This window comes from Symphalangus syndactylus, chromosome 9, assembly GCF_028878055.3.
Source record: "Symphalangus syndactylus isolate Jambi chromosome 9, NHGRI_mSymSyn1-v2.1_pri, whole genome shotgun sequence".
In the NCBI taxonomy this organism is placed as follows: Eukaryota; Metazoa; Chordata; class Mammalia; order Primates; family Hylobatidae; genus Symphalangus; species Symphalangus syndactylus.
In genome coordinates, this window is record NC_072431.2 from 85,703,915 (window position 1) to 85,774,076 (window position 70,162).

Consider the following 70,162-nt stretch of genomic DNA (forward strand, 5'->3'; position numbering starts at 1 on the left):
CATATATAACTATATATATACATATAACTATATATATATAGTTAACTACTAAAGGGTAAAAAGAGAACTTTAAGGTGTCACGGAGGTAGCAACTAGCAGCTATCTTGCAAAAATCGAAGGGAAAATCTTAGAAACCTAGAGAAAGGGACCTCTAGAGCTGCAACTCAAACCTGTGAGGAAGGAGCCGGCTGGTGCTGGTGAGGGGGTTAAGGACAATTAGGCTGGTTTTTCAAGTGTTGGAAAAACTGAGTCAGCTGCTGCTACCTAACAAACTGCTCCTGCTAGAGTGAAGTCCTGAATAAGTGACACTCAGAGAAACAAAGCGGACTGGAGGGCACCTTCAATCTTGCCATTTCCCTCTAGTTCCCCCTATTGGCAAAGCCTAGCAGGGAAGCAAAGGCAAAGCAGAAGTGTGTTTTGCAGAGTCCCAGGCATCACAGCTGAGTATAGCAGGGTGGGTGCATCCTGATTGACCTCATTTAGAATTGGGCAGGCTTGGGCCAGGCGCACTGCCTCACGCTTGTAATCCCAGCACTTCGGTAGGCCGAGGCAGGCGGATCACAAGGTCAGGAGATCAAGACCATCCTGGCTAACACGGTGAAACCCTGTCTTTACTGAAAATACAAAAAAAAAAATTGGCCGGGTGTGGTGGCGGGCACTTGTAGTCCCAGCTACTCTGGAGGCTGAGGCAGGAGAATGGCGTGAACCTGGGAGGTGGAGCTTGCAGTGAACTGAGATCGCGCCACTGCACTCCAGTCTGGGTGACAGAATGAGACTCTGTCTCAAAAAAAAAAAAAAAAAAAGGCCGGGCGCGGTGGCTCACGCTTGTAATCCCAGCACTTTGGGAGGCCGAGGCGGGCGGATCAGAAGGTCAGGAGATCGAGACCACGGTGAAACCCCGTCTCTACTAAAAATACAAAAAATTAGCCGGGCGTGGTGGCGGGCGCCTGTAGTCCCAGCTACTCGGAGAGGCTGAGGCAGGAGAATGGCGTGAACCCGGGAGGCGGAGCTTGCAGTGAGCTGAGATTGCGCCACTGCACTCCAGCCTGGGTGACAGAGCAAGACTCCATCTCAAAAAAAAAAAAAAAAAAAAAAAAAAAAAAAAAAAAAAAGAAAAAGAAAAATTGGGCAGGTTCTGGCTCATGTGAGTAGCTGCCTTGCCACTGCAATCTGCCCTAAACCTTTCCAGGAATTTTTACAAAATAATAGTAATAATAATAATACAGTCATGTGCCACATAGGGCATTTATCTGTGGCCCCATAAGATTACAATGAAATTGAAAAATTCCTATTGCCTAGTGACATCATAACCATCTTAGCCATTGTAACTTCTTAGTGCCAGGCGTTACCCACATGTTTCTGGCAATGCTTGTGTAAACAAACCTACTGGCTGCCAATTGTATAAAAGTATAGCATTTGCAATTATGTACAATATATAATTGCTAATGATAATAAAAAACTATGTTACTGGTACTTTTTTTTTTTTTTTTTGAGACAGAGTCTTGCTCTGTGGCCCAGGATAGAGTGCAGTAGTGTGATCTCGGCTCACTGCAACCTCCACCTCCCAGGTCCAAGCGATTCTCCTGCCTCAGACTCCTGAGTAGCTGGGATTACAGACACGTGCCACCACGCCCAGCTAATTTTTGTATTTTTAGAGAGACAGGGTTTCACCATGTTGGCCAGCTGGTCTCGAACTCCTGGCCTCAGGTGATCCGCCAGCCTCAGCCTCCCAAAGTGCTGGGATTACAGGCATAAGCCACCGCGCCCGGCCATTACTGGTACTTTTTATCAATATTTTATTTATTTATTTTTATTTTTTATTTTTTGAGACAGAGTCTCACTCTGTCACCCAGGCTGGAGCGCAGTGGCTTGATCTCAGCTCACTGCAACCTCCACCCCAGGTTCAAGCGATTCTCCTTTCTCAGCCTCCGGAGTAGCTGGGACTACAGGCATCTGCCACCATGCCCGGCTAATTTTTGTATTTTTAGTAGAAACGGGGTTTCACCATGTTGGCCAGGCTGGTCTCAAGCTCCTGACCCCAAGTGATCAGCCCACCTCGGCCTCCCAAAGTGCTTGGGATTACAGGCGTGAGCCACCACGCCTGGCCCTTTATCATTATTTTAGAGTGTACTCCTTCTACTCATAAAAAAAGAACTGTAAAACAGTCTCAGGCAGGTCCTTCAGGAGGGATCCACAAGAAGGCATTGTTATTCAAACAGAACATGACAGCTCCGTATGTGTTAATGCCCTTGAAGACATTCGTGTGACAAGATGTGGAGGTGGAAGACAGTGATATTGATGATCCTCACCCTGTATAGACCAAGGCTAATATGTGTGTTTGTTTCTTCGTTTTTAACATACAAGTTTTTAAAAGTGAAAAAACAATTTTTTTTAAATTAAAAATAGACCAGGTGCCATGGCTCATGGGTCTGTAATCCCAGCACTCTGGGAGGTCAAAGAGGGAAGGATCACTTAAGTCCAGGAGCTGGTGACTAGCCTGGGCAATATGGTGAAACCCCGTCTCTACAAAAAATACAAAAATTTGCCGGGCCTGGTGATATGTGCCCATAGTCCCAGCTACTTAGGAGGCTGAGGTGACAGAATCACTTAAGCCCAGGAGGCAAAGGTTGCAGTGAGCTGAGATTGCGCCATTGCACTGCAGCCTGGGTGGCAGAGTAAAATCCCTTCTCAATAAAAAGCAAAAAGCTTACAGAATACGGATATGAAGAAATAAAACATTTTGTGCAGTCATACAAGGTATTTGTGTTTTAAGCTAAGTGTTTTATAAAAACTCAAAAAATTTTTTTAATGTAAAGGTTTATAAAGTTAAAAAGTTACAGTAAGCTGTTAACTTATTATTGAAGAAAAATATTTTTATAAATTTAGAGGAGCCTATGTACAGTGTTCATAGTCTCCAGTACTAAACAGTATAAAGTCCTAGGCCTTCACGTTCATTCACCACCCACTCACTGAATCATTCAAAGCAACTTCCAGTCCTGCAAGCTCCATTTATGGTAAGTGCCCTATACAGGTGTACTATTTTGTATCTTTTTTGGGGCTTTTGTTTTTTGAGACAGAGTTTCGCTCTTGTTGCCCAGGCTGGAGTGCAATGGCACGATCTCGGCTAACTGCAACCTTTGCCTCCCAGGTTCAAGCGATTCTCCTGCCTCAGCCTCCCCAGCAGCTGGGATTACAGGCACGTGCCACCACGCCCAGCTAATTTTTGTATTTTTAGTAAAGACGGGGTTTCACCATGTTGGCCATGTTCGCTAATCACGAACTCCTGATCTCAGGTGATCCGCCCACCTCAGCTTCCCAAAATGTTGGGATTACAGGCATGAGCCACCTCCGCCCAGCCTTATATCTTTCATACTGTATTTTTACTGTTCCTTTTCTATGTTTAGGTATACAAATACTTACCATTATATTACACTAGTATTCAGTACTAGTAACATGCTGTACAGATTTGTAGCCTAGGAGCAACAGGCTATGCCATATAGCTAGGTGTCTAGTAGGCTATATATACCATCTAGGTTTGTGTAAGTGCACTCTATAATGTGAGCATGATGATGAAATTTCCTAATGACACATTTCTCAGAATGTATCCCCATCAGTAAGCAATGCATGACTGTACTTTAAAAAGGAGAATTTGGCTATCCTTTACAAGAGTAGCCAAAAGAAAATTTCTGCCTCTTACAGTCTTTATGATATTTTGAAGAGGACTGCAGCATTAAAATGGAATTTAAAAGTGAACACAGAGATAAAAGCTCCTGCAATCTACGTATAGTAATCTTTAAGGCTGAATTCTCTAAATGCTAACACACTTCACTGTATCAGCAACACCTCTACAGAGGTGAAGCTTACGGCTAAGGGCAAAGATGGGAGGAGTTTTTGTGTGTGTGTGTATGAGTCTTACTCTCACTCAGGCTGGAATGCAGTGGCACAATCACAGCTCACTGCATCCTTAAATTCCTGGGCTCAAGTGATCCCTCTTCCTCAGCCTCTTGAGTAGCTGGGACTACATGTGCATGCCACCATGCCTGGCTTATTTTTTTATTTTTATTTTATTTATTTATTTATTTTTATTTATTTTATTTTTTATTTTTTTGAGATGGAGTCTTGCTCTGTCGCCCAGGCTGGAGTGCAGTGGCACAATCTCGGCTCACTGAAAGCTCCACCTCCCAGGTTCATGCCATTCTCCTGCCTCAGCCTCCCGAGTAGCTGGGACTACAGGCGCCCGCCACTACGCCCGGCTAATATTTTGTCTTTTTAGTAGAGACGGGGTTTCACTGCGTTAGCCAGGATGGTCTCGATCTCCTGACCTCGTGATCTGCCCACCTCAGCCTCCCAAAGTGCTGGGATTACAGGCGTGAGCCACCACACCCAGCTTATTTTTTTTATTTTTCAGAGATGTGGGTCCCAGTATGTCACCCACACTGGTCTCAAACTTCTGGGCTCAAGCAATCCTCCTGCCTTAACCTCCCAAAGTGCTGAGATTACAGGCATGAGCCACTGCACCCAGGTGAGTCTTTTCACTGTATACCCTTTGTACCTTTTGAAATTTTGTGCGTGTGAATATCTTGCCCACTCAAAAATTGACATTTTTGCAGAGAAAAGTCATTGTCTTAGTTCAGGTTTCCCAGGAAATAAATGGGATTTGCTTTCAAGAGGTAATAGTATGGAATGCTCTTCGGGACATTACTATGAGAAAATGGAGGAAGCAGGATTAAGCAGAAGTTGAACTTCAATGCAGTTAGATCAAGTCAAAACTAATCACACAAGAAACTCTGGAGTTGGAATGGCCCTTCAGACTTGTCTCAAATTAAGGCAAAAGAGCTAGACACTATATCCTACATCCACCAGTCACTGGAGGTAGGCCCTCTGAAAAGGAGTGTAAACTTGGGCGATACAGGTTCCTTTGGCCAAGTCCAATTCCTGGGTATAGATCCCTGAGTAATGATCAGTCAACACTTCCAGGAGCTAAATAAGTGCTCCAGTTTTTTTGGTTTTTTTTTGGGGGGGGGGACAGAGTCTTGCTCTGTTTCCCAGGCTGGAGTGCAGTGGCGCCATCTTGGCTTACTGCAACCTCTGCCTCCCTGGTTCAAGTGATTCTCCTGCCTCAGCCTCCTGGAGTAGCTGGGACTACAAGCGCGCACCACACCCAGCTAATTTTTGTTTTAGTAGAGATGGGGTTTCACCATGTTGGCCAAGCTGGTCTGAACTCCTGACCTCAGGTGATCTGCCTGCCTCAGCCTCCCAAAGTGCTGGGATTACAGGGATGAGCTACCGCACCTGGCCAAGTGCTTGTTTTATAAGGAATACGTGGGCTCTGGACTGTGCACTGCAGCATATACTATACCAGTGGTTCTAAAATTTCAGTGTGCACCAGAATCCCCTGGAGCACTTGTAGGTCCCACCCTCAGTGTCAGATTCAGCAGGTCTGGGGTGGTGGTGAGAATGCATTTCTAACAAGTTCCAAGTGATGCTGATGCTGGTGGTCTAAGGATCACACTTTGAGAACAATTATACTATATATTACTGGGTTAAATCCAGCAACATTGAATAATTTTTTTTTTTAGAGATACAGTCTGGTTCTGTTGCCTGGCTGGTGAGCAGTGACATGATCATATATAGCTCACTGCAGCCTTGAACTCTGGGCTCAAGTTCTCTGCCCACCTCAGCCTCTCAAGTAGCTGGGATCAAAGGCATGCACTACACACTCAGCTAATTTTTTTCTTTTAATTTTTGTAGAAGTAGAGTCTTGCCATGTTGCCCAGGCTGGTCTCAAACTCCTGCCCTGGTGACTCATTCCTTGGCCTCCCAAAGCTTTAGGATTACAGGCATGAGCCACCATCCCCAGCCCAAAGTTGAATAATTTGTCAATGTTTGTAGTTTATCATTTATAGATGCTAATACATAACATTTTCTGGTTAGACTGGTGTTCTTCATGAGCTCATCTTTGCTTTTGTAACCCTAGTTCACTAGAAACTAGATTTTACTAACACACTTGGTTTATAAAACTGTTAGTAGGCAGGCTTTTTTCTGGCATCTGTGTTTACAGTGATGATACATAACTTACAGTGATGATATATAAATCAGTAAAAGGATTACTATTATCTACGATGAGAACCAGTTTTTTTCAACCTAACTCCACTTTCATCAAAATCTGAATCAATGATATGAAGGCTGAGGGGTAGAGAGTGGTGAGAAAATGATTTTCCTGTTAAGGAAGGAAGTTAACATTTATTGGATATTAGGTGCTAGGTACAGTGCTAGGTGCTTTCTCATACATTATTGGACACTTCTTTCAGTCCCTTCACAAGGGCAAGTCTTTTTTTTTTTTTTCTTGAGATGGAGTGAAGTCTTGCTCTGTCGCCTAGGCTGAAGTGCAGTGGCGCGATCTTAGCTCACTGCAGCCCCTGCAGCCCCCGCTTCCCGGGCTCTCCTGGACTCGGTGATTTTCCTGCGTCAGCCTCCTGAGTAGCTGGGAATTACAGGCATGCGCCACCACGCCTGGCTGATTTTTGCATTTTTAGTAGAGACATGGTTTTGCCATGTTGGCCAGGCTGGTCTCGAACTCCTGACCTCAGGTGATCCACCCACTTTGGCCTCCCAAATTGCTGGGATTACAGGCGTGAGCCACCGCGCCCAGCCTGCATGCTCTTTCTTTGTGGAACACCACCCACACCAACTAAACTACATTCCCTGTTTCTCTCTTAAAGCACCCTGTTCTTTTCCTTCAGCACACTTGAACTTATTATAGTTCACATATGGTATTTATTTATTTAACATCTGACTCCCGCTGCAGAGGACCATGAGGGCAAGGACCATGTCTATTTTGCTAATCACCAAATCCTCAGTACCTAGCACGGTGCCTGCAAACAGTAGGCACTCAGTGATTTGTTAAAGAATAACTCACAGGCTTATGCCTTAGTAGATTGGTAATGCCATCCACTGAGGCCAGAAACACAGAGGAGCAGGAATTAACAATGGCTATTGCTACTGAAGTAACTCCACTCTTCTACCTAGTTTTGAGGCTTCTATTAATCTGGGCACATTGCTCCATTCCTTCCTATTTCACTGGACACCCTTCCTCACACTTGTCTGTACCTTCATCCGTATTTTTCCAAATTCTTACTTAGAAGCTCACCCTTTTCCTCTTCTTGAATTTAAGTTACCTTTTTTTACAGACTCACTTCCCCAAAGTTGCTTCTCCTGATTCAAACTTTGGAAGAGCTATCATCAGCCTGGATATAAATTTCTAAAGCGTCAGCCTGAGAAAATCCTATGACAACAGAATCTCCACTAAGGCAGAAACTTGTTTTTTTTCACTATTAACTCACCAGCACCAAGAACACATTCTAGCACAGTCAATGCATCGTACTGTGAAAAGAATGAAAGAATTTAAAGCTGGAATGAGTTGGAACAAATGTGAGCTGGTATCTTGGTTATCTACAGGCTATGCGGTCTCAGGCAAATGACTAAGTTCACCTAAGCCCATTTCTTCAGTTATGAAATGAAGCTGGCTTTCCCAGAAAGCTCATGTTGTCCAGACTGTAATAGAGATCATCATGATAGGGTGATGGGCCTTTTTTATTTGTGGAAACAGGCCAGGCGCGGTGGCTCACACCTGTAATCCCAGCACTTTAGGAGGCTGAGGCAAGAGGATCACTTGAGGTCAGGGGTTCAAGACCAGCCTGGCCAACATGGTGAAACCCCATTTCCACTAAAAATACAAAAATTAGCGGGGGATGGTGGCGGGAGCCTGTAGTCCCAGCTACCCAGGAGGCTGAGGCAGGAGAATCGCTTGAACTCAGCAGGCAGAGGTTGCAGTGAGCCCAGATCACACCACTGCACTCCATCCAGCCTGGGCAACAGAGCGAGACTTCATCTCAAAAAGTAAACACATAATAAATTGTGGAAACACTGCGGAAGAAAAACGATCGTTGGAGAGCCTGTGCACTCACATACATCCTTTAATTTTTACAACAGCTTCCGGGGGAAGGCGATTCCACTTCAGAGCTTTTCTTCCTTTCTAGCTGGGAGTTACCCTCCAAATTTTAACCTAATGATGTAAGCAAAATAAACACACTTAAGAAGCTGAGAAAAGAAAAACAGCTCACAACAGTCTGAGCTCTGTGAGGTCTGCAAAATATATTAGGCCTAGAGGGACATGAGCATGGGTCTTCGGTTATGCCCACCCCCTGACCCCACATACACACATACCCAATCCCATGCATACCCAATTGTTTAAATTCATTTCATTCCTATCGGCCTCATCCATTACCTTTTTTTTTTTTTTTTTTTTTTTAGACAGGGTACAGTCTGTCTCCCAAGCTGGAGTGCAGTGGTGCGATCATGACTCACTGCAGCCTCGACCTCCTGGGCTCAAGAGATCCTCCTGTCTCAGTCTTGACAGTAGCTGAGGATACAGGTCCGCGCCACCAAGCCGGCCCCATTATCTTCGTGTTCTTAGAATTTGTAATACACGCCGGGCGCGGTGGCTCACGCCTGTAATCCCAGTACTTCGGGAAGCAGAGGCGGGCAGATCACCTGAGGTCAGGAGTTCGAGACCAGCCTGAGCAACACGGAGAAACCCCGTCTCTATTAAAAATACAAAGTTAGCTGGGCATTGGGGCGCGCGCTTGTAGTCCCAGGACTCCGTCTCTAAAAAAGGAAAAAAGAATTTGTCATACAAATAACAATATGTAGCCAATTGATAGCTTATGTTTTTGTTTGTTTGTTTTGAGACGATGTGTCGCCCAGCTGGAGTGCAGTGGCGCGATCTCGGCCCATTGCAACCTCCGCCTCCCGGGTTCAAGCGATTCTCCCGCCTCAGCCTGCCGCGGACCTTGCCAGGGTCCGCGCTGAGAGGACGTCAGGGTAGTCAGTCCGCCAGAATACGGCTGAGCATGAGGGCTGCCTAACCTTGAAACCCAGCGCCCTCCTCATCCACACGTTCTATGACGAATAAATCTTCACAGTCTGTGAAAATCCACCAGGAGAAGCACGTCCAACAGTCTTTACCTCCCCAAACAAGTCTCAGAAGCGGGAAAACCAACGCCGCGAATGGGCGGGAAAGCCACACCGCTTGCAATCGCTTCGCCTCATTAGCTAATTTTGCTGTCCTTCCCAGTGGCCCGCCTCCCGTGCTCGCGGGCGATATTTTTATTGGCTTTCGTCTGCGAGGCGTCCAATCTCATTGGTTTGCTTTTCTGTTCGTCAGGCTTGGGCGCCTGGTTAAAGGCGGAGAGCGCGTCACTATTGGGGCTGGAGGCCCCGCCTCCGCGTGCCGTGTGCAAAAACAAACAGCCGTTATGAAGGCGGTGCCGGGGGGCGGGGTCTGGCTAGAAGGAGGCGCGCGATTGAACAGCCGCTGGGGTTCGAACCAGCAAGACAAGCGGGCATTGGCCACAGCAGCGCGAGGCGGGTACGGGGTATTGTCCGGCTCCGGCGGCGGCGGTCGGTGCTGCGAGAGCGGCGGCGGCGGCGCTGGTCGGCAGCGGGAGGGCGCGCGGCCGAGCGGAGGCAGAGTCGGCGCCGAGAACATGGTAAGGGTGGCCGGGTGGGCCGGGGGCACGGGGCCTGGGGCAGGGCTGGGGGAGCACAGCGCGGAGGCCCTGGCGTCGGCGCCGCTACCTGTGGAGTCGGGAGTTTGCTGGTGTCAGGGCTTCGTCCGGCCGAGCCCCTCGCCGCCCGCCGGGGGGCGCCATGTCCCGGCTGCGTTGCCGGACACGCGTCCCCGGGTGAGAGCTGGGCCTGGCCGGGTAGAGCGCGAAGTCTGTTCCGAGCCGGACAGATCTGTCCCGACGCTGGTGACGCTGCACCGCCCGTCTTAGAAGGAGGAGGACGGCAGAATCCGGCTTGGAAATGTAGAAACAAGTGCTGGATCTTAATGTGATCGCTCTTCTGTGTGAATGAGGTCAAACAGGCTGCCGCTGTACAAGTTAGATAAGTCTTTGGCGATGTTTGGTTACGTAATCTCCCTGGCAGTCAATTTGATGGTTTCTGCGAAAGGGTGCTTGTATTTGTGGTCTTTTGAGCGACAAAGAATGGTTTTATAGACCAGAACCACACGATTTGTTCTAGGTGATTGCACAGGTTAGAAATGAACGCCCGTTATCTTCTGAGCCCCTTGCAGTTTGCGGTTTTCATTATACAACAGTACTTTCCTTTGCCCTTGCTATGGATTTTCAGTCTTAAAGCATTCATCTTTTCATTCTGAAATTCAGATCTAGGTAAGAAAAGTGTGGTTTTAAAAAAATGGAAGTGAATAGAACTTCAGCCCCATTTTAAAGTTGAGGGAAAAGAGAAAGTACTAAAGGATACGCTCTGAGTTGCATCAAAGATTGTGTAAAAATAATAAGACTGTTATGGAATCTTATTTTTGCTGGTATTCGTGCTTTAAGCATTCTGTTGAAAGGTTACTTCAACGGGAGCTACCTGCTTAAAAGTTAGCACCAGGCTGTCATTTATCATACTGCAGATAATATTAGATGATTTGTCTTGTACTTAATGTGACAGATATGGTATTTAATAGACATAACACCTAACTATAAACAGATTGGCCAGTCGAGAGGACAGAATGTTTGGTTATTGTAAAATACCCAAATCTTAGAGGTGGAATAGACTTTAGGGATAATTGCTTCCAACGTCTAACGTATAGTTTATTGTTATTGTAAAATACCCAAATCTTAGAGCTGGAATAGACTTTAGGGATAATTGCTTCCAACGTCTAACGTATGGTTTATTGTTATTGTAAAGTACTTTATAGTACTTTAACAAACTGAGGTACAGCGTACATCTAATCTGTAAAAAGATTTGCTCAAACAGATGATTTTCATGATTAGTTTTTTGTTGTTTTTTGGGTTTTTTTGGTTTTTTTTTTGGTTTTTTGTTGTTTTTTTTGAAACGGAGTCTCACTCTGTCGCCAGGCTGGAGTGCAATGGCGCGATCTCGGCTCACTGCAACCTCCGCCTCCCGGGTTCAAGCGATGCTCCTGCCTGAGCCTCCCGAGTAGTAGCTACAGGCGTGCGCCACCACGCCCAGCTAATTTTTTGTATTTTTAGTAGAGATTGGGTTTCACCATGTTGGCCAGGATGGTCTCGATCTCTTGACCTCTTGATCCGCCCGCCTCGGCCTGACAAAGTGCTGGGATTACAGGCGTGAGCCACCGCGCACGGCCAATTCTAGTTTTTTAGATATTTTTCAGTCTCTAGTAATACGCTATATATTTTATATCCACTTACCAGTAGCTAAAAATACGTATTAACATAAGCTAAAAATGCCGGAGACATTGAGTTGTCGTTCTTGATAGATTTTAAACCTGAGAGGAAAGTAAGTAGATGTCTGTTAAAACTGACATGAAAGTGTCTTAGTATCCAGTTTGCAAGTTTATCCAAGTAAAATGAACTCCCTCTTCCTTCTCTCTCTCTCTCTCTCTCTCTGTGTGTGTGTGTGTGTGTGTAATTTTTTAAAACCAACAACCTTAACTCAGGTTAATACGAAGTCAATTCTTGGAATAAAAAAATTTAGATTTGGTTTCTCAAGCACCAATTATATTAAAATGAATGTTCAAAGTAGGGATATCGGAAAGAAAGTAATTATCCGCTTACTGTATAATTTTCTATTCAGATAAGTTTGATACCATAAAAGTTTTCTTTTGTTAAGTATGAGAAATGTATCAGGAGTCTCTAGATGTTGGAAATAGTCATTTAATTGATTGAGGCTTTTAAAACCTGACTGTATGTCTACTTCCTTAAAAAGCAAATAGAACAGCAGATATGACATATCTGAAACAGTGAGGATAAAATTGCTTAAGCAGAGTAGTTATTATATGACCTGGGGAATTTTGTAGTTGTTGGCTTTTCATTAGTGACTAGTTCTTATTTTTTCCAATCCAGCCGTAGGAAGACAGTGATTATAATTTTAGATGCCAGTTGGAGAGGTTTTTAAGTGTTACATATTAGGGCAAATAGAGATAAAAAAGGGTTTTTTATTTGAGAAGTAAGACTGTCTTGTTAGTGGAGCTGACCTCAAAAATCCAAAAATTGTATTTTTCTTATATAACAACATAGTCAAAAATTATTAAAATATATGAGGCATTCTGGTAGAAATCGATAGCGTCTCAGTTCTTACTGGTAAACTTAAATCAGTCTCTTGTTGAATTGCCTAATGTAAGAGAGTGAATTTGAATTAGTTCTTAGATTTTTATTTTTCCTGTTTCTAATACCTGCCACGGTTTTACTGTTTTTCTTCCATATTTTGGGTGACACGCACTTAATCCATTTAGACGTGCAATTAGAGGAAGTATACAGGGGTAATTTTTAGCTTTAAAAAATTTTTAAGGAAAGGGTTAGCTACAAAGGGGATATGACATTTCAAAGCTTACCATCTATTCTGAAAGAATAGCCCCTCAAACAGCCTATCTTGTAAACTGATTTCTTTTTTTTTAACAGTAAAGAAATCTATTTAAATGGTAAAGGCAAAATATATGAGAAAAAATTAGTTTTCTTCTTAAGTCAGACCCTTTGTATTTCCTCCCGAGAGGCAAATAACATTTCTAATTTATTGTGTCACCTACTAGAAATATATGTGTACACACATACTCTATAATACCCCATATTTACTTAAAAGCCCATTACATTGGCACATACTTTGCCTTTTTCATGCAAAAATAGGTTTTTTTAAGCGTACAGTTCAGTGGCATTAAGTACATTTATAGTGTGCAACCATCACTGCCTTCTATCTCTAGAACTTTTTCATCTTCCCAAGTGGAAACTCTACCCGTTCAACAATAACTCGGCCAGGCGCGATGGCTCACGCCTGGAATCCCAGTACTTTGGGAGGGTAAGGCAGGCAGATCACTTGAGGTCAGGAGTTCAAGACCAGCCTGGCCAACATGCAGAAACCTTGTTGGTACTAAAAATACAAAAATTATCAGGGCGTGGTGGCGCACACCTACACTACCAGCTACTTAGGAGGCTGAGGCAGGAGAATCACTTGAACCCAGGAGGCAGCTACCCCTTGCAACCACAAATCTGCTTTCTGACCATGAACTTTAGTATTTTAGGGACCTCATAAGTAGAATCATACAGTATTTGTCTTTTTTGTAACTGGCTTATTTTCCTTAGCATAATGTCCTCAAGGCCCATTCATGTCATAGCTTGTGTCAGAATCTCCTTTTTAAAGCTGAATACTATTCCATTATATGTATCATTTTGTTCATCCATCATTGGACACTCAAGATTGTTTCTACCTTTTGGCTATTCTGAATCATGCTTCTGTGAACATGGGTGTACATGTATTTGTTTGAATCCTTGCTTTCAATTTTTAGGTGTATGCCCAGAAGTGGAATTGCTAGACTATATGACAATTCTGTGTTTAATTTTTTGAGGGTTTTTTTTTCTTGGAACATCCTTTATTTTTCTGAGAGCTAAGTTCTAAGTATTTCTGTGGAAGTAATATATGTTACATTGACATTAATAAAAATTGTGAAATAGGCCGGGCACGGTGGCTCACGCTTGTAATCCCAGCACTTTGGGAGGCCGAGGCGGGCGGATCACGAGGTCAGGAGATCGAGACCACGGTGAAACCCCATCTCTACTAAAAATACAAAAAAATTAGCCGGGCATGGTGGCGGGCGCCTGTAGTCCCAGCTACTCGGAGAGGCTGAGGCAGGAGAATGGCGTGAACCCGGGAGGCGGAGCTTGCAGTGAGCCGAGATTGCGCCACTGCACTCCGGCCTGGGCGACAGAGCGAGACTCTGTCTCAAAAAAAAAAGAAAAAAAAAAAAATTGTGAAATATTTCATGTATGCATAAAATTTATATTGACTTGCAAGATTCTTCAATCTGGAAATTGATAAATATGTTCGTTTTTAGAAATCTCATATTTTTCAGCCTGGCACTGTGGCTTATGCCTGTAATCCCAACACTTTGGGAGGCCAAGGCAGGCGGATCACTTGAGGTCAGGAGTTCAGGACCAGCTCGGCCAACATAGTGAAACCCCATCTCTACTAAAAATACAAAAATTAGCCATGTGTGGTGGTGCGTGCCTGTAATCTCAGCTACTCAGGAGGCTGAGGCAGGAGAATTGCTTGAGCCCGGGAGGCAGAGTTTGCAGTGAGCCAAGATCGCACCACTGCACTCCAGCCTGAACAACAGAGCTAGACTCCGTCTCAAAGAAAAAAGAAAAATCTCATATTTTAAATAAGTGTTTAAGGTTTGACTTCTTTGATAGAAATTATAAACGGTGATAGAATCCCATGTATTCTTAATACATGTTGTTAATTACCTAAAGTAAAACTAGAAGAAATTCTGTTTCTAGAATATTTTTGAAGTAGTATTTTCAACGTTTTTCATTAAAAAATTTTTTTTTTTTGCATTTAGGCTGGAGGCAAAGCTGGAAAGGACAGTGGGAAGGCCAAGGCTAAGGCAGTATCTCGCTCACAGAGAGCTGGGCTACAGGTAATGAATCCATGCTGTCATTACATTATTATTTTCTTTACTGTTGTAATTTATGACCTATGTTTCATCAATTACAAAAATCTACTTGTATTACTACAAACTTTTTTTTTTTTTGAGACAGAGTCTCGCTCTGTTGCCGGGCTGGGGTGCAGTGGCGCGATCTCAGTTCACTGCAACCTCTGCCTCCTGGATTCAAGCGATTCTCCTGCCTCAGCCTCCCGCGTAGCTGGGACTACAGGCGTGCGCCACCATGCCCAGCTAGTTTTTGTATTTTTAGTAGAGATGGGGTTTCACCATGTCGGCCAGGATGGTCTCAATCTCTTGACCTCGTGATCCGCCCGCCTCAGCCTCCCAGAGTGCTGGAATTACAGGCGTGAGCCACCGCACCTGGCCGAGAAACCCTTTTAATCAGGAAGGCCAAACTGTAAACTATTATCCTCTTGGCAGTGCTAAGCCATTGTTTGAGCAAGAGGACAACATGATCCAGATGATACTGAAAGAAGGGGGATGGGAACTTATACTGATGTGCACATTCTGTATTTTAGGTCTCTATGTATATTCCCAATTAGAATTTATTTTAAGGCATACTTAATTTGAAGTAGAAAATGGAAGGCCAATGGAGGTTATTGCAGTGGTTTAGGAATAAAGTAACATACTTGAATGGGAAGGAGTAGCAAGCATGTGTGTGCAGAAAATAGGTGAAGCAGTATAAGGTTGAGAGAAAATCAGAGGTTTCTCTAAGGCTTAGAACCTAACGAACAGAGGAGTTTGTAGTAGGGGCAAGTTATGAGTAAATTTAAATGGAATCATTTTGAAGTTCACTAAAACATCCATGTGAAAATGTCCAAATGTCCAGAAGTTGGAAACATGAATTCAGCTTTCTTTTTTTTTTGAGACAGAGTCTCGCTCTGTCACCCAGGCTGGAGTGCAGTGGCGCGATCTCGGCTCACTGCAGGCTCCGCCCCCTGCAGTTCACGCCATTCTCTTGCCTCAGCCTCCCGAGTAGCTGGGACTACAGGCACCCGCCACCTCGCCCTGCTAATTTTTTGTATTTTTAGTAGAGACGGGGTTTCACCATGTTAGGCAGGATGGTCTCGATCTCCTGACCTCGTGATCTGCCCGCCTCAGCCTCCCAAAGTGCTGGGATTACAGGCGTGAGCCACTGCGCCCGGCCTGAATTCAGCTTTCTAATAGAGGTGATAGAATTAGGAATTTGAGATCATTTATGTAAAATTGATAGTTTATGTTATGGATGAGTTTCCTAACCTAAGAGAATGAGAAAGGAGCACCAGGGACATTGGTGGACCCCTCAAAAACTTCAAGAAAAGGCTGAGGAGTAGTCAGACTTGGTGTGAAAACTCTGAAGTCTAAGAAGAAATGTTTTTGAGGGCCTGCTGTATGCCAGACGACATACTGGTTACTAAGGATGTAAAGGAAAAGAAGACATAAATCTTGCTCTTAAGAAGCTTTTGGTCACTTAGAGACAAAGTATAAATGCAAAAAAAAAAGATTGCTTGTTTTTATTAAACAAGTAAAATGTCACTGCTGGCCTTCAAAGGTCAAGTTAGGGTTAGGAAAAATGGGTGACAAAAAAGTAAGGGTTTCAGGATTTGTTTTTTCAATTCAGTCTTTGGAAAGAGACTTTCTAGACTGTAACTAGAAGGAGTTTTCATAGATTGTGAAGTTTTCAGTAAAGTCTGTAGAAGGAAAGGAACCAGTGGAAAGGAAGTAATTGTAGCTGTTGAAATAATGGAGCAGTGAAGGGATGAGGGAGGCCTGTAAGAAAGGGCACAGACTGGCTGGGCACAGTGGCTCCTGCCTGTAGTCCCAGCAATTTGGGAGGCCAAGGTGGGAAGATCACGCAAAACCCCGTCTCTACTAAAAATACAAAACAGCCAGGCATCCTGGCACGCCTATAATCCCACCTAGTCAGGAGGCTGAGACAGGAGAATCCCTTGAACCCGGGAGGCGGAGGTTGCAGTGAGCCAAGATGGCGCCACTGCACTGCAGCCTGGGTGACAGAGTGAGACTCTGTCTCAATAAAAAAAATAATAAAGGGCACAGACAAGTGGGATTAGGATATTTTGAAATGAGAAAAGTATCCTCTTTTTCAGAAAGTAGAAAGAATCACAATGAGATAATAGTATTGATTTTTCTTAACTATCAGATCATCTTTTGAAACTGAAGAAAGAACATCGAGGAAGGTATTGGAGGTTCGAAGTTGCATGTGGCTATTATGCAAATAAATTAACTAGATAGGAATTTGATCCATGGATCGTGTTGAACGTACAGTTGATGACAGCCCAGCATGGTTTTTCTTCATTTTAGAGTGATGTTCTCCATATTATGCAGAGGTTAAAGATTTTGGACTGATTACCAGAACGTAGACACAGGCCCTGGGAACTGTTAATTGCCTAATAGGTTTGGCTTCTGATATGTGTGATCAAGTTTTTTATTATTTCATGCTTACATTGTTCAGCCTTTGATTACAGTCAGTGCAATGTTAAGACTCTGCAGTGCTTCCCACTAAGACATCTCTCTTTTAGTTTCCTGTGGGGCGCATCCACAGACACTTGAAGACTCGCACCACAAGCCATGGAAGGGTGGGTGCCACTGCTGCCGTGTACAGTGCTGCGATTCTGGAGTACCTCACTGCAGAGGTTTGTACAGGAATGTCTTGTATATGGCAGTCCAGAAGGTACACTAGTCTCAGTGACAGAAACCCATGGAATATATTTGAAAAAAGACGTATTATGCCCATTGGGGCTTTTTTGTTCATTTGTTTGTTTGTTTGGAAGACAGTTTCACTCTTGTTTCCCAGGCTGGAGTGCAATGGCCAATCTCGGCTCACTGCAACCTCTACCTCCCGGATTCAAGCGATTCTCCCACCTCAGCCTCCCAAGTAGCTGAGACTACAGGTGTGCACCACCATCCCCAGATAATTTTTGTATTTTTAGTAGAGATAGTGTTTCACCATGTTGGCCACACTGGTCTTAAACTAGTGACCTCAGGTGATCCACCTGCCTTGGCCTCCCAAAGTGCTGGGATTACAGGCTTGAGCCACCATGTCTGGCCTCATTGGTTTCTTTAATAGCAGTTTGAGATGCATTGTGTCAGCTATTACCCAATGCCAATGGAAAAGAACCTTGGTGTACTTGTTTTTAAAGCTAAGCAGGGGGCTGGGCACGGTGATTCATGCCTGTAATGCCAACACTTTGGGAGGCTGAGGTGGGTAAATTGTACACTTAAGTCCTAGAGTTCCAGACTAGGCTGGGTGACAGCAAGACCCTATCTCAAAGTAAAAAAATTTTAAAAAGTTAAGCAAGGGCCAGCAATCTCTTTTATTTTTATTTATTTGAGACTGGGTCTCACTCTGTCACCTAGGCTGGAGTACAGTGGCATGATCATAGCTCACTCCAACCTCAAACCTCCTCAGTTTAAGGGATCCTCCTGCCTCATCCTCCCTAGTAGCTGTGACTTCAGGTGTGTGCCACCACACCTGGCTAATTTTTTATTTATTTATTTATTTATTTTGAGACAGGGTCTTGCTCTGTACCCCAGGTGGAGTGCAGTGGCGCAATCTTGGTTCACTGCAACCTCCACTTCTTTGGTTCAAGCGATTCTCCTGCCTCAGCCTCCCCAGTAACTGGGATTACAGGCACCCGCCACTACACCTAGCTAATTTTTGTATTTTTAGAGGAGACTGGGTTTCACCGTGTTGGCCAGGTCAGTCTCAAATTCCCGACCTCAGGTGATCCACCAGCCTCACCCTCCCAAAGTGCTGGGATTACAGGTGTGAGCCACTGCGCCGGGTGCTAATTTTTTATTTTTTATTTTTTATTTTTTTGTGGAGACGGGGCTCCCTATGTTGCCCAGGCTGGTTTCTAACTCTTGGCCTCAAGTGGTCCTCCCAAGGTGCTGGGATTACAGACATAAGCCACCATACCCCAGTGAACTTTGAAGTATGTATGTAATCAGTAGACAGTGTTTGTGAAGTTATAGCATGATGTTTTAGTTTATGAAGATTTGGGATGGTGTAAAGTTTGGCCAGCATGATGATATATAAAAATCACAAATATGATATTAGAAGTAAAAGACTCAGTCTGTCCTCCTGGTTCTCTGCAGGGTGATACATACAAAATTGCTGTGTATTACTCAGTTTGAAATTTCAGGAAGACAAGTTAATTGGGCAAGAGTTCTTAATTCTTGGGTCATAGACCACCACTTTCCCCATCCCTATTCCTCCTTTAAAAAAATCCGTTGGGAAGTCATGAGGAATTTAGCTTTTAATCTGTTTGTCAGTTATCATTGCTGTCATTTATTTCATCAATCTCACCAAGTCATCTGTGTCCTACTGGGGATTTAACATTGAATTATGGATATTATGGATAGTTTCAACTTCGCTGTGTCATGATCAAGGGGTGTTTCGTTTTTTGGGCTTTTCTTGTTTGTTTGTTTTGAGACAAGGTCTCTCTCTGTCTCCCAGGCTGGAAGGCAGTGGCATGATCTCTGCTTATTGCAACTTCTGCCTTCTGGGTTCCAGTAATTCTCTCACCTCAGCCTCCGGAGTAGCTGGGGCTACCGGTGTGCATCACCACACCTGGCTAATTTTTGTTATTTTTTTGTAGAGACAAGGTTTTGCCATGTTGGCCAGGCTGATCTCGAACTCCTGACCTCAAATGATCTGCCCGCCCCAGCCTCCCAAAGTGCTGGGATTGGCCGGGCGCGGTGGCTCACGCTTGTAATCCCAGCACTTTGGGAGGCCGAGGCGGGCGGATCACGAGGTCAGGAGATGGAGACCACGGTGAAACCCCATCTCTACTAAAAATACAAAAAAATTAGCCGGGCGTGGTGGTGGGCACCTGTAGTCCCAGCTACTCGGAGAGGCTGAGGCAGGAGAATGGCGTGAACCCGGGAGGTGGAGCTTGCAGTGAGCCAAGATCACGCCACTGCACTCCAGCCTGGGCGACAGAGCGAGACTCCATCTCAAAAAAAAAAAAAAAAACAAAGTGCTGGGATTACAGACATGAGCCACCTTTTATTAAAAGAGGCCACTTGGCCTCTTTTATTTTTAAAAATTTTTAAATTTTAATTAAAATACATTTTAAAACTTTTCTATAAGCATTAAGAAATAAATGTCATGGCTGGGCGCGGTGGCTCACGCCTGTAATCCCAACACTTTGGGAGGCTGAGGTGGGTGGATCACGAGGTCAAGAGATCGAGACCATTCTGGCCAACATAGTGAAACCCTGTCTCTACCAAAAATAACAAAAATTAGCTGGGCATGGTGGCGTGCGCCTGTATATAGTCCCAGCTACTCAGCAGGCTGAGGCAGAAGAACTGCTTGAACCCAGAAGGCAGAGGTTGCAGTGAGCCGAGATCGTGCCACTGCACTCCAGCCTGGTGACAGAACGAGACTCCGTCTTAAAAAAAAAAAAAAAAAAAAAAAAAGGAAAAGAAATTTCAGCTATTAAGGGTTGTGCAGAAATAGACCACATGGATATATTAAAATATATGACTTTGGCTGGGATTGGTGGCTTACATTCAACATTCTGGTTCACAAGGTTCAAGCCCCCCCTCCCCTTTTTTTTTAATCTTTGGGAACTTTGGTTAAAATTTTTAAAGTTAATGCAGTGGCTCATGTGTGTAATCTCAGCACTTTGGGAGGTCAATGTGGGCAGATCATTTGAGTCCAGGACTTCCAGACCAGCCTGGACAACATGGCAAAACCCTATCTCTACAAAAAAAAAATACAAAAAATTAATCAGATGTGATAGTGTGCACCTGTAGTCCCAGCTACTGGAGAGGCTGAGGTGGGAGGATTACCTGACCCAGGAGGTTGAGGCTGCAGTGAGCCATGATTGCACCACTGCACTCCAGCCTGCATGACAGTGAGATCGTATCTCAAAAAAAAAAACAAACAATTTAGGTTAAGATTAGACAATGAATGTGTGGGTGCAGTCAACTTTTTGTTTGTTTGTTTGTTTGTTTGAGATGGAGTCTTGCTCTGTCACCCAGGCTGGAGTTCAGTGGCTCAATCTCGGCTCACTGCAACCTCCACCTCCCAGGTTCAACCGATTCTCCTGCCTCAGCCTCCCAAGTAGCTGGGATTACAGGCGTGTGCCACCACACCCGGCTGATTTTTGTATTTTTAAAGTTCAGCAGTTGATTCTCATATATACCCAACACTGCTCTATTTAAAACAAGGAGGTGGCCTGGCACAGTGGCTCACGTCTGTAATCCCAACACTTTGGGAGGCCAAGGTGGGCAGATCACAAGGTCAGGAGTTTGATTTTTTTTATTATTATTATTATTTTTTTTTTTTTTTGAGACGGAGTCAAGGTCAGGAGTTTGAGACCAGCCTGGCCAATATGGTGAAAGCCCGTGTCTGTTTTTTTTGTTGTTGTTGTTTTTTGTTTTTTTTTTTTTTTTTGAGACAGAGTCTCGCTCTGTGGTCCAGGCTGGAGTGCAGTGGCGCCATCTCGGCTCACTGCAAGCTCTGCCTCCCGGGTTCACGCCATTCTCCTGGCTCAGCCTCCCGAGTAGCTGGGACTACAGGCGCCTGCTACCACACCCAGCTAATTTTTTGTGTTTTTAGTAGAGACGGGGTTTCACCGTGTTAGCCAGGATGGTCTCTTCACTGTGTTAGCCAGGATGGTCTCGATCTCCTGACCTTGTGATCTGCCCCTCTCGGCCTCCCAAAGTACTGGGATTACAGGCGTGAGCCACTGCGCCCAGCCGAAACCCCATCTCTGCTAAAAATACAAAACTTAACCTGGGCATGGTGGCAGGCGCCTGTAGTCCCAGCTACTCGGGAGGCTGAGGCAGGAGAATCGTTTCAACCCGGGAGGGGGTGGTTGCAGTGAGCTGAGATCACACCATTGCACTCCAGCCTGGGCAACACAGCAAGACTCCATCTCAAAAAAAAGAAATTATTTTAAATTGTATTTTAGGCTGAGTGCGATGGCCCACACCTGTAATCCCAGCACTTTGAGAGGCTGAAGTAGGAGGATCACTTGAGGCCAAGGGTTTGACACCAGCCCTGGCAACATAGTGAGTTCCCATCTCTTTTATTTTTAAAAAAATTTTTAAAAATACATTCGAAAACTTCTAAAAGCATTAAGAAATACATTTCAGCTATTAAGGGTTGTATAAAAATGGACTACAAGTATATATTAAAATATGTGACTTTGGCTGGGCGTGGCAGCTCACACTTGTAATCTCAGCACTTTGGGAGGCCCAGGTGGGCAGATCATTTCACCCCAGGAGTCTGAGACCAGCCTGGGCAATGTGGGGAAACCTCGTCTCTACAAAAAAAAAAAAAAAAAAATACAAAAAAGTAGCCGGGTTTGGTGGCACTCACCTGTGGTCACAGCAGCTCAGGAGGCTAGGGCAGGAGAATAACCCTGCGCCTGGGAGGTCAAGGCTGCAGTGAGCCAAGATCATACCACTGCACTCCAGCCTAGGCAGTGGAGTGAGACATTGTCTCAAAAACAAAAAAAAAGACTTTTCTAAATGTTCACATCTAGCATCTTGGCTAAGGGATAATATCTCTTGTCCTTACCTTTATTTCTATATAGAAGTAGGTTTTTGCTCAAGTTTCTGTCTCTGTTGCAGAGAATGAATATAAAAGAAGTTAAATGAATTACAGAGAGCTTTATAAAAGCATTATAGAAATACAAGAAAGAAAAATATATTATCAGTTTATGTATTGTGTGTACGTTTTGTATGTACAAATGCTAAGTGATCCTTCATTTGGGATCCTAGGTCCTTCATTTGATATGCTAATCATGGATGCTTTGTAGGTGCTGGAGCTGGCAGGTAATGCTTCTAAGGATCTCAAAGTAAAGCGTATCACTCCGCGTCACTTGCAGCTTGCAATCCGTGGTGATGAAGAGTTGGATTCCCTTATCAAGGCTACCATAGCTGGGGGTGGTATGTATTACTACTTAAGCCTTGATTCTTATTGGTCTTTCTAATATATCGTTCAGATCAATTATATAGTATATTTGATTGGTTAACTAGAAAGCATATAAACTTTAATTTCATAAATACTAAATCTATAACAATTCTAAGCTTCCTTTCATAGTGATCTGAATAAATATTTCACCTTACAACCATATGTAATGCTATTTTTATTTTAGCCAGTTCTTTGTCTAAATTTCATATGATACTTAAAGCCTGATGTTTAACATATTTCCCATACTTTTTTAACTGTGTTTGAAAAATGAGTTGGAGAAGTTGCATAACATACACTGGAAAGGGTTGAAATAAATACACTTGAAAAGTGGGTCAGGATCAGTGAAAGTGAGAGGTAAGTTGGTGGTTCTTAATCTTCTTTGGATAACCCTCAAAGAACCTCATGAAAGCTGTGGTTACAGCTGGGCACGGTGGCTCATCTCAGCACTTTGGGAGGCTAAGAGGCTGGCAGATCACCCGAGGTCAGGAGTTCAAGACTAGCCCGGCCAACGTGGTGAAACCCCGTCTCTACTAAAAATACAAAAATTAGCTGGGCATGGTGGTGCACGCTTGTAGTCCCAGCTACTCAGGAGGCTGAGGCACGAGAATCACTTGAACCCAGGAGACAGAGGTCACGGTGAGCCAAGATTACACCACTGCACCCCAGCGTTGGCGACAAAGCGAGACCATCTCAAAAAAAAAAAAAGCTGTGGTTACTCTTCTCAAAAAATGCACAGAAAGTCACACAATTTTACATACAGTTTTAAAGGGTTTGCAGACCCCTGGGGGGTAGCCATTGGTATAGATAGTTTAACAGTATCAGAATATGAAAAGGGACTTAAGTAAATTTCATTTTTTCTATAATTAACTTTTTACTTGAGGCAAAAATTTTAAAAGTTTTTAATAACTTTTTTTAATTTCATTCTAGGTGTGATCCCTCACATCCACAAATCTCTGATTGGAAAGAAGGGACAGCAGAAAACTGCTTAGAGGGATGCTTTAACCAACCCTCTTCCTCCCCGTCATTGTACTGTAACTGGGACAGAAGAAATAATGGGGATATGTGGAATTTTTAACAACAGTTAAATGGAAAAGCATAGACAATTACTGTAGACATGATAAACATTTGTACGTTCTTAGACTCGAAGTTTGATAAAAGTACCTTTTCATGTGGTGACAGTTGTGTGTTAATTGGCTAGGTTTCTCCCGTGTGTTTTATACAAAAATGGAATTGATAAACCATTTTTTACAAAATTAATTTGTCTCAAAACTGTTCTGTTCATGATGTATTAGAAATATTTTGCTCAGACTTTAAATATTTTAAATATCAGATTGGTTATTCAGAGTAACCTTAGAACAGAAATTGGGAATATAGCTTTACAATGATTGATACCATAGTCTATTGACTCTTAGATGCTATTGATCTGTAGCACCATTTTTTACAAACCACTAAGAAAAAAACCTGCCAATTAAATCATGATATGCTATCAATTATGAGACATCTCAATCTGAGATGTTAGATTATGGAAAAGTATGCATTTATGACTGAAATGGTAGTGGAATTATTTGAATTCTATACCGAGCACTTACCATGTGCCAGGCCCTTAGCTGAGTGCTCTACTGACCAAGAAATTTTATTCCCCCCACATTATAGATGTGGAGCCTAAGGGTCACAGAAATTGTATGCTATGCCAAAAAACATTGAACTAGTAAATAGAAAATGACAGAGCTAGGATTCAAACCTAGATCTGGCTGACTCCAGAGCCTAGTTTTACCTGGAGTTGATGTTCAGTTTATCAAAGGTTTCTCCTTTTGGTTTAAAATCCCAATTTTTGGCCGGGCATGGTGGTTTACGCCTGTAATCCCAGCACTTAGGGAGACCGAGGCTGGTGGATCACTTGAGATCAGGAGTTCAAGACCAGCCTGGCCAACATGGTAAAACGCCGTCTCGGCCAGGCACGGTGGCTCACGCCTGTAATCCCAGCACTTTGGGAGGCCAAGGCGGGCGGATCACAAGGTCAGGAGATCGAGAACATCCTGGCTAACATGGTGAAACCCCGTCTTTACTAAAAAAAATAAAAAAAATTAGTCGGGTATGGTGGCACACGCCTTTAGTCCCAGCTACTCAGGAGGCTGAGGCATGAGAATGACTTGAACCTGGGAGGCAGAGCTTGCAGTGGGCCGAGATGGTGCTACTGCACTCCAGCCTGGCGACTCAGTAAGAATGCCTCTCAAAAAAAAAAAAAAAAAACTCTACTAAAAATACAGGAATTAGCCAGGCATGGTAGTACACGCATGTTTCCCAACTACTTGGGGCACTGAGGCACAAAAAATCACTGGAACACAGGAGGCAGAGGTTGCAGTGAGCCAAGATCACTCCAGCCTGGGTGACAGAGTGTGACTCTGTCTCAAAAAAAAACAAAAATCCCAACTTTTAGTAGTCTCTTAGTCACGCAATAACAGTAATTTGTACAATCTTTTAAAAATTATTTTTATCAGTTTCTAAGAAACTTTTTTGTTTGTTTTGAGACAGGGTCTTGCTCTGTTGCCCAGGTTGAAGTGCATTGGCATGATCCTGGCTCACTGCAGCCTCCACCTCTCAGGCCCAAGCAATCCTCTTACCTCAGCCCTGCAAATAGCTGGGACCACAGGCACATGCCACCATACCTGGCTAATTTTTTTTATTTATGTAAGAGACAGAGGTCTCCCTATGTTGCCCAGGTTGGTACTGAACTGGCTCAAGCCATCCTCCCACCTTGACCTCCCTAAGTACTGGGATTACAGGCATAAGCCACCATGCCCTGCCCTAAGTAACTGTTACTTGAGTTAATGTACTAGTTAATTGACCCTTAGAAAATTATATTTTTCTGCTTGCAAGTCTTCATTAAAGAAGGAAATTTTAAAATATTTTATAGTATAACGCTATCCAAACTCATTTTTAAGAACATTTTATTATGGAAATGTTCACAAATACGCAAAAAGAATAGCAGAATGAAGCTCTGTGTACCCATCCTCCAACAGCTGTCTTGTGGTCAGTCTTGTTTACCTGCATTCCCACCTATCCCCTGCCCCAACCCACAGGGATCAGTTTGAGTCCCATTACAGGCATAGTATTTTCATGTCTGTGTGATCAGAGACATAATTCAAATATAACTCCAAAGATAGGGTACTTTTTTGAACATAACCACAATACCATTGTGTAAGACTGCTAAAACATTTTTTGATGCCAAGTACCAGTCAATATTCAAACTTCCTGATTGTCTCGTAAGTTTTTTTAACAGTTGGTTTATTTGAATCAAGATCCAGACAAGATCTAGATCTTGCATTTTGTTAATATAATCTATAGATTTAACTTTCCTGTTTTTAATTTTTGAAGAAACTAAGTTGTTTGTCCTATAGAATTGTCCCTCGGTGGATTTTACTGAATGTATCCTAATGGGATCATGTACACCTTTTCTGTCCCCTATATGTTCTATAAACTGACAGATCTAGAGGGCTTTTGTTGTTCTGTTTTGCTTTTTCACAAAAATGATTCATAGGTGATATATGCTCCATGTTGTATCACATCATGGCACATAATGGCTCTCATCTTGTAACATTAAGATTGATAGTGGGTGTGGATGCTGCCAGCCCACTCCATTCATTACAGAAATTCTCTATCAGCTTTTCCCCTGATGGATTTAGCCATCATTAATGATATTTGTCCACATCTGGGATTCTGTTAGGGGTTGCCAACTGGTGATACTTTGTCATTCCTTCTGCATCTATTAGCTGGAATCCTATAAAGAACTTTTGCTCATTAATTCACGAGGCAGGATAAAATGGAAATTTCAAATTCTGATTGAATTATCTAGGCACCCATTTTGAAGTTTCTGTATTGAGAGTCAGGCCTACAGTAAAAGTAGCAATAGAAAGCCGATTGTTTGGAAAAAAAAAAAAGGGGGAGTGGTGCAATATAATAACGGACCTTCCTTTGGCTGAATCACTTGATTCAGGGCAATTTTTACTACAGTTTTACAGATAATTGCTTCAAATGTCTAATTCATTTTGGTAGTATAGTTACTTGACTACATAATTTCTTCCCAGGGTTGTGTTTTCATTTTGTTTTCTAACAACAAACACAGAAATAGAACAACTAGGTCATGTACTCTGGGCCTAGCTCTCACAGTTATGATCAGTCTCGTTTCATTTGTACCCAAACCCTTGAGTTATTTTAAAGCACGTTCCAGCTATCATATCACTTCATGTATAATATCTTAATACGTATCTAAAAGATAGCTTTTTTTTAATGTTTTATTTTTTATTTTTATTTTCAGACAGAGTCTTGCTCTGTCGCCCAGGCTGGTGTGCAGTGGCACAATCTCAGCTCACTGCAACCTCCACCTCCCAGGTTCAAGTGATTCTTCTGCCTCAGCCTCCTGAGTAGCTGGGATTACAGGCACCTGCCACCATGCCTGGCTAATGTTTGTTTGTTCTTTTGTTTTTGTTTCTGAGATAGGATCTCACTCTGTTGCCTAGGCTGGAGTCCAATAGCCTAATCATGGCTCACTGCAACCTCTGCGTCTCCTGCCTCAGCCTCCCAGGCAACTGGGACTACAGGCATGCGCCACCATGCCCAGCTAATTTGTGTGTGTTTTTTGTTTGTTTAGTAGAGATGGGGTTTCACCGTGTTGGCCAGGCTGGTATCAAACTCCTGAACTCAAGTGATCCACCCGCCTCAGCCTCCCAAAGTGCTGGGATTACAGGTGTGAGCCACTGTGCCCGGCCTAAAAAGTATTTCTTATAATTAAAAACAACACCCAGTCTAACTAGTGTAACAACTAAAAAATTGTCACATCTGTATTTTAGATAGTACAACACAGTGAAGTGCAATGGCACTTAAACAGAGAGAAGGATTTTTCTTTTTTTAAATAGAAGGTGTTAGAACCTGAACTGGGCCTGGTTGGCATTTGGGAAGAGTCCAGTGGGGAAACAACACAAGGTCTTGAGAATGAAGAATGGCGTTTATATAGAGTTGTAACAAATGGCCTGGAGAGTGTCTGACTCTTTATGAAGCATGTAATGCGAAATGTGACTCGCTTTGGTGCCTATGGTTGAATTTATTGCGATGCTTCTGACATTATGAAAATTTTCAAACATGCAAAAAAATTCCAGTATTTATCCAGTGAATTCTTATACTCACCACCTATAATTAACATTTTACTTGTATTTTATCTAGTTATCAGCTCATCTATGAGATGGCCCTTATTTATTTGCCTGCTGTTTTTATTCTCTATTTGTCCTGTTATTTCTTGTTAGAGAAGAGAAGGTGTTCTTAGATCAGAAGATGTCATTGTATTAGGTGACTGCAAGGTTTTGCTGATCTAGTGAAACAAGACTCTACTGGGATGTGTGCTGAGCTGAACCAAGGAACCACCCGAATGTGCTGAACAAGGACATTTGCTTCTCAGATACGTGAATTCAATTTTAAGCAAGATTCTTGATCTGCTTCAGAGCAGCTTTGATTTAAAGTAATTTCAGAGCACTTTTCCTTGCATATGAGTAATTTTCTGAATGTATAAAATATTCTATTTATATTTGACCTTTTGGATAAACTGTGTTGCTGCAGTGTTGGTCCACACTATCATCCTGATTGAAGACTTAGTAAGTCTTGGGATCTCCAGGCACTGGAAAGAGTGAGAACCTGGGACCGAAAGGGTTATAGTTAGTGTCCATTTTTCGGGTTTTGTTTCATAGGGAGTCCTGAGTGGGGTAACCTGAAATGTGTACAGTTGAAGACCATCCTATTCCTATCCCCAGTAAAAATAGGCCTTTCCACAATCTTCTACCAGTTAACTTAGCTTTTTTTTTTTTCCTTTAATAGAGTCTCATTCTTGTCACCCAGACTGGAGTGCAATGGCACGATCTTGGCTCGCTGCAACCCTGCCCCCAGGTTCCAGCGATTCTCCTGCCTCAGCCTCCCAAGTATCTGGGATTACAGGCGGATGCCACCATGCCCAGCTAATTTTTGTATTTTTAGTAGAGATGGGGTTTCACCATGTTGGCCAGGCTGGTCTCAAACTCCTGACCTCAGGTGATCCGCCCATCTAAGCCTTCCTTACTGGCATGAGCCACCAGGCCCAGCCAACTAGCATTTCTTAAGGTGAAAATACATGGTGTTAATTTATATTTTGAGTGAGACCCAGTCCAGCTGCTATAACTGCTTGGACACTTGGCAGAGGACAGAGTACTGCAAAACTTTAGAAGGGAGAGGGCATTTTGCCTTGGGTGCTGTAGATGTACAAGAGAGGTTCCAGGAGGGGGTGATGGGCAGAATTTTGGTCCCCATCACCTTCCCTGCCCAGTGTTATGCCTATGAATGTGTTACATTATGTGGTAAAAGGGACTTTGCAGATGTAACTAAAATTTCTAAAATAGAGATATTATCCTCAATTACCTGGGGGAACTCAGTGTAATTACATGAACCCTTAAAAATGGAAGAGGATGCAGGAGTCAGATTCAGAAGAAGGCCCAAGGTGCTATTGCTGACTTGAAGATAGAGGGGCCATGTGGAAATCAAGAGAAGGAGGTGAATCCTGCCACTGAGGCTGGAAGAGCACCTTGAGGCACAGATGAGAAACTTGGCCTTACCTGATGCCGTGATTTTAGCCTGGTGAGACCCTGAGTGTATAAATTTGCTGCACTATGCCACACTTCTCACCTACAGAAACTTGGTTTAAAGCCACTAAGTTTGTGGCAATTTGTTATAGCAGCCACTTGGTTAAAGCCACTAAGTTTGTGGTAATTTGTTACAGTAGAAAACAAATAGAGGAATACACACAGAATTTGTGGGCTTTAGGCCCCTGAGGGTAGAGATTTATGACTTGTTAAGTAGAGAGCAGTGGAGAGTTGGGCTTTGTAATTCTTTCAGGCGTGATTATAGTTCTGGAGTCCTGTCCACCTGGGTTCAGATCTTTGTTGGCCAGTCCCTGGCTGTGCGACTTCACTGCTTTAAGCCTCTTTCTTCATCCCTAAAGTGGAGATGATAGTACCTACCTCACTCTGATCTCTGAATAAGAACACATGTAATACACTTAGCACAGTTCCTGGTGCTCAAAGAGCTCCAACACCTGAAAGCACCATGGCCCCGTTTGTTTTTCAGTCAAGATTTCTAAAAGCTGTTATTACCAGAGGTTCAGTGAGAACATGGGCAGGGTAAACTCAAAATGGAGAACATAAAAACTGGGACTCCCAGGCCAGTCGCTTAGAAGACTGCTGCAGGAAGTGCCAAGGTCGTTAAGAATCAGTAATAATAAGTAATGTGTGAATCCATTAGAATGTTGAGAAGTAGACCTTTGACATTTCAGAAAAGTGTATGTCTCAGACACAGCCATATGTATCGTTATCCCCAAGTTGGAAGAGCATCACAGGGCATAGTTTCACGAAAGCTTCAAAAAATATACTAATTGCTGGTAATATGTGAACAGAAAAAAATAGCCATGTTAAAATAGGAGTGCCTGACAATTAGCTCTGTTCATCTTGTCTCCTAGCTGTAAGCACCCTAGATTCAAATTATGCACCTAGAAAACTAAATTACTATGTATGTTATAGGCCTTTGAAATGGATACATGAAAATCAGTGAAATCAGAATGAACGTTTCGCCTGCCAAAGATATGTATTTTTATAAGTGTTACAAGGGCCCCATGAGCTCCATGGCCACATCTGTACAAAATAGGCCCTCCTTTCAGGAACTGGTCTCGAGAGAGCAAAGGGGTCAGCTCCCTAAATGGCAGCTGAGACAGTCCTCCCTGATGGCATGGCCCTGTTTCCTGTTTCCTGGCATGTGATAGTTGGAGAGTCAAATTTTTACCAGAATGTGTGAATATCATCTCTGGTTAATGATTACACAAAAGCTTAAATTTTTAAAAAATTATTTCTAATTCTATAAATAAACTGCAGTTCTACAGCCACTGTACAGCTAACATCTCAACACTGGAAATGAGGCTGGTTTCTTCCAGTTTGGCTCAGATGGGGAAGCCCAGTTAAGACAAACAGCTCTCTATACTCAATCCTTACTTCGCTGAGAAGATACAGGCCTGCCCACTGGCTCCCACCTACTCTTCATGAGGAGTCCTTTATTCCTGCATGTTTCCTGTTCTTTGGGACCTTTAGGAGCTAACCTCCACAGATGCTGATAGTCTGTAGAGTCAGGAATACTATGTAACATGTTAAAGTAGACTAAAGATTAGTTCTTTGGCAATAGCCCAGTCTGGACTTACTGTGTACTTTTGAAAATAAAACTGCTTATTTGTAAACTCTGTAATTAGTACCTTTTGCTATTTGAGTTATATTCCTTTCTAACTTCAAATGTCTGCATTCATGTATGATAGCCATTTTATGCACAGATGAGATGATTCCCACACTTTCTTTCACAGATGTTTCATTATCTGGATGAGTGTATTACATAATAAATTTGAATAATGGTAGTCTTCCAAATGACAAAAAGCAAGCTAGTTGATTTGTCAATTTTGAGTTTAAATGTTTTGACTGCTTATCAGCAAAAAAATTCAAAGAGTAGCATACTAATATTAATGGAGATGCAGAGTATATTTAATTGGCATGATTTTTTCATGGATATGTGTGCTTCATTTGATCTTCTATTGTACGTAGCTCGTGATCACATTTTCTGTTGGTTAACATTGTTCCTAGCTTATATGATGGAATTAAATATATTCTGTGTAAAAAGAGGTATGGACTAAATATTTCTGGATGATGGCTTTCAGCTTTAGAAACTCTGAGAAAGGGCTGGGTGTGGTGGTGCACACCTGTAGTCCCAGCTACTTGGAAGGCTGAGTAGGATTGCTTGAGCCTGAGAGGTGGAGGCTGCAGTGAGCTATGACCATGCAACTGCACTCCAGCTTGAGCAACAGAGTGAAATCCTGTCTTTAAAAAAAAAAAGAAGAAGAAGAAGAAGAAACTGAAAAAGTGAGTCCTCCCATCTCTGAAGGTGTTGGAGAGGGTGGACCTAACCAGCCCTGGCCACTCTGAGGCCACACTCTGCTGGAGAGCCTCAGGCTCCTCTCAGTTTTCCATCTCCACAGCAAGAAGGCAATAATACTTCATTTTACAGATGAGGAAATTCAGGCAGAGGAAGCTGATTCAACATCCCAGGGTCACATAATCTGAAATGGGGAAGTGCTGAGAACCTGGTCTGTTTAGCTCTAAAACATAAGTTTTTTCCTATGGAAGGGGAAGGTCACTAAACATTTCCTTGAAAACCTGCCAGCCTGCCTTATGTGGATTTAGCTCATTTAACCCCCTGAATAAATCTGGGAAATAAATACCAGCCTCATTTTACAAGCAAAGAAATTCAGATTCAGAGATGTTAGATAGAGCCTGGCGCGGTGGCCCACGCCTGTAATCCCAGCACTTTGGGAGGCAAGTGGATCACTTGAGGTCAGGAGTTTGAGACCAGCCTGGCCAACAAGGTCTACCAAAAAATACAAAAATTAGCCAGGCATGGTAGGACGTACCTGTAGTCAGCTGCTCGGGAGGCTGAGGTGGGAGAATTGCTTAAACCTGGGAGATGGAGGTTGCAGTAAGCCAAGATTGTACCACTGCACTCCAGCCTGGGTGACAGAGAGAGACTCTGTCTCAAAAACAAAAAAAACCAGAGATGTTAGCCCAAGCCCAGGGTTACATGGCTGCAGTTGGTGACACAGGAATCTGAACCCAGGTCAGTCTGACCACAAATCCAGGTCAGTGCAAAAAGTCTCACAAGTCTGCTCAAGGGGGTCTGCAGCTGGCCCGTGGACATGCGATGGCACATTCTTCTGGTCTGCTTGAGGCTACATATAGAAAAGTATCTATAAAGCCCTCATGTTAATGTCTCACATGTAGAGCCAGGTGGCCTTTTAAGCTTAGGTAGCTTTGTGCCTATTTATTGTCTGAGCTTTCAAAAAGAGTTTGTGGAATAGGTATATATGAGATGTACATGTATTTCCTGGATGGACAGAAGCCGTGACTCCCTGTTTAGTACGGAGCCAGGCAAGCCTGGCACTCAGTATTCAGTTTAGCACTTCCTGCACACAGGCAGGCTCATCTAGTCTCCAGCCCAGCCCTACAAGCCCCTTACATGCCCAGAATGCCAGTGGGAAACTAACACTCTGGGAATTGCCTATAAGCCTGTAGACTCCATAGCCTCCCGCTACAGCTGAGTGTGAGTGTGGACCTCAGCAGCTGAGGAACTCTGCTCCAAGGCTTTGCTTGGTGGAGTTCAGCAGCAAAACCCTATGTGACAGCCTGTCCTGTCAAAAACTTGCTCCTGCTCCCACACATGCACCAACACAAGCTGCCTTTTTTTTTTCTCACTTCTCATCAGGGGTATCAATTCCTCAATCCCCATTCCACTCTTACTGCCTCTGCCCACTTCCTGCTATCTTCTTCCCCAACTCTATGACTACAGCCACATACTTCGGGAAACTCATGAGAATCTGTTTCAGATATTCTTCCTGGAGCACATTCATACTGTATTCACACATTGCAGAGCACACACTCTGACCTTCAGTTCTGACCGTTTCTTCAGATTTACACACATCCTTTCATTTTCCACTCACTCCCTATGCTCTTGTAGTCACCTCCTAATCACCCAGTCTTGTTTGTTTTTTGAGAGACAAAGTCTCATTGTGTTGTCCAGGCTGGTCTCGAACTCCTGGGCTCAAGCAATCCTCCTGCCTCAGCCTCCCAAAGTACTGGCATTACAGGCATGCACCACCATACCCAGCCCAGTCTTCCAGTTTTAACCCATTCTACATACCACTGCCAGACTGTCCATATACCACATTTTAAGCTGTCCCAAAAATGTGGCCCTTTGAGTCTGGCAAACCCTGCTCCAGTCAGCACCTGTCTTATCCAGGAAGGCAAGGCCTTGTGTCTGCATCTGAGGACACACACTCAAGCTGCTTCCTCTACTGGTCCTCTGTCATCAAGTTTGGTTTTCTCCCACCAGTGGGTGTGATTTCATTTCCAGCTCATCCTCTGGTCCTGATGTATTGAAAGTCTTCCATATGCCACTGCAGGGGCTTCACATGCAAACTGCTACTGTCTGGCTGCCACCCTCAAGAAGCTTATAACCTAAGTGAAGGAAGGAGACATGGGCATATAAATGGATTCCAGGCACAAGGCTGCATATTGTTGTATGACAGGGCGCCAGATGTGTGGTACTGGCCCCTTCCCGTTGTCCACAGATTTTTTTTTTTTTTTTTTTTTTTTTTTTTTTTTTTTTTTTTTTTGTGAGACCGAGTTTTTGCTCTTGTTACCCAGGCTGGAGAGCAGTGGCATGATCCAGCTCATTGCAACCTCCGTTTCCCAGGTTTGGGCAATTCTGCCTCAGCCTCTTGAGTAGCTGGTATTACAGGCACGCGCCACCATACCCAGCTAATTTTGTTTGCATTTTTAGTAGAGACAGGGTTTTGCCATGTTGGCCAGGCTGGTTTCATACTCCTGACCTCAGGTGATCCACCCGCCTTGGCATCCCAAAGTATTGGGATTACAGGCATGAGCCACTGTGCCTGGCCACAGATTGTTTTTTCAAATAAAAACTATTAAGATTTTTTTAAAAGCTGGATGTGGTGGCTCATGCCTATAGTCCTAGCTACTTAGGAAGCTGAAGCAGGAGGAACCCTTGGGCCCAGGAGATCAATGCCAGCCTGGGCATCATAGCGAGACCCTTATATCCCCACCAAAAAAAATTTTTTTTAATTTTAAGGTTCTTTTATAAGGTGTTCTAAGGAAAAAAAAAATGTTTTTAAGTGTTCTAAAGTACCCAAATATAAACACCTCAGAGTTTAAAGGCGAAGATTTCCACTCAGTGGCTGGGAGTGTCCTGGGAGTGTGAAAGTGAGAGCCTTGGAGATGGGGACACCCAGCTAAGGGAAGGGAGGGAAGGAGAGAAAAAGGGAGAGAGAGGGAGGAGAGAAGGAGGGAAGAAGAAGGAGGGGAGGAAGGAGACGGAGGGGAAGAAAAGAGAAGTGGAGGGAAGGAGAGATTGAGAGAGGGAGGGAGCACAGACAGGCAGGCATTCCAGAAGAGAATGAGAACTGTGGCATGTCAAGTTGCTGAGGGGCAAATGCCCTCCTCGGATCAGTAGCTAGTAGAGACTGACTGAAAGGGAATACCACTCTATAGGTGGTTAGGTTTTGTAGGGTGATGCTTACTCTCTGCCTCACACTGTTCACATGTCCACACCACCAGTTGATGAATCTCCTCACACTGCTTTGAGGGTACAAAGACAAGTCCAGTAGCAGGGTGGAGGATGAGCTTGGGGAGGAAGAGAGCTTGGGGTACACAATTGGAAAATGAAGATCACTGGATCTTGATGAGATGGGGTTGAGTCTGGATTGGCACATCTTATTCTACTCCAAAGACATGAAAGTCCTGCACCAACACAGCTGAGGAGAAAGAAAAAGAACCTCTTGAAAGCAACAGCATTTGAACCATTTTTCCACACCAGGGAGAGTTACAACCCCAGGGCGGGTCAAGGCTTTGAGAGGACCCTGAGCCCTGAGGCCTTGGCCCAAGAGCAAGTCCTCAGAATTGTGGCACAGTCTAAATTGCCGCTTGCCAGAGGAGAACGGGAGCCCTTTAAAATTCACAAGTAAGTTGTTCTTGGGATAAATCCCAGTTTGTTCCTGTCTTCTGATACCTTCATCCTTCCTTCGTCAGGAAGAAAAGAAAATAAAACCTCCTGTTCCTCCAGTACAGTCCAGAGATGAGCAATCACATTTACCCACTTTTTTTTTTTTTTTTTTTTTGAGACAGAGTCTCATTCTGTCACCCAGGCTGGAGTGCAGTGGTGCAGTCTCGGCTCACTGCAACCTCTGCCACCCAGGTTCAAGTGATTCTCCTACCCTAGTCTCCTGAGTAGCTGGGATTACAGGCACCTGCCACCACGCCTGGCTAATTTTTATATTTTTAGTAGAGATGGGGTTTCACCATATTGGTCAGGCTGGTCTTGAACTCCTGACCTCGTGATCCACCCACCTCAGCCTCCCAAACTGCTGGAATTACAGGCATGAGCCACCATGCCTGGCCTTTTTTTTTTTTTTTTTTTTTTTTTTTTTTTTTTTGAGACGGAGGCTCACTGCAACCTCTACCTCCCAGGTTCAAGTGATTCTCGTGTCTCAGCCTCTCGAGTAGCTGGGACTACAAGCACACGCCATCACCCCTGGCTAATTTGTGTATTTTTAGTAGAGATGGAGTTTCACCACGTTGGTCAGGCTGATCCCAAACTCCTGGGCTCAAGTGATCCACCCGCCTCGGCCTCCCAAAGTGCTGGGATTATAACTGTAAGCCACTGCCCCCAGCCTATCCACTTTTCTATAAGGTCATTGCTGCATCATTATGAGGTCATTGTTCCACCCTTTCTACACTGCAGCTGGCTACTCCAGAACACCTGGTGGTCAGTCTTCTTATCCATCCATGCTGGATTTGGTGCTACTGTAGGATGGTTTCTTTCTTACTTCATGCATAGAGACACACTGGAAAAAAAAGATCACAAAATTATCGCCAGAGTAAGAAAGGAAAAAGCTTCAGGGGTGAATGATACTAAGGAACCACAGCCAGAGGGTGCAGTGGGGACTGAGGAGGACTCAAGACCCATTGAGGAAAGGGGGCTGGCTAAGCTCAACTCCCTGACAATGGGACTAGAAAAGACTTTGTAATCCCAACACATCAGGAGGCCAAGGCGGGAGAATCACTTGTGTCCAGGAGTTCAAGACCAGCCTAGGCAACATAGTGCGGCCCTGTCTCTACAAAAAAACAAATATTAGTCAAGCATGGTAGCATGTGCCTGTAGTCCCAGCTACTTAGGAGGCTAAGGTGGGAGGTTCACTTGAGCCTGGAAGATCGAGGCTTCAGTGAGCTGTGATTGTACCACTGCACTCTAGCCTGGACAACACAGTGAGACTCTGTCTCAAAAAAAATTAAAAGACTTTGTGTCCTTGGAAATGACCTAGATAAATGACACAAACACTCTCACAGGAAATCGAGGAAGTTTCCATCTGCCCAGCATCACAGGTGCAAAAATAGAGCCCCCGTTCTGAGAACCATGTCACTGCCCCGCAGATCAATGAATACAAAAACTGGGTGGCAAGCAGCAGACCTGCAAGAAGTGAACTAGGCAGACTCAGAACCATAGTGTAAAGATGTTTATGTGGGGCCAGGCGCAGTGGCTCACGCCTGTAATCACAGCACTTTAGGAGGCCAAGGTGGGCAGATCACGAGGTCAGGAGATCGAGACCATCCTGGCTAACACGGTGAAACCCCATCTCTACTAAAAATACAAAAAAAATAGCTGGGTGTGGTGGCGGGCGCCTGTAGTCCCAGCTATTCAGGAGGCTGAGGCAGGAGAATGGTGTGAACCTGGGAGGTGGAGCTTGCAGTGACCTGAGATTGTGCCACTGCACCCGGCCTAGGTGACAGAGCGAGACTCCATCTCAAAAAAAAAAAAAAAAAAAAAAGGTGTTTATGTGTCCCAGGACACTCGGGACTTTAATGAAAAACACCTTTTAAAAAAAAGTGGCCGGGCGCGGTGGCTCACGCTTGTAATCCCACCACTTTGGGAGGCAGAGGCGGGTGGATCATGAGGTCAGGAGATCGCGACCACGGTGAAACTCCGTCTCTACTAAAAATACAAAAAATTAGCCGGGTGTGGTGGTGGGCGCCTGTAGTCCCAGCTACTCGGAGAGGCTGAGGCAGGAGAATGGCGTGAACCCGGGAGGCGGAGTTTGCAGTGAGCCAAGATTGCGCCACTGCACTCTAGCCTGGGTGACAGAGCAAGACTCTGTCTCAAAAAATAAAAATAAAAATAAAAATAAAAAGTACAAACTTTGAGAGTCCTAGGTGAGAGGACTTGAACTCGGGAGTTCAACAACAGCATGGGCAACACAGGGAGACCCTGACTCTACAAAAAATAAAATAAAAAATTAGCCGAGCTACTTGGGAGGCTGAGGTGGAAAGACTGCTTGAACCAGGGAGGTCAAGGCACAGTGAGTCATGATCACACCACTGCACTCCAGCCTGGGCAAAAGAATGAGACCCTGTCTCAAAAAAAAAAAAAAAAAAAAAAAAAAAAAACCCATAAAAGAAGGCAAACCACCATTTAAAAAAAAGGCAGCTGGATTTTAAAAATAATTAGAAATTGCATAAATGAAAGATACAGGCTAGGCAAGCTGACACACGCCTGTAATCCCAGCACTTTGGGAGGTTGAGGCAGGTGGATCAGTTGAGGTCAGGAGTTCGAGACCAGCCTGGCCAACATAGCAAAACCCCATCTCTCCTAAAAATACAAAAATTAGCTGGGCACGGTGGTGCACACCTGTAGTCCCAGCTACTCGGGAGGCTGAGGCAGGAGAATCACTTGAACCCATGAGGCAGAGGTTGCACGGAGCCAAGATTGCGCCACTGCACTCCAGCCTGGGCGACAGAGCAAGACTCCATCTCAAAAAAAAAAAAAAAAGAAATTACAGGTTGAGTATCCCTTCTCTGAAATTCTTGGGACCATCTTACTGAATTTGTGATTTTTTTCGGATTTTGAAATATTTGCATATACATTATGAGCTATCTTAGGGATGTGACCCCAGTCTAAACACAAAATTCATTTATGTTTCATATACACCTTATACATGTATCCTGAGGTTAATTTTATACTATATATATATATATATTTTTTTTTTTTTTTTTTTGAGACGGAGTCTCGCTCTGTCACCCAGGTTGGAGTGCAGTGGCGCGATCTCGGCTCACTGCAAGCTCCGCCTCCCGGGTTCACGCCATTCTCCTGCCTCAGCCTCTCCGAGTAGCTGGGACTACAGGCGCCCGGCACCACGCCCGGCTAATTTTTTTTTTTTTGTATTTTTAGTAGAGATGGGGTTTCACCGTGGTCTCGATCTCCTGACCTCGTGATCCGCCCGCCTCGGCCTCCCAAAGTGCTGGGATTACAAGCGTGAGCCACCGCGCTCGGCCTTTTTTTTTTTTTTTGAGACGGAGTCTTGCTCTGTCGCCCAGGCTAGAGTGCAGTGGCAGCGATCTCGGCTCACTGCAAGCTCTGCCTCCCAGGTTCACATCATTCTCCTGCCTCAGCCTCCCGAGTAGCTGAGACTACAGGCACCCACCACCACGCCAGGCTAATTTTTTGTATTTTTGGTAGAGACGGGGTTTCACCGTGTTAGCCAGGATGGTGTCGATCTCCTGACCTCGTGATCCACCTGCCTTGGCTTCCCAAAGTGCTGGGATTACAGACGTTAGCCGCCGCGCCCGGCTTATACAATATTTTTTAAAATGTGCATAAAACCAAGTTTTGATTGCATTTTGACTACAACCCATCACATGAGGCCAGGTATGGAATTCTCCACTTGTGGCGTCTTGTCAGCACTCTAAAAGTTTTGGAATTTGGAGCATTTTGAATTTTAGAGTTTTAATTAGGGATACTCAATTTGTACCAAAATTAGGCACTACCAGAGGAAGTAAGTACTGTAATTATACCCCTTTTACAGATAAGGAAACAGATTTAGCATAAATCACTGCCCCAAGGCTCCCCAGGTGGTAATGATAAAAGTGGACTCAAAGCCAGTCTGACCAGAGTTCATCTCAGAGTGGAGAATGGGCTGCAGGCAGCACTACAACCCAGAGGGTGTCGAAATCCCAGGGAGGCCACTGACTGTGCACCTAAAACCAGGCCTCTGGAGACCAAGTTGGGCCCAAGGTACTCACCATCTCCCACCTCTGGATGCCTCCTCCCACTGCAGCTTCAGCTAGTGCTGGGGTTTAGAAATTTTGAAAAAGCTTAAATGTCCACAACTTTAAGGGATATATGTTAGTTACTGTTTGCCTAAAGTATTCCCCAAAAATACTGAAATTCAGGAAATTAAGCATCTGGCTGAACAATAGTCCTTTTTTTTGCAGGCGAGGTGGGTGGGTTTGTTTGTTTTTGAGACGGAGTTTTGCTCTTGTTGCCCAGGCTGGAATGCAATGGTGCGGTCTCAGCTCACTGCAATCTCCGTCTCCCAGGTTCGAGCGATTCTCCTGCCTCAGCCTCCCAAGCAGCTGGGACTACAGGCGCCCGCCACCACAACTGGCTAGTTTTGTATTTTTAGTAGATATGGGGTTTCACTATGTTGGCCATGCTGGTCTCAAACTCCTGACCTCGGCCTCCCAAAGTACTAGGATTACAGGTGTGAGCCACCACGCCTGGCCTGTTTGTTTTTTGAGACGGAGTCTTGTTCTGTCACCCAGGCTGGAGTGCAGTAACATGATCTCGGCTCACTGCAACCTCCACCTCCCGGGCTCAAGTGATTCTCATGACTCAGCCTCCCAAGTAGCTGGGATTACAGGCACGTGCCACCATGCCCAGCTAATTTTTGAATTTTTAGTAGAGACAGGGTTTCACCATGTTGGCCAGGCTGGTCTCGAACTCCTGGCCTCATGTGATCTGCCCGTCTCGGCCTCCCAAGGTGCTGGGATTACGGGCCTGGTGGCTCAGGTCTGTAATCCCAGCACTTCAGGAGGTTGAGGCCAGCAGATCACCTGAGGTCAGGAGATCGAGACCAGCCTGGCCAACATGGTGAAATCCTGTCTCTAGTAAAATACAAAAATTAGCTGGGCGTGGTGGCCAGGATTACAGGAGTACCTGTAATCCCAGGTACTCAGGAGGCTGAGGCAGGAGAATTGCTTGCTCAGGAGGCAGAGGTTGAAGTGAGCCGAGATCACACCACTGCACTCCAGCCTGGGCGACAGAGTAAGACTCCATCTCAAAACAAACAAACGAACAAACAAACTAGTGCCTACTTCTACACCCTTGTGTGTTCCCCAAGAATCCATTCTATGGCTGGGCGCGGTGGCTCACGCCTGTAATCCCAGCACTTTAGGAGGCCAAGGCAGGTGGATCACGAGGTCAGGAGATTGAGACCATCCTGGCTAACACAGTGAAACCCCATCTCTACTAAAAAGATACAAAAAATCAGCCGGGCATGGTGGCGGGCGCCTGTAGTCTCAGCTACTCAGGAGGCTGAGGCAGGAGAATGGTGTGAACCCGGGAGGTGGAGCTTGCAAGGGCGCCGAGATCGCGCCACTGCACTCCAGCCTGGGTGACAGAGCGAGACTCCGCCCCCCCCCCAAAAAAAAGAATCCATTCTATTTCTTCTCAGATCTGCATATGTGAAAAATCTCTATTTTAAATATGCAATTCGGTTAGCAATTATGTAAATCTATTATGAAATAAATATGAAAAAAGTTTTTTTCTATGAAAAGCAGATTTAAAAAGAGTGGATTAACACAGATTGCCTTTTTTTTTTTTTTTTTTTTTTTGACAGAATCTCACTCTGTTGCCCAGGTTGGAGGGCAGTGGAACCATCTTGGCTCACTGCAACCTCCACCTTCTGGGCCAGCCTCCTGAATAGCTGGGACTACACGCATGCACCACTACGCCTGGCTAATTTTTTTTTTTTTTTTTTTTTTTTTTTTTTTGAGACAGAGTCTCTTGTTGCCCAGGCTGGAGTGCAATGGCTTGATCTCAGCTCACTGCAACCTCTGCCTCCTGGGATCAAGCAATTCTCCTGCCTCAGCCTCCTGAGTAGCTGGGATTACAGGCATGCACCACTACGCCCGGCTAATTTTGTATTTTTAGTAGAGATGGAGTTTCTCCATGTTGGTCAGGTTGGTCTCAAACTCCCTACCTCAGGTGATCCTCCCGCCTCAGCCTCCCAAAGTGCTGGGATTACAGGGTTGAGCCACCTCGCCTAACCTTTTTTTTTGAGTTGGAGTCTTGCTGTGTCACCCAAGCTGGAGGGCAGTCGCACAATCTTGACTCACTGCAACCTCTGCCTCCCAGGTTCAAGTGATTGTCCTGCCTCAGCCTCCTGAGTAGCTGGGATTACAGGTGCCCACCACTACACAAGGCTAATTTTGTATTTTTAGTGGAGATGGGGTTTCACCATGTTGGCCAGGCTGGTCTTGAACTCCTGACCTCAAGTAATCCTCCTGCCTTGGCCTCACTAAGTGCTGGGATTACAGGCATGAGCCACTGTGCCTGACCTGATTTCTAGCTTTTGTTTTGGAAAATTGCCTAATAAGTAATAAAAGTAAAAATGAATGGGCTGGATGTGGAAGCTCACACCTGTAATCCTGGCACTTTGGGAGGCCGAGGTGGGAGGATCACTTGAGGCCAGTTCAAGACCAGCCTGGCCAACATAGTAAACCCCCCCCCATCTCTACTAAAAATACAAAAATTATGGCCTAGTGTGATGGCTCATGCCTGTAATCCCAGCACTTTGGAAGTCCAAGGCAGGTGGATCACCTGAGGTCAGGAGTTCAAGATCAGCCTGAGCCAACGCGGTGAAACCCCGTCTTTGCTAAAAATACAAAAAATTAGCTGGGTGGTGGGTGCCTGTAATCCCAGCTACTCAGGAGGCTGAGGCAAGAGAATCTCTTGAACCCAGGAGGCGCAGGTTGCAGTGAGCCCAGATTGTGCCATTGCACTCCACCCTGAGCAACAGAGCATGACTCCGTATCAAAAATAAATAAATAGCCGGGCGAGGTGGCTCACGCCTGTAATCCCAGCTACTCAGGAGGCTGAGGCAGGAGAATCGCTTGAACCTGGGAGGCGAAGGTTGCAGTGAGCCGAGATTGCGCCACTGCACTCCAGCCTGAGCGACAGGGCAAAACTCCATTTCAAAAAAATAAATAAATAAAAATAAAAAATAAATAAATAAATAAAAATACAAAAATTAGCCAGGTGTGGTAATGTGCACCTGTACTCAACACCGTCTCTACTAAAAATACAAAAATTAGCTGGGGGTGGTGGCGGGCGCCTGTAATCCCAGCTATTCAGGAGGCTGAGACAGGAGAATTGCTTGAACCCAGGAGGCAGAGGTTGTAGTGAGCTGAGATAGTGCCATTGTACTCCAGCCTGTGCGACAAGAGCAAAACTCCATCTCAGAAAAAAAAAAAAAGTCTAATTTTTGAACAAAATATTTGTTTAAGTGCTTGGAGTGAGCCACATACTACTGATTTGTTTTAAAATATATGTTTTTGAAATTTTTTATATGTAATGCAAGTAAAAATAAGTCCTCTGGCCACAGTCCTTGAGCCTCTACTTGGAGACACCCACTGTGAAACATTTCTTCGCTGTCCTCCCAAGGATATTATGGCACATGCAAGCATAAAGATACATTTAATTTTACTTTTTACAAAAACAGTGGTATATGTTATATTGCATTCTACTGTTCTTTGTTTTTTTAAATCTAACTTTACAAAAATCTACATCTACGTCTGTCTGAGGCTATTTTGAGGATGTACCACATTGGCCTTTATCTTCTTTCTTTTTTTTTTAAATCTGTCTTTTTTTTTTTTTTTTTTTTTTTTTTGAGACGGAGTCTCACTCTGTCACCAGGCTAGAGTGCAGTGGCGCGATCTCGGCTCACTGCAACCTCCGCCTCCTGGGTTCAAGCAGTTCTCCTGATTCCAGCCTCCTGAGTAGCTGGGACTACAGGTGCCCGCCACCATACTCGGCTGATTTTTGTATTTTTAGTAGAGACGCTTGCATGTGCCTAGAATATCCTTGGAAGGACAGCGAAGAAATGTTTCACAGTGGGTGTCTCCAAGTAGAGGCTCAAGGACTGTGGCTAGAGAGGACTTATTTTTACCTGCATTATATATGAAAAGTTTCCGCCCGCCTTGGCCTCCCAAAGTGCTGGAACTACAGGTGTGAGCCACCACGCCTGGCACATGGGTCTTTTTTTAAAAGTTAGAGACAAGGTCCATGCCTGTAATCCCAGCATTTTGGGAGCCGAGGCAGGCAGATCACGAGGTCAATAGATAGAGACCATCCTGGCCAACATGGTGAAACACGTCTCTACTAAAAATACATTAGCCGGGCCTGGTGGCAGGCCCCTGTAGTCCCAGCTACTTGGGAGGCTGAGGCAGAAGAATCGCTTGAACCTGGGATGTGGAGGTTGCAGTGAGCCGAGAATGTGCCACTACACTCCAGCCTGGCGACAGAGCAAGATTTTGTCTCAAAAAAAAAAAAAAATAGCGACAATGTCTCACTTTGTTTCCTAGGCTGGTCTCGAATTCCTAGGCTCAAGTGATCCTCCCACCTTGGCCTCCCAAACTGCTGAGATTACAGGCATGAGCCACAGCACCCAGCCTACACTGGTCTTTTAACAATTACTTCTACCTCATCATGTTGGTGGTTTCAGCAGGACAGCAATGCCTCCAGGAGGCACTTTGAAGATTTGTGGGCCTCCGACAGTGGTTGGGAAGATGTTGCACATCATGTCGTGCATGGCACTGTCCACATGACTGAAATGTCCAGCCAGATGTTCATGTACATGAATAACTCATTTATCATTGCCTAAGTCTAGAACTCTGTTTTACATATAAACACAAAGGGGTTTGGTTGTAGTTTTGCTTGTTAAAAGTTTTAACATCCCTGACATTCTCCAGGCCTACAAACTGAAGTGTAATCAGAGAGAAGCATGAACTTTATTTTACTTATTTACTTTTATAAACTTTTTCTTTGGAGATGGGGTATCCCTATGTTGACCAGGCTGGTCTTGAACTCCTGGCCTCAAGTGATCCTCCCATCTTGGCCTCCCAGAGTGTTGGGATTACAGGCATGAGCCACTGTGCCTGGCCAAAGCATGAACTTCATTGTTTGGAATTTTGTTGAGTTGTTCATCACTTCTGAAAGTCAGCTGGTGTTACCTGAGATACTGAAAGACACCTGAACTGCACTCCTTGCTACAAGCAGTTACAGCAGGATGGACTCAACCTCTCACTGTACCCTCTCCAGTGATCTTAGAGACCTAAGCATTTACAGAGTGAAACACACCAGGCGCAGTGGCTCATGCCTGTAATCCTAGCACTTTGGGAGGCTGAGGCAGGCAGATCACCTGAGATCAGGAGTTCAAGACCAGTCTGACCAACATGGAGAAACCCCGTCTCTACTAAAAATACAAAATTAGCTGGGTGTGGTGGCACATGCCTGTAATCCCAGCTACTCGGGAAGCTGAGGCAGGATAATCGCTTGAACCCAGGAGGCGGGGGTTGCGGTGAGCCAAGATCGTGCCATTGCACTCCAGCCTGGGCAACAAGAGTGAAACTCCCTCTCAAAAATAATAAAATAATAATAATAATAATACAGAGTGAAACACATATTATTTAATCATCAGGGATTTCCCTTTCCTTTGTCCTTTATTGTCTAGTTAGACTTTACTGATCTTTAAAAATTATGTAAGAAAGTCACACCCATAATTTGAGTTCAGGGCAGTAAAAGGGAGCATTGGATCTGTAAGGCTATTATAAATTAATAGGCGGGGCGCGGTGGCTCACGCCTGTTATCCCAGCACTGTGGGAGGCTGAGGCGAGCAGATCACCTGAGGTCAGGAGTTCAAGACCAGCCTGGCCAACATGGTGAAACCCTGTCTCTACTAAAATTACAAAAATTAGCTGGGCATGGTGGCAGGCATCTGTAATCCCAGCTACTCAGGAGGCTGAGGTAGGAGAATTGCTTGAACTGGGGAGGTGAGGGTTGCAGTGAGCTGAGATCACACCACTTCACTCCAGCCTGGGAGGCAGAGTGAGACTCCATCTCAAAAAATAAAATAAAATAATATAAAATAATAAATTAATAGAAAACTGTAATTTGTTTAGCCAGTCCCCTATGATGAATATTTATACTGTTTCCTAAAATTGCATTTGTACATAACCATTGATTCAAACAAAGCAAGAAAATTTTAAACTTGAAGTAGAAAAAATAGTATTTCAGAGTTCAAGGTTCTAAAGATAACCAATCTCATTTCCTCTTGCATTTATTTATATTTTATATTAATATATGTGTGTATATATATATATATATATACGTATTTTTTTTTTTTTTTGAGATGGAGTTTCGCTCTTGTTGCCTAGGCTGGAGTGCAATGGCGTGATCTTGGCTCACTGCAACCTCCACCTCCTGGGTTCAAGTGATTCTCCTGCCTCAGCCTCCCGAGTAGCTGGGATTACAGGCATGCGCCACCATGCCCGGCTAATTTTCTATTTTTAGTAGAGATGGGGTTTCTCCATGTTGGTCAGGCTGGTCTCAAACTCCCAACCTCAGGTGATCCGCCTGCCATGGCCTCCCAAAGTGCTGGGATTACAGGCATAAGCCACTGCACCCTGCCGTATTTTTTTTGAGACAGTCTTGCTCTGTTGTTCAGGCTGGAGTGCAGTGGTGCAATCATGGCTCACTGCAGCCATGACCTCCTGGGCTCAACCAATCCTCCTGCCTCAGCTTCCTGAGTAGCTAGGACTACAGGCATAAGCCATCATATCCAGCCTCCTCTTTCATTTAAAGTAATCCTGTCATTAAAGCAAATTTACTTTTCACCACTGGCATTATTATCCTGGCCCAAGCCCCTTTCCTCACTCCTGGATGATGCAGTAGTCTACAGATTTCACTCCGCCACATAGTCTATCCTCAATAGACTTCAGTCAAAGTGACCTTTTTAAGAATGGTGGCTTAGGCCGGGCGCAGTGGCTGATGCCTGTAATCCCAGCACTTTGGGGGGCCGAAGCAGGCAGATCACCTGAGGTCAGGAGTTCAAGACCAGCTTGGCCAACATGGCAAAACCCCATCTCTACTAAAAAATACAAAAAGTTAGCCGGGCGTGGTCGTGGGCGCCTGTAATCCCAGCTAGTTGGGAGACTGAGGCAGTGAGAATTGCTTGAACCTGGGAGGTGGAAATTGCAGTGAGCCGAGATCACGCCACTGTACTCCAGAGTGGGTAACACAGCAAGACTCCGTCTCGGGGAAAAAAAAAAGGGTGGCTCTGTTGGGCACAGTGGCTCATACCTGTAATCCCAGCACTTTGGGAGGCCGAGTCAGATGAATCACCTGAGGTCAGGAGTTCAAGACCAGCTTAGCCAACATGCTGAAACCCTGTCTCCAGTAAATATACAAAAATTAGCTGGGTGTGGTGGTGCTCACCTATAATCCCAGCTGCTCGGGAGGCTAAGGTAGGAGAATCACTTGAACCCAGGAGGTGGAGGCTGCAGTGAGCCGAGATTGTGCCACTACACTCTAGCCAGGGTGACAGAGTGAGACTCGTGTCTCAAAAAAAAAAAAAAAAAAAACAAAAAAAGAAGAACGGTGGCTCATGCCTGTAGCCCTAGCACTTTGGGAGGCCAAGGCAGGCAGATGGATTGCTTCAGCCCAGGAGTCTGAGATCAGCCTGGGCAACATGGTGAAAGCTTGTCTCTACAAAAAATTTTAAAAGAATTTTTTGGCCAGGAGTAGTGGCTTTCGCCTGTAATCCCAGCACTTTGGGAGGCTAAGGCAGGCGGATCACTTGCGGTCAGGAGTTTGAGACCAGCCTGGCCCACATGGTGAAACCCCATCTCTACTAAAAACACAAAAACTAGTCAGGTGTGGTGGGGCACTCCTATAGTCCCAGCTACTCAGGAGGCTGAGCCACAACAATCGCTTGAACCTGGGAAGCGGAGGTTGCAGTGAGCCGAGATAACACCAGTGCACTCCAGCCTGGGCAACCGAGCAAGACTGTCTCAAAAAAAAAATTCTTTTTAAATATTAGCCAGGTGTGGTGGGTGGCACATGCCTGTAGTTCCAGCTACCAGGAAGCTGAGATAGGAGAATCGCCTGAGGCCAGGAGGTCGAGGCTGCAGTGAGCTGAGATCAGTTCACTCCAGCCTTGGCAACAGAGCAAGACCCTATCCAAAAAAAAAAAAAAAAAAAAGTAAGGCAAATGCTGTCACTCCTCTGCTCAAACTTCTATAGATATATGGATCCTATTTGGATCTAAATTCAAATAAGACAACTGGGAAAACAATTATTTAACATATTGAATAAAAATACATAAGTCCATAGTGACAGGAGGAGGGAGGGATCAGAAGGGTACTTTACAACTGCAAAAGGGAATAATTGATTCAGACAAATGTAATTAATGCCAAAACACAATAATCAGGTGAAAAGGCTCTCTTCTTGGAAAGAGGGTCTTTATGCAGAGGCAAAATATCACCCCTCAAGATTACCTAATTTTCAGAAAAGGGAAAAGATACCTTTCCAGTGGAGCAGTCTGGGAGGCATTACCTTAATTGCAAGTTCAAATTTAGCCTCACTGATGAGTCAGCCTAAGACTTTGTGCCTCCTGATGTGAGGCAAGATTAAATACACAAAGCATCACCTATGAAATCTTCCTGCTAAATATGATGAATTTGAATCCAATTAAGCTTCTAGGCCTAGTGTAATTTCCAATTTACAGAAAATACAGGAGCTAAGAGAGAAAAACAGGAAACAATTAGCTCCAGAATAACAGACATTCCACAAAGTCAATGTCCTGAACTCTTTGTTTTGTTTATTTATTTATTTTTATTTTATTTATTTATTTATTTTTTTGAGACGGAGTCTCGCTCTGTCGCCCCGGCTGGAGTGCAGTGGCACGATCTCGGCTCACTGCAAGCTCCGCCTCCCGGGTTCATGCCATTCTCCTGCCTCAGCCCCCCGAGTAGCTGGGACTACAGGCGCCCGCCACCACGCCCAGCTAATTTTTCATATTTTTAGTAGAGACGGGGTTTCACCGTGTTATCCAGGATGGTCTCGATCTCCCAACCTCATGATCCACCCGCCTCGGCCTCCCAAAGTGCTGGGATTACAGGCGTGAGCCACCACGCCCGGCTATTTATTTATTTTTTTGAGATGGAGTTTTGCTCTTGTCACCCAGGCTGAAGTGCAATGGCGCGATCTTAGCTCACTGCAACCTCCGCCTCCCGGGTTCAAGCAATTCTCCTGTCTCAGCCTCCCGAGTAGCTGGGATTACAGGCATGTGCCACCACACCCGGCTAATTTTTGTATTTTTTGGTAGAGACAGGGCTTCACCATGTTGGCCAGGCTGGTCCTGAACTCCTGACCTCAGGTGATCCACCTGCCTTGGCCTGGGATTACAGGTGTGAGCCACCGCACCTAGCTGTTTTATTTATTTTGGAGACAAGGTCTGGTTCTATCACCCAGGCTGGAGTGCAGTGGCACAATCACGGCTCACTGCAAACTCCACCTCTCAGGCTCAAGGGATTCTCCCACCTCAGCCTCCTGAGTAGCTGGGACCACAAGCTCACATCCTGTATGACCACAGGCTCACACCTGACTAATTTTTTATTTTTTGTAAACATGGGGTTTCACTATGTTGCCCAGGCTGGTCTCCAACTCATGAGCTCAAGCAATCTACCTGCCTCGGCCTCCCAAAGTGCTGGGATTACAGGAGTGAGCCACCTCACCCAGCTGTCCTGAACTTTTTTTTTTTTTGAGACAGAGTCTCGCTCTGTCTCCAGGCTGGAGTGCAGTGGCATCTGCCTCCCAGGTTCAAGTGATTCCCCTGCCTCAGCCTCCTGAGTAGCTGGGACTACAGGCACGTGCCACCACCCCTGGCTAATTTTTTGTATTTTAGTAGAGACAGGGTTTCACCATGTTGGCCAGGATGGTCTCAATCTCCTCACCTCGTGATCCACCTGCCTCAGCCTCCCAAAGTGCTGGGATTACAGGCGTGAGCCACCACACCTGGCCTGTCCTGAACTTTTAAAAGAGTCAATATCGGCTGGGTGCAGTGGCTCACGCCTGTAATCCCAGCATTTTGGGAGGCCGAGTTTGGAGGATCACTGGAACGCGAGTTCGAGACCAACCTGGACAAGATGGTAAAACCCCCTCTCTACTAAAAATAGAAAAATTAGCTGGGCGTGGTGGCAGGAGCCTCTAATCCCAGCTACTTGGGAGGCTGCGGAAGGAGAATCACTTGAACCTGGGAGGCAGAGGTTGCAATGAGTGAAGATCGCCCATTGCACTCCAGCCTGGGTGACAGAGTGAGACTCTGTCTTAAAAAAAAAAAAAAAAAAAAAGAAGGCCGGGCGCAGTGGCTCACGACTGTAATCCCAGCACTTTGAGAGGCCGAGGCAGGCGGATCACGAGATCAGGAGATTGAGACCATCCTGGCTAACACAGTGAAACCCCATCTCTACTAAAAATACAAAAACAAAATTAGCCGGGCGTGGTGGCGGGCGCCTGTAGTCCCAGCTACTTGAGAGGCTGAGGCAGGAGAATGGCATGAACCTGGGAGGTGGAGCTTGTAGTGAGCCAAGATCGCACCACTGCACTCCAGCCTGGGTGACAGAGTGAGACTCCGTCTCAAAAAAAAATTATCACTTAAGGAAAACAATGTCGCCATGCACCTGTAATCCCACCTACTCAAGAGGCTGAGATTTAGCCAGTCCCCTAAGATGAATATTTATATTTCCTAAAATTGCATTCATACAGAACCATTGATTCAAATAAAACAAGAAAAACATGGAGTAAAAAAAAAAATAAAGTCCAGGAGTCCAGCCCTGCACTGAGTCCAGGAGTTTGAGGCTGCAAGTGAGTTATATTGCACCACTGCACTCCAGGTTGAGTGACAGAGCAAGACTCCATCTCTAAACAAACAAACAAAAAAAGTGGGAAGGAGCAAAGACCACACAGTGTATGATTCACTGTAAAAGTCCAGCTAGGCCCAGTGGCTCACACCTGTAATCCCAGCACTTTGAGAGATAGACGTGGGAGGATTGCTTGAGCCCAGAGATCGAGACCAGCCTGGGCAACGTGACGAGACCTCTTCTCTACAAAAAACTTAAAAATTACCCAGACATGGTGGCACATACCTGTGGTCCCAGCTACTTGGGAGGCTGAGGCAGGAGGATCACTTGAGCCCAGGAGGTCGAGGTGTTAGTGAATGATGTTCGTGCCATTGCACTTTAGCCTGGGTAACAGAGCAAGACCCTGTCTCAAAAAAAAAAAAAAAAGAAAAGTCCAGAAACAACAAATCTATAGAGACAGAAGTCATGTTTGCAGTTGCCAGGTGGTGAGGGGACTGCAGTTGAAGCAAGATTGACCACATATGGGCAGAAGGCCTTGTACTGGGGTGATGGAATGCTCTAAAACTAACTGAAAATTATTGAACTGTGCTCTTAAAAAGGGTAATTTTGGCCAGGTGCAATGACTCACTCCTGTAATCCCAGCACTTTGGTAGGCCGAGATGGGTGGATCACCTGATGTCATGAGTTCGAGGCAGCTTGGCTGACATAGCGAAACCCCATCGCTACCAAAAATGCAAAAATTAGCCGGGCATCTGTAATCCCAGCTACTTGGGAGGCTGAGGTGGGAGAATCACTTGAATCCAGGAGGGGGTGGTTGCAGTGAGCCAAGATCAAGGCCACTGCACTCCAGCCTGAGTGACAGACTCCATCTCACACACACACACACACACAAAAAAGGTAATTTCATGGTATGTGAATTATAATCCCAATAAATTTTTAAAAGCTAATAAGCAGAAATTCCAGGTTTTGTTTTTGTTTTGTTTTTTAAGGTGGAAAGACTGCTCTGGAGTAAAAGAAACCAAAGACACCTAACAGTCAAATATAATGTGTAAAACTAAATTAGATCCTGGGAGTGGTGGAGAGAGGAGGAACAGTTATAAAAGACATTCTAATCGTACATAAATTATACCTTAATAAGGATGATTTTAAAAATACTTCCTTATAGAAAGAGCAGGATTGAAATAGAATTTTTTTTCCTTATTTCTTCAAAAAAAAAAAAAAAAACAGGCCAGGCACAGTTGCTCACGCCTGTAATCCCAGCACTTTGGGAGGCTGAGGTGGGCGGATCATCTGAGGTCGGGAGTTCGAGACCAGCCTGATCAACATAGTGAAATCCCATCTCTACTAAAAATACAAAAATTAGCTGGGCATGATGGCGCCCCCCAGCTACTTGGGAGGCTGTGGCAGGAGAATCACTTGAACCTAGGAGGTGGAGGTTGCAATGAGCTGAGATTGTGCCATTGCACTCCAGCCTGGGTAACAAGAGCGAAACTCCATCTGAAAAAATAAGTAAATAAATTAAAATATGGAATACATGTGTAGAACATGCAGGTTTGTTACCTAAGTATATGTGTGCCATGGTGGTTTGTTGCACCTATTGACCCTGAAATAGAATTTTATTTTTTTACTTATTTTGAATCAGAGTCTTGCTCTGTTGCCCAGGCTGGGGTGCAATGGCACGATCTTGGCTCACTGCAGCCTTCATCTCCCAGGTTCAAGCGATTCTCCTGCCTCAGCCTCCTAAGTAGCTGGGATTACAGACATGCACCACCATGCCTGGCTAATTTTTGTATTTTGAGTAGAGATGGAATTTCACCATGTTGGCCAGGCTGGTCTCGAACTCCTGACCTCAAGTGATCTGCCCGCCTCAGCCTCCCAAAGTGCTGAGATTACAGGTGTGAGCCACCATACCTGGACAGAAAAAGAATTTTAAAAAGCAATAAACATAAAAACACATTATAAGAACAAGGGGGGACATCTGACTGTGAACCAGATATTATAGATTTTACAGATTTTCTGAGGTGGAGAAAGCCATTGGCTGACTTTCCCAGAAATGGTTCTTGTGTTCTCAAAGACCCTGAGGCCATACTCTAACCCAGCCTGCTCAACTTGCCGTCTGCTGGGAGCCTGCCTCATAATAGTGGCAATTTCAACCTTTCTTTGCACAATTAGGTTTGTGCTTGCTTCTCACTTTTTCTCAATATGTTTTTAGGGGACACAGGTGCTAGAGATTGATGAACACAAAAATTGGAATCATGGGCCGAGAGCGGTGGCTCACACCTGTAATCCCAGCACTTTCGGAGGCCGAGGCAGGAGGATCACCTGAAGTCAGGAGTTCAAGACCAGCCTGACCAACATGGAGAAACCCCGTCTCTACTAAAAATACAAAATTAGCCGGGCATGGTGGCACATGCCTGTAATCCCAACTACTCGGGAGGCTGAGGCAGGAGAATTGCTTGAACCCGGGAGGGGGGGGGTTGCAGTGAGCCGAGATTGCGTCATTGCACTCCAGCCTGGGCAACAACAGCAAAATTTCGTCTCAAAAAAAAAAAAAAAATTGGAATCATGGTTCCCTCTGAAGAGGAAAGAGCATGCAACTGAAGAGGACTCGCAAAGGGCATTTCTGGGATACTAGTAGATATGCTGGGGATCTTTTTATTTCAGGTCTTTAAACCGTACATATTTTATAGACTTGTGGTAGGCAACTCAAAGATGGTCCCTTATCCCCACCTGTATAAAGTGGGTTTCATCATGTTGGCAAGGCTGGTCTCGAACTCCTGACCTCGTGATTCACACGCTTTGGCCTCCCAAAGTGCTGGGATTACAGGCCTGAGCCACCATGCCAGGCCGCCTGGGTAATTTTTCTATTTTTAATATAGACTGAGTTTCACCATGTTGCACAGGCTGGTCTTGAACACCTGGGTTCAAGCGATCTGCCTGCATTGGCCTCCCGGGTGCTGGAATTACAGGCATGAGCCACCATGCCCAGCCTAGAATATTTTTAAAGGGCTCAGAAGGGGTCTATCACACAGTTACTGTGATATTTCTTCTGAGCCTTCTCTAAACCAAGCTTTAGCCTAGGTACTGGGATACACTGGTGAAAAGCTAGACAAATCCCTGCTGGATGTTTACACACTAACAGAACTGTTCATGCATGTACCATGTGCTAACCACTCTTCTAAGTACTTCATATCTAATCCCCACAACCCTGTGAAGCTGAGTTTTTTTTTGTTTTTGTTTTTGTTTTGAGCCAGAGTCTTGCTCTGTCACCCAGTCTGGAGTGCAGTGGCACAGTCTCGGCTCACTGCAACCTCCGCCTCCCGGGTTCAAGTGATTCTCGTGCCTCCACCTCCCAAGTAGCTGGGATTACAGGCGCATGCCACCACGCCCAGCTAATTTTTGTATTTTTAGTAGAGACGGGGTTTCACCATGTTGTCCAGGGTGATCTCAAACTCCTGACCTCAGGTGATCCGCCTGCCTCAGCTTTCCAAAGTGTTAGGATTACAGGCGTGAGCCACCACGCTGGGCCAAGTATCTTTTTTTTTTTTTTTTTTTGTGACGGAGTCTCACTCTGTCACCCGGGCTGGAGTGCAATGGGGCCAATTTTCGGCTCACTGCCAACTTCCACCTCCCAGGTTCAAGAGATTCTCCTGCCTCAAGCCTCCTAAGTAGCTGGGATTACAGGTGCTTGCCACCACACCTGGCTAATTTTTGTATTTTTAATAGAGACGGGGTTTCACCATGTTGGTCAGGCTGGTCTCGAATTCCTGGACTCAGGTGATCCACCCGCCTCAGCCTCCCAAAGTGCTGGGATTACAGGTATGAGCCACCGCGCCCAGCCCGGAGTATCTTCTTATTCACTGTGTAAGGTACGGATATATACAGCAATCTCACAGTGTGGTCTAGGCAAACTCCCGCCTCTCAGTTTGTAAGTTTCCTAAGGGTTTCCATGAGAGCCTCCAATCAGCAGAAAAATGATGGGTTTTCCTGGTTACCTTTATTCCAAGCACCACTTCTTTCTCAGGGTAGCCATTTGAGACCTTTCTGACCAGGTCAAATCTTACTACACATGCTGATGACACGTTACCATCTTGGCATCTGACTCACTTTCCTTTTTTTTTTTTTTTTTTTTTGAGACGGAGTTTCCTCTTGCCCAGGCTAGAGTGCAATGGTGCGATCTCAGCTCACTGCAATGTCGGCGTCCCCAGTAGCTGGGATTACAGGCCAATTTTTTGTATTTTTAGTAGAGAGGGAGTTTCACCGTGTTGGCCAGGCTGGTCGCTAACTCCTGACCTCAGGTGATCCACCCCCCTTGGCCTCCCAAAGTGCTGGGATTACAGGCGTGAGCCACCGTGCCTGGCCTGGCCTTCCTTTCAAAAGGTCTGTTGAGGGAGGAAATTGTCTACTTTGGCACATAATTATCTTCCCAGTGGTTGGGCATGGTGGCTCACAGCTGTAACCCCAGCACACTGGGAAATGGAGGCGGGAGGATTGCTTGAGGCCAGTTTTTTGTTTTTTGTTTTTGAGACAGAGTCTCGCTCTGTCACCCAGGCTGGAGTGCAGTGGTGTGATCTTGGCTCACTGCAAGCTCTGCCTCCCAGGTTCACACCATTCTCCCGTCTCAGCCTCCCAGGTAGCTGAGACTACAGGCACCCACCACCACGCCCGGCTAATTTTGTTTTTCTATTTTTAGTAGAGATGGGGTTTCACTGTGTTAGCCAGGATGGTCTCCATCTCCTGACCACGTGGCCCGCCGGCCTCAGCCTCCCAAAGTGCTGGGATTACAAGCGTGAGACACCGCGCCCGGCTGAGGCCAGTTTTTAAGACTAACCGGACAACAGAGCAAGACTTTTTTTTTTTTATACTGGGTCTTGCTCTGTCACCCAGCTGGAGTGCTACCACAGCTCACTGCAGCCTCGACCTCCCAAGCTCAAGGGATCCTCCCACCTCAGACACCTGAGTAGCTGGGACCACAGGCATATGCGTCCACATCCAGCTTTCTTTTTTGAGACGAAGTCTCACTCTTGTCCCCCAGGCTGGAGTACAATGGCCCGATCTCAGCTCACCGCAACCTCTGCCTCCCGGGTTCAAAGATTCTCCTGCCTCAGCCTACCAAGTAGCTAGGATTACAGGTGCCTGTCACTATGCCTGGCTAATTTTTGTTTGTATTTTTAGTAGAGATGAGGTTTCACCATCTTGGACAGGCTGGTCTCAAACTCCTGACCTCAGGTGATCCGTCCGCCTTGGCCTCCCAAAGTGCTGGGATTACAGGCGTGAGCCACCGCGCCTGGCATCCCAGCTTATTTTCTTATTTGTAGAGTCAGGGTCCCCCCACATTGCCCAGGCTGGTCTCGAACTCCTTGGCTCAAAGTCCTCAGGCCTTGGCCTCTCAAAGTGCTGGGATTACAGGTATGAGCCACCACGGCTGGACCCATCTTTTTTTTTTCTCTCATATTCTGTCTCCCAGGCTGGAGTGCAGTGGCATGATGTTTGCTCACTGTGCTTCCTGGGTTCAAGCAGTTCTCCTGCCTCAGCCTCCCAAGTAGCTGGGATTACAGAAATGCACCACCATGACCATATAATTTTTGTGTATTTAATAGTTGGGGTTTCTCTATGTTGGCCAGGCTGGTCTCAAACTACTGACCTCAGGGTAATCTGCCTGCCTTGGCCTCCCAAAGTGCTGGGATTACCGAGGCCTGGCCCAAGTATTAAACTCTGATACCAGATGTCAGGGATCACACTGGGCACTGGAGAAATTAAAAATAAAAAAAAAAAATGGGGCTGGGTGCAGTGGTTCACGCCTGAAATCCTAGCACTTTGGGAGGCCGAGGTGGGCGGACTGCCTGAGGTCTGTTCGAGATCAGCCTGGCCAACATGGTAAACCCCTACTCTACTAAAAATACAAAAAATTAGCTGGGCGTGGTGGCGTACACCTGTAATCCCAGCTACTCTGGAGGCTGAGACAGGAGAATCGTTTGAACCCGGAAGACAGAGGATGCAGTGAGCGGAGGTAGTGCCATTGCACTCCAGCCTGGGCAACAAGAGCCAAGCTCTGTCTCAAATAAAAAAGAAAAAAAAAAAAAGTTAAATACTTGGGTGAATAAAAGCACTTAATGACTTGATGTGGTGAGACTATTGTTAATTAATGGAATAAGGAAATATTAGGGATAATGAAAGGATGTTTGATGTTTATTTCCACCTTGCACTCAGGTCTGAGCCACAAGTACATTAAGACATTGAATGGTATCACCCAGAGAATACGTAACCAACCAGACAATGTACAAGACTAAGATGCGTAAGTGGTGGTGGTGGTAATTCACGCAGAAGGAACCAGACAGTAAAACAAAAATTGCAGAACACACCAAATGAACACATCTGACACCTTTAGGATAGGCAAACTTGATTGCTGGGTTAACAACTCTAGAGGTCTGTTAAGGTGGGCAGTGAAGGGGTTTCCTCAGCTTAGGTTGTCCTGACATGTACTGTTAAACCTATACATCTAATTGCCAGCAAGCACTATACATATAATTCCATGAGAAACCAAGTCCTTAGGGGGAAGGGTATCCCTTTGACCAGATCTTATGGCTTGAATTGGTCAGGTTTGCAAAACCTACGTCTCCATAACCAAAGCTAGGGAGAGGCTCTATATGCTAGAAGCAGTACCTCCTCACTGTAGGTAGTCTGCGCCTTAACCCTCTGCAGGGAGACTGACTGCAGCACCAAGTACCTGGCTTTTTAGACTCTACATAGGAATTCCACCATAATTAAGATGTATAAACTTGACCTACAGACTAAAGCCGAATATGCTTCCCTCAAGAACATCAACTGTGTTCAAGCTTAGCTTTGTTACAGAAAATGAGGTAGGGTGCGGTGGCTCACATCTGTAATTTCAGCAGTTTGGGAGGCCAAGGCAGGCACATCAGCTGAGGTCAAGAGTTTGAGACCAGCCTGCCCAAAATGATGGAACCCCATCTGTACTAAAAATACAAAAATTAGCTGGGCATGGTGGCACACACCCGTAATCCCAGCTACTCAGGAGGCTGAGGCACTAGAATCACTTGAACCCAGGAGGTGGAGGCTGCAGTGAGCTATCGTGCCACTGCATTCCAGAAAGAAAAAAAAAACAAAAAACTATAACGGATGTCTCAATTTTTGACATTAGTCATCTTGAAGAACACCTCTAAATGCATGAACTCACTGATCCAACCTCTTATTTCTGGCTCCTTGCTTTTCCTGCCTCTGCCTACCTCTGAGAGACACCCAGGCTGTACAGTGGCATGATAATAGCTCACTCTGGGCTCAAGCAATCCTCCCACGTCAGCCTCCAGATCAGCTGGGACTAGGCATGCACCACCAGGCCAGGTTAATTTTTTTTTTTTTTTTTTTTTTTTTTGAGACGGAGTCTCGCTCTGTCACCCAGGCTGGAGTCTCGCTCTGTCACCCAGGCTGGAGTGCAGTGGCGCAATCTCGGCTCACTGCAAGCTCCGCCTCCCGGGTTCACGCCATTCTCCTGCCTCAGCCTCTCCGAGTAGCTGGGACTACAGGCGCCCGCCACCACGCCCGGCTAATTTTTTGTATTTTTAGTAGAGACGGGGTTTCACCGTGGTCTCGATCTCCTGACCTCGTGATCCGCCCGCCTCGGCCTCCCAAAGTGCTGGGATTACAAGCGTGAGCCACCGCGCCCGGCCCAGGTTAATTATTTTTTGTAGACAGTGTCTCACTATCTTGCCCAGGCTGATCTTGACTCCTGCCCTCAGGTGGTCTTCTGCCTCAGGTAATACATTACAGACAGTGAGCCACCATGCCCAGTTGCTGCCTACATTTTCAATATTCCACTCAACAAACATTGACACTTCCTGGGACTGGAAAGTAAAAAAAATCTAAGTACTATGTAGAATTAAGCAAACAAGTGATGTTTCAGAAAGCCTACATCAACACTAACTCAAACAAGACAATTGTTATTTAGTTTTTATTTCATAATCATAAACTTAACTCTGCAATCCAGCTAGGCATGGGAGGGAACAAGGAAAACATGGAACCCAAAAGGAACTGCAGCGAGAGCACAAAGATTCTAGGATACTGCGAGCAAATGGGGTGGAGGGGTGCTCTCCTGAGCTACAGAAGGAATGGTCTGGTGGTTAAGATAAAACACAAGTCAAACTTATTCGAGTTGTCCACAGTCAGCAATGGTGATCTTCTTGCTGGTCTTGCCATTCCTGGACCCAAAGCGCTCCATGGCCTCCACAATATTCATGCCTTCTTTCACTTTGCCAAAGACCACATGCTTGCCATCCAACCTTGAAAGGGAAGAACAATCACTATGACTGGCAACCACAAGCAGCCTCCATGTGTCATGAACCAAGATGAGAAAGGTAGCTTTTTTTTTTTTTTTTTTTTTTTAACTAAAGCCTTTTGTACTGTCATTAAACATAGATTCTCCAATTACCATTAAAGTTACACATATAGAATGAACTGCCCCCCCCCAAACAAACACAACAAAAACAAAACAAAACCAAACCCAAAGAATCAAAAAACCCAACCAATCGCATGTTATTAATAGTAACATAAGCTGGGCGCGGTGGCTCATGCCTGTAATCCCAGCACTTTGGGAGGCTGAGGCGGGTGGATCACGAGGTCAGGAGATCGAGACCACGGTGAAACCCCGTCTCTACTAAAAATACAAAAAAATTAGCCGGGCATGGTGGCGGGCGCCTGTAGTCCCAGCTACTCGGAGAGGCTGAGGCAGGAGAATGGCGTGAACCCGGGAGGCGGAGCTTGCAGTGAGCCGAGATTGCGCCACTGCACTCCAGCCTGGGTGACAGAGCAAGACTCCGTCTCAAAAAAAAAAAAAAAAAAATAGTAACATAAAAGTAGCACTTAATTGGCCGGGCACAGTGGCTCATGCCTGTAATCCCAGCACTTTGGGAGGTCAAGGCAGGCAGATCACTTGAGCCTAGGAGTTCAAGACAAGCTTGGCCAACATGGTAAATCCGGTTCTACTAATAATACAAAAATTAGGTGGGAGTGGTGGTGCATGCCTGTAGTTCCAGCTACTCGGGAGGCCGAGGCAGAAGAATTGCTTCAACCCAGGAGGAGGTTGCAGTGAGCTGAGACGGCACCACTGCACTCCAACCTGGGAGATACAGCGAGATCCAGTCTCCAAAAAAAAAAAAAAAAAAAAAAAAGGCACTTAATTGGTTGGGCACAGTGGCTCATGCCTGAAATCCCAGCACTTTGGGAGGCCAAGGCAGGTAGATCACCTTAAGTCATCACGAGTTCAAGACTAGCTTGGCCAACATGATGAAACCCCGTCTCCACAAAAATACAAAAAATTAGCCAGGCATGCTGGCACACATCTGTATTCTCAGCTACTCAGGAGACCAAGGCAGGAGAATCACTTGAACCCAGGAGACAGAGGTTGCGGTGAGCCCAGATCGTGCCACTGCACTCCAACCTGGGCAACAGAGCAAAACTCCATTTCAAAAAAGTAGTACTTAATTGAACCACCCAGCTAAGTGCCCAGTTTCTATTATAGTATCTGACATTCTATATCACACTGGCTATATTTGTAGCTATGTATGCTCTTCTAGTATCTTAGAGATGAAAAAGTCTGTGGAAGGAAAGGTTGAAGAAAACAAGTAGTGTTTGTTCCGTTCCCCCCAGGGCAACTTTTCATTTAGTCAGGTGGTTAGTGTGCCATGTTGTACCCTTACCACTCAGTCTTGGCAGTGCAGATGAAAAACTGGGAACCATTTGTGTTGGGTCCAGCATTTGCCATGGACAAGATGCCAGGACCTGTATGCTTTAGGATGAAGTTCTCATCTTCAAATTTCTCCCCATAGATGGACTTGCCACCAGTGCCATTATGGCGTGTGAAGTCACCACCCTGTCAATATATAGGAAAAATGTCACTTCTGACAACATAACCATAAAGTGTGCCAAATCTGCAAGGTTCAAACTTTAAACCCAAGTTCAAACTGAATAGAAGGGTTAAACAGAACCGAAATGGTAGAGTAACAGCTCAGATATGTGTATCCTGAAATATTCTGGCTCAATCCCAAATGAAGGGAGCAACCCAAATAAAATAAAATTCAGTAAATTTCGTACCTGACACATAAACCCTGGAATAATTCTGTGAAAGCAGGAACCCTTATAACCAAATCCTTTCTCTCCAGTGCTCAGAGCACGAAAATTTTCTGTTTAAAAAAAAATTAAACACACATATACATACATAAAAAAATATATATATACACACACACACACAAATTGTCACAATTGGAACTTCTTTGTTAAACTTAGAAAATGGACCAACCTGCTGTCTTTGGGACCTTGTCTGCAAACAGCTGTAAGAGAAAATTAGTTAATTAACATCTGCTTATTTTGTTGCTTAATACCCATGTCTTTAGGGGCTTCTGAGTCATAAATTCATTTTCTCACTAGAATACTTCTTCAGTAATTAAATCCCAAGAACTGCTCCTGACAGCCATAAGGCCCTGCAGGCAGTTGGGTTAAGAAACATGAAACCCAAAGACATGCCAAAAATCCAGAACTAGTCATAACTTAAATAGTGAGACTTCTAGAAAGTGTCTCATCACAGTAGTACATCACACCTACTTCTGAAAAGATATATGGCTTCTTAAATGTCTAACACCACCCCCCAACTTGAGCTAGAACCTACAAGGCAAAATTCTAAGGAACAGCAAGCACTGCTGCACGATCAGGGGTAAATAGCTGTTCTTTTAGTCACTTGTAATGAAAATGCTACTACCTCCAATCTGTTAACATAGCTTTATGGATTAGATGAGCAGTCACTTCTTGGTTTCCAGGCCCCTTACCTAGTAGTGGGGTAAAAAATAAAGATTGGTTTCTAGTATATCTGGTTGTGAACCTTTCTTGAATGTATAATACATTATGGCTAGAGAAGTAGCTTAAAAACCATAAGCATTTACAAGCCCTTTCATAAAAACAGCTTGTTTAAAAGTAGCATTTTATAAGCTATTTCACAGACGTGACTGAATTAACTATTAGTATCCGTGGACATTTATTTCTCTTACAACAATGTATTTTTTTTTTTTCCGAGACAGAGTCTCGCTGTCGCCAGGCTGAAATGCAGTGGCTCGATCCTGGCTCAATGCAACCTCCGCCTCCGGGGTTCAAGCCATTCTCCTGCCTCAGCCTCTACAGTAGCTGAGATTACACGCAAACGCCACCACGCCCAGCTAAATTTTTGTATTTTTAATAGAGGTGGGGTTTCACCATGTTGGCCAGGATGGTCTCCATCTCCTGACTTCGTGATCCTCCCGCCTGGCCAACGCGCTTATTTTTTAGTTTTTAGGTATTTGTACCTAGAATCTATGGTCTTTCTAAAACATCAGCTTTTCTCAGAGCTTTGTAATACATTTAAGTTACTATGGCTTCCCTTTCAGACTTTCGCTAAAGCCAAAGCCCTCATTGGCAGTTACCCCTCCATTCTCATCACGACCTGCAAGTCCTTTCTCATTTCCCTTAAGCTCTCTGGGTAACCTGATGCCTAGCATTAGGTCAGGCCAGGTTTCCACGAAAGCCCTTGTCACTTACCAGCTTTGACTACAGTCATAGGTGGGGTGGGGTGTGGATTAACATGCAGTGTTTCAGTGCCTACTATGTGCCAGGCACTAGGGACAGCCTAGGCAACAAGGAAATCGCCCTGTCCTCACGAAGACTGCATGAGGATCAATCTATTTTCGGAATAAGATCCCAAACTAGCCATTGGTGGCCTTTTGAGATGTGGTTTAAAGGAATAAAACCACTAACATCCTATTTCGCTACTCCCTAAGGTCTATCCATGTTCACTGGAATGGAATCGCACTCAATATTTAATTTTTAAGACACACGCCAAGTTTAGATATTACGCTGTAATTACAACTGATCTTGAAGAACTCATTTAACGCTCTCAAAACTAATTAGGTAATCACTGGTAATCCACCTTGGTCAGAAGAGGCCTGCCTTGTGGCCAGTCGCAACTTGCTTGCTAGGCAGAGGGACAATCGGGAGGGGCTCAAGTGCGCCTCCCCCGCCAGCGCCGTCACTGCAGTAGAAGGCGGTCCTTGGGCACCAGCAAAGGCAAGGCCCATTTTCACATTTCCGCTTGGGGGTAGGGGACACGGAGGGACGTTTGGGGCACATGTATAAATATTCCTCTTTATCCAAATGGAAGATATTTCAAGTGGCAACCCGTCACATCCCAGCAAGTCTCCTTTTATAACATGGCCTCCCGGGATCTACAGGACTGAGCATGGACGGGCTCACACCGCGCCTCGATCCTTGAGAAAAACCCTCAAGCAAACAGCTTCTCAGCTCAGAATGTAAAGCACCCGTGCCTGCCAGGGGACAGCTTCCCAGGAAGGCGGTCGTTAAGCGCTCGCGAGCGCGCTTCTGGCTCCGGTATGCGGTTCCCAGGCCGAGCTAGGGCGGAGCCCAACGACTCTCAAGGCGCGGACCTGAGCGCGGCCGCCGAGCACGTGCGTCGGGCAGGACAGGGCGCGGCCACATGAGGCGGGCAGGCGGACGCGGGCCCCCTCCCCCAACGGCCGCGCAGCCGCCCCGCCTGCCTTTGTCCGCCGCCGCCCCGGCCTCCTCACCGCGCCTCGCGGACCTCCCAAAATGGCCCCTCGTCAGGAAATGGCGCCGCCGCCCGCCCGCGCTCGCCCCTCAAGAAGGGTCGCCCCGCGCCCGGGCCTTCGGGGCGCCACCACCCACCCCGACCCCGGCCCGCTTTCTGGGCCCCATTCCCGCACGCCGCCGCCCGCCCGACCTCAAAGGAGACGCGGCCCAAGGGCTCGCCGTCGACGGCAATGTCGAAGAACACGGTGGGGTTGACCATGGCTAACAGTACACAGTTTTCCTCGGCGGCGGCGTCTGCAAAGCGGCACGAGCCTGGCCTCCCGCCCCTTTTATACCACGTTCGGCCCCGCCCGCAGCCCGGTCTCGCGCCTGCGTCCTGGCCAATCGCGTCTGCGACTTCGCCAGAGTGACAGTGCATCTGGCCTACAGACGGAAGCCGGCGCTGGTGGGGACGACACGAGAGGCGCGCGTGCGTGCTAACGCGCGGAGGCAGGTTCCCGCCCGCGGGCTCCGTCGCGGTGGCTGCGGCATGGGACTCGGGGCGGGGCGGCAGTACGGGACGCGGGGCACGGGGGAGGGTCAGTGCGGAACGGGGGTGGGCAGCATGGCGCGCGCGCACGCGGGAGACGGAAGCGCGGCGGCTCTTCGGCCGTTGTCAAGCGATGAGGCGCGTCTCCCCATTGCACAGAGGGGGCAACTGAGGCGAACGCAGGCCTCAAGGTCGCGCCGCCAGTCAAGGTCGACTGGGGTCCCGCGCCCAGACCCTACGCCTCCGCGAGCGGAAATGGGGATGGCGCGTCCCCGAGACTTAGGAGCAGCCTTGCGTCCGCATTCCGCTCGGGCAACTACCACGTCGCGTCCTACCAGGCAGTGTCAGGAAGGAGGTTGCCTTTGAGCATCGCTGTTTTCTCTAACGAGGTGGGACAGGAGCAGGCTCCGGTTTTGAGAGATTATGAAATACTTTCAAAATGCCCTACTTTCCGAAAATATCTTACACTCTGCTGAATCTTCTTCAGGAGGAAGCCATTAAAACAGGAGCCTGGCCAGGCTCTTACCTGTGAAGATGCATTGTGCATATTTTGCCCTCTTAACTCTTTGAATCTCTGCTCCTGGTCTTTCCCTGCCCCCGCCCCGCCCAGCTCCTACCGCCCCCGCCTCGGGGCTGAATTGTGCTTTGATTTCTGGGTGAAAGATAAGCCACAATTTAAAAGCGAATTTCTTCAGGCAAAGACATTAATAATACTTTCATTAAAATGCACTTGTAGGTCAGGCGCGGTGGCTCATACCTGGCGCTTTAGGAGGCGGGGAGGCCAAGGCCGGGGAGGATCGCTTCAGCTCAGGACTTGGACATCAGCCACCAGCCTGGGCATCTTAGAGAGACGCCGTCTCTACAAATAAAAATAAAAATTAGCTGGGCGTGGTGGCGGTCGCTACTCAGCAGGCTGGGCGGGGAGGATTGCTTGAGCCCAGAGGTCGAGACTGCAGTGGGCGGTGATCGCATCACTGCATTCCAGCCGGGACGACAGAGTGTGACCCTGTCTCAAAAAATAAAATAGGCCGGGTGCGGTGGATCACGCCTGTAATTCCAACACTTTGGGAGGCCGAGACGGGAGGATCACCTGAGGTCAGGAGTTCAAGACCAGCCTGGACAACATGGTGAAACCCCATCTCTACTAAAAATACAAAATTAGCGCCGGGCGCGGTGGCTCACGCTTGTAATCCCAGCACTTTGGGAGGCCGAGGCGGGCGGATCACGAGGTCAGGAAATCGAGACCACGGTGAAACCCCGTCTCTACTAAAAAAATACAAAAAATTAGCCGGGCGTGGTGGCGGGCGCCTGTAGTCCCAGCTACTCGGAGAGGCTGAGGCAGGAGAATGGCGTGAACCCGGGAGGCGGAGCTTGCAGTGAGCCGAGATTGCGCCACTGCACTCCAGCCTGGGCGAAAGAGCAAGACTCCGTCTCAAAAAAAAAAAAAAAAAAAAAAAAAATACAAAATTAGCTGGGCATGGTGGCGCGCACCTGTAGTCCCAGCTACCCCCTTGGGAGGCTGAGGCAGGAGAATCGCTGGAACGTAGGAGGCGAAGGTTGCAGCGAGCAGAGATCGCGCCCCTGCACTCCAGCCTGGGAGACAGAGAGAGACTCCGTCTCAAATAAACAAAAATATAAAATGCACTTATGTGACTGGTGTTAAGAAAACCTTACCAGAAAACATTGGTAGGGTTGGCCGGGCGCGGTGGCTCACGCTTGTAATCCCAGCACTTTGGGAGGCCGAGGCGGGCGGATCATGAGGTCAGGAGATCGAGACCACGGTGAAACCCCGTCTCTACTAAAAATACAAAAAATTAGCCGGGCGCGGTGCCGGGCGCCTGTAGTCCCAGCTACTCAGAGAGGCTGAGGCAGGAGAATGGCGTGAACCCAGGAGGGGGAGCGTGCAGTGAGCCGAGATCGCGCCACTGCACTCCAGCCTGGGTGACAGAGCAAGACTCCGTCTCAAAAAAAAGAAAAAAAAAAAACCTTACAAGGGAATTGATATATCCTGGGCTGTCACTTAAGTTGCAATGTTAAGGATATTATTTAATGTTTCTTTTCATTTTTTTTGAGACAAGGTCTCACTCTCACCTAAGCTGGAAGTGCAGTGGTGTGTTATCGGCTCACTGCAGCCTCTCCTTCCCATGCTCAAGCGAGCGTCCCACCATAGCCTCCCAAGTAGCTGGGACTACAGGCATGCACCCACACCCAGCTCATTTTGTGTGTGTGTGTTTTGTAAAGATGGGGTTTCGCCACATTGCCCAGGCTGGTCTCAAACTCCTGGACTCAAGCGATCCGCCCACCTCAGCCTCCCGAAAGTGCTGGGATCATAGGCGTGAGCTGCTGCACCTGGACGTTATTTAATGTTTCTAAAACTCAGTTTCTTCATGTGCACAACCAGGGCAGGGTTGTGGTGAGACAAAAATGAGAATTCATCTGATAGATGAAGTACAGTTTCTAGCCTCTTGCCATTGTTAATAACCATGAGGAATTTATTTATTCGAGATAGAGTCTCACTCTGTTGCTAGTCGGGAGTGCAGTGGTGCAATCCTAGCTCACTGTAACCTCGAACTCTTGGACTCAAGCATTCCTCCCTCCTCAACCTCCCAAATGTCTAGGACTAAAGGCACAAGCCACTGTGCCAGCTAATTTAAATTTTTTTACAGAAACTGGTTCTGGCTCTGTTGTCAGGGCTGGTCTCAAACTCCAGGGCTTAAAGGATTCTCCCACCTTGGCCTCCCAAAGTTCCAGCATTACAGGTGTGAACCGCCATGCTCAGCCTGTGTTGGAAATTTAGACTATGTTGTTTTGTTCTCACCACCATCCCATTATCCCTATTTTACAGATGTGTAAAGTAAGGCTCTGGCTTCTTGTTCAGAGTAATGGCCTATGAGTGTTAGCAAAGCCAAACTGGAAACTGCTTTTTTACCCCCCACTCCACATCACTTGTTGCTTTGTGATCTTAAGGAAGCCACTTGTCCTCATCTGACACTAAAAAAAATTGCCCAAGGCCTTCAGGCATAAATTCTTTCAATTTCTCTCTCCATCCTAAAACCTAGAGCAGTTAGGAACTCCTCCAAAGAAGTAAATGAATGAGGCCGGGTGAGGTGGCTCATGCCTGTAATCCTAGCACTTTGGGAGGCAGAGGCGGGTGGATCATTTGACATCAGGAGTTCAATACCAGCTTGGACAACATAGTGAAACCCTGTCTCTACTAAATATACAAAAATTAACTGGGCAGAGCTGGGCATGGTGGCTCACACTGTAATTGCAGCACTACGGGAGGCCAAGGTAAGTGGGTCACTTGAGGCCAGGAGTTCGAAACTAGCCTGGGCCAACACAGGGAAAATCCATCTCTACTAAAAAGTACAAAAATTAGGGCCGGGCACAGTGGTTCACGCCTGTAATCCCAGCACTTTGGGAGACTGAGGCAGGCGGATCATGAGGTCAGGAGTTCAAGACCAGCCTGACCAATATGGTGAAACCCCATCTCTACTAAAAGTACAAAAATTAGCCGGGCATGGTGGTACACATCTGTCATCCCAGCTACTTGGGAAGCTGAGGCAGGAGAATTGCTTAAGCTTGGGAGGTGGAGGTGGCAGTGAGCCGAGATCGTACCACTGCACTCCAGTCTGGGGGATGGGGTGAGATTCCATTTCAAAAAAAAAAAAAAGTAAATGAATGCATGAATGAATAATAAATAGGCTGGGCGTGGTGGCTCACGCCTGTAATGCCAATGCTTTGGGAGGCCAAGGCAGGAGGATCGGTTGAGCCCAGGAGTTCGACACCAGCCTGGGCAACAGAGGGAAACCCTGCTTCTACAAAAAAATATATATTTTCTTTTATTGTTTATTTTTATTTGAGACAGAGTTTCGCTCTTGTTGCCCAGGCTGGAGTGCATGGCTTGATCTCGGCTCACTGCAACCTCCACCTCCTGGGTTCAAGCAGTTCTCCTGCCTCAGCCTCACAAGTAGCTGGGATTACAGGCATGCGCCATCACGCCCAGCTAATTTTGTATTTTTAGTAGAGACGGGGTTTCTCCATGTTGGTCAGGCTGGTCTCAAACTCCCAGCCTCAGGAGATCCGCCCACCTCGGTCTCCCAAAGTGCCGGGATTACAGGCGTGAGCCACCGCGCCCGGCCTGTTTTATTTTTATTTATTTATTTATTTATTTATTTATTTATTTATTTATTTATTTATTGAGACAGAGTGAGTTTTACTCTTGTAGCCCAGGCTGAAGTTCAATGAATGGCACGATCTTGGCTCACTGCAACCTCCACCTCCTGGGTTCAAGCAATTCTCCTGCCTCAGCCTCCCAAGTAGCTGGGATTACAGGCATGCACCACCATGCCCAGCTGATTTTATATTTTTAGTAGAGATGGGATTCATCATGTTGGTCAGGCTGGTCTTGAACTCCTGACCTCAGGTGATCCGCCCACCTCAGCCTCCCAAAGTGCTGGGATTACAGGCATGAGCCACTGTGCCCGGTCAAAACATTTTTAAAAATAAAAATTAGCCAATCAAGGTGGTGCATACCTATAGTCCCAGCTACTCGGGAGGCTGAGATGGGAGGATCACTTGAGCCGAGGAGGTTGAGGCTGCAGTGAGCCATGATGGTGCCACTACACTCCAGCCTGGGTAACAGAGCAAGACCCTGTCTCAAAAATAAAAATAAAAGTAAATACATCCGGCTGGGTGCAGTGGCTCATACCTGTAATCCCAGAACTTTGGGAGGCCGAGGCGGGTGGATCACTTGAGGTCAGGAGTTCGAGACCAGCCTGGCCAACATGGCGAAACCCCGTCTCTACTAAAAATACAAATATTAGCCTGGTGTGGTGGCGGGCTCCTGTAGTCCAGCTGCTCGGGAGGCTGAGGCAGGGGAATCGCTTGAACCTGGGAGGTGGAGGTTGTAGTGAGCCAAGATCCAGCCACTGCACTCCAGCCTGGGTGACAGACTGAGACTTCGTCTCAAAATAAATAAATGAATACATCCTTGTGACTTGTCCTTCCTCTCACTACTATTTGAAGTCCTGCCTTTTTGTCACCGTCAGCATTGTCACAGCAAAGTCCTAGTTCTTGTCATTTCATCTACGCAGGCATAGGGTATGTACACTCAAGAATATAAATGTTCATGTTTTGTTAAGTGGGGAGCTGATATTGTGGGGGTTCCTTTTCTGACATTATTTGTTGAGTGGGACTGTCTAACTGTGGAAACTATCAGCAGACACAGAACCTCAGGAATGTGGGGCTGTCCATGCCTTATTTGGATGAATCAGACCAAAAGCAAATCCAGCTGAACTCGACAGTGCCCTGATCTGGCTAGCTGGAGGTGTTCTATGCCAGCAAGCAGAACTCTGAAACTCAACTGTAGCTCCTGATCATATAGCATCTTATAAACGAATGCTTATCTCAAAAATGTGCCTGAGCAAGAGAGAAGGTAACCAGGGAAAAAATTAGGGTATTCAAAATTATGAAAACAGACGACTTTGGGTAGTAACTTGTCTTTTCTGCGCCTCTTGCCCAAGGCCTAGCTTGGTGCCTCTGCTCTTCCGGCTGAAAGGAAACCGCTTCTGCTGAGACCATCAGTGACCTCTCAGCCCACAAACCCAGGTGCTTTTTGCAGGTCTGACACTGCCTGCGTCAGACAGGTTTCATCACCTCCTTGATTGGAAAGCTTCCTCTCCCTGATGGCTTTGACTTTTCTCTCATGTTTCCTTTACCATTTCCCCTTTAACTCTTTCACAGATTTCTCCTCTGTCAGAATTAAGCATTTGATCTTGTTTTGTTTCCTTACACGCCCTCCGAGATCAACCTCATCCTTTCCCATGGCTCAAATTCTCAGATGATTTTTTTTTTTTTTTTTTTTTTTTTTGAGGCAGATTCTCGCTCTGTTGCCCAGGCTGGAGTGCAGTGGCGCGATCTCGGCTCACTGCAAGCTCCACCTCCCGGGTTCACACCATTCTCCTGCCTCAGCCTCCTGAGTAGCTGGGACTACAGGTGCCACCACCACTCCCAGCTAATTTTTTGTATTTTTAGTAGAGACGGGGTTTCACCATGTTAGCCAGGATGGTCTCGATCTCCTGACCTTGTGATCCGCCCGCCTCAACCTCCCAAAGTGCTGGGATTACAGGCATGAGCCACCGCGCCCGGCCTCTCAGATGATTTTAAACCAAGTTTTCAGCCAGGCACAGTGGCTCACACCTGTAATCCCAGCACTTTGGGAGGCCGAGGCAGTCAGACCACCTGAGGTCAGGAGTTCAAGACCAGCCTGGCCAACATGGCCAACTCCATCTCTACTAAGAATACAAAAATTAGCTGGGCGTGGTGGTGTGCACCTGTATTCCCAGCTACTTGGGAGGTTGAGGCATGAGAATCTCTTAAACCTGGAAGGTTGAGATTGCAGTGAGCCAAGATCAAGCCACTGCACTCCAGCCTGGGCAACATAGCGAAACTGTCTCAAAACAAACAAACAAAAACAACCAAGTTTTCCTGCAAGCAGTAGAAAACTTCATTAATACTGGCTTAGACAGGAATTTATTTGTCTCATACAATAAAAAATCCAGAGGCAGAGAGCAACTCAAAGGTGCTCTTAGTAGAATGGACCTACTAAGTGGTGATCAGAAGTCAGAAAAGCAATGTGGAATAACAGAAATTCAAATAGGTATCACATTATTAGCCCTAAGAGTTGTGCAGGCCCTGAAGTATGTGAAAGATTCCTGGCCGGGCGCGGTGACTCAAGCCAGTAATCCCAGTACTTTGGGAGGCCGAGGCGGGTGGATCACGAGGTCAGGAGATCGAGACCATCCTGGCTAACACGGTGAAACCCCGTCTCTACTAAAAATACAAAAAAATTAGCTGGATGTGGTGGCGGGCGCCTGTAGTCCCAGCTACTTGGGAGGCTGAGGCAGGAGAATGGCATGAACCCAGGAGGCGGAGCTTGCAGTGAGCCGAGATGGCGCCACTGCACTCCAGCCTGAGTGACAGAGTGAGACTCCGTCTCAAAAAAAAAAAAAAAAAAAGATTCCTAAATGCCTGTCAAGCACAGAAATGGTCAGAGACATTAATCTTTTTTTTTTTTTTTTTCTTTTTGAAACAGGGTCTTACCCTGTTGCCCAGGCTGGAGTGCAGTTTTTCCATCAGGGCTCACTGTAGCCTCCACTGCCAAGGTTCAAATGAGC

At 45.8% G+C, this 70,162-nt stretch overlaps 2 protein-coding genes and 2 long non-coding RNA genes across 8 annotated transcripts; 1 reads left to right on the plus strand and 3 right to left on the minus strand.

The window, feature by feature from the left end:
* Window positions 1-7,958: 7,958 nt before the first annotated feature.
* LOC134731342 (uncharacterized) lies at window positions 7,959-9,264 on the minus strand. The gene is made up of 3 exons (XR_010113540.1): window positions 8,929-9,264; window positions 8,288-8,667; window positions 7,959-8,065 (listed from the first exon to the last, which is right to left on the minus strand). It is a non-coding gene; the product is annotated as an uncharacterized lncRNA (long non-coding RNA).
* Window positions 9,265-9,273: 9 nt separating this feature from the next.
* On the plus strand, window positions 9,274-31,150 carry H2AZ2 (H2A.Z variant histone 2). Of its 4 annotated transcripts, none has more exons than XM_055293236.2 (5): window positions 9,274-9,551; window positions 14,390-14,467; window positions 17,014-17,127; window positions 22,273-22,402; window positions 23,355-23,684. In XM_055293236.2, exons 1-5 carry the CDS (start codon window positions 9,318-9,320, stop codon window positions 23,414-23,416), a joined length of 618 nt encoding a protein of 205 aa, XP_055149211.2. In that variant the 5' UTR covers window positions 9,274-9,317; the 3' UTR covers window positions 23,417-23,684. The 4 variants fall into 4 exon arrangements, with proteins under 4 accessions (XP_055149211.2, XP_055149212.1, XP_055149213.1 ...); XM_055293237.2 differs by lacking the exon at window positions 23,355-23,684 and adding an exon at window positions 27,725-31,150 and having other exon boundaries at window positions 9,345-9,551; XM_055293238.2 differs by lacking the exon at window positions 17,014-17,127 and having other exon boundaries at window positions 9,389-9,551.
* A 195-nt stretch (window positions 31,151-31,345) lies between these two features.
* Window positions 31,346-35,727, minus strand: LOC129489958 (uncharacterized). Its single transcript, XR_008660134.2, has 3 exons — window positions 35,548-35,727; window positions 34,621-34,854; window positions 31,346-33,538 (listed from the first exon to the last, which is right to left on the minus strand). It is a non-coding gene; the product is annotated as an uncharacterized lncRNA (long non-coding RNA).
* A 22,080-nt stretch (window positions 35,728-57,807) lies between these two features.
* PPIA (peptidylprolyl isomerase A) lies at window positions 57,808-64,445 on the minus strand. Of its 2 annotated transcripts, XM_055293235.1 has the most exons (6): window positions 62,646-62,758; window positions 60,621-60,687; window positions 60,165-60,195; window positions 59,960-60,048; window positions 59,566-59,738; window positions 57,808-58,149 (listed from the first exon to the last, which is right to left on the minus strand). In XM_055293235.1, exons 4-6 carry the CDS (start codon window positions 59,966-59,968, stop codon window positions 58,014-58,016), a joined length of 318 nt encoding a protein of 105 aa, XP_055149210.1. In that variant the 5' UTR covers window positions 59,969-60,048; window positions 60,165-60,195; window positions 60,621-60,687; window positions 62,646-62,758; the 3' UTR covers window positions 57,808-58,013. The 2 variants fall into 2 exon arrangements, with proteins under 2 accessions (XP_055149210.1, XP_055149209.2); XM_055293234.2 differs by lacking the exon at window positions 60,621-60,687 and having other exon boundaries at window positions 62,646-64,445.
* Window positions 64,446-70,162: the final 5,717 nt, after the last annotated feature.

What these genes read in the sequence shown, in the direction of transcription:
- H2AZ2 (XM_055293236.2), top strand. Translation starts at nt 9,318, where the DNA reads ATGAAGGCGGTGCCGGGGGGCGGGGTCTGGCTAGAAGGAGGCGCGCGA. An exon ending in CACAGAGAGCTGGGCTACAG is followed by an intron (nt 14,468 to 17,013) that starts GTAATGAATCCA and finishes TCTCTCTTTTAG; the next exon opens with TTTCCTGTGGGGCGCATCCA. An exon ending in GGCTACCATAGCTGGGGGTG is followed by an intron (nt 22,403 to 23,354) that starts GTATGTATTACT and finishes ATTTCATTCTAG; the next exon opens with GTGTGATCCCTCACATCCAC.
- PPIA (XM_055293234.2), bottom strand. Translation starts at nt 62,873, where the DNA reads ATGCACTGTCACTCTGGCGAAGTCGCAGACGCGATTGGCCAGGACGCA. An exon ending in CAAGGTCCCAAAGACAGCAG is followed by an intron (nt 60,049 to 60,164) that starts GTTGGTCCATTT and finishes TTTTTTAAACAG; the next exon opens with AAAATTTTCGTGCTCTGAGC. An exon ending in TTCCAGGGTTTATGTGTCAG is followed by an intron (nt 59,739 to 59,959) that starts GTACGAAATTTA and finishes ATATATTGACAG; the next exon opens with GGTGGTGACTTCACACGCCA.